We start from the raw sequence: 72,089 nt of genomic DNA, 5'->3' as shown, positions 1-72,089 counted from the left end.
AGTGTGTGAGTGCCCATTAGATATAATTATGTCTAGTTGAATAATTGAAATTGTGTGGTTTGTATTGCATCTTGAGGATTATAAATAGCTCGATTGATTGTATTTGTAAGAGTGATTATTATTCTTGAATTAAACCTTAATTGTTTTCTTAGATATTCTCTTTGAGAATTATTCTTGTTCTTTTTTCTTTTCTTTATTATTTTCTCTTATGATCTTACTTTCTTTATTTCTTCTCTTGAATTCTTATACCATTTATTGTTACTTTATTATCCACTGCCTAAATGGCCGGTTAATTTTTGCCTTTAAATTTCAGCAATTTTAATTCCTATCATTTAAATTATCCACCGCCTAAATGGCCGATTAATTTCTGCTATTTTAATTCTTGTCATTTAAATTATGTTATTTAAATTATGTCATTTAAATTCCTGTCAATTAACTTTCAAATAGAGATGAGTAGTTAAATCCAATTTTAGGTTAAGACAAGGACAGTGTCCAACGCCAATGATTTTCAAAAAAAGTTGCGCTTTAAATGAGTGACATTAATTTAAATTTCAGTATGAGTGTGTATTAATTATTGAAAAATCACTAGGTTTGGATTGGAGCGTAAGCCTAACTTAGATATTTCATGCCATGCATGAGAGTTACTAGAACTGGAAACGCTATCATACCCAAACTCGGATGATTAATTTAGTTATTTTGTGTATTAATTACAATTGAATTTATGATAGTTGCTTAAATTAGAATCCCGCATATCATGTATGGGGATTGCTTAAACTAGAACTATTATCATCTCTAATTGCATTTAATAACAAACCCTCATATCTGAAATTAAATTAATGTTACTAACATTGTCTGCTAAAATTTGGGAATCAACAGGTTGGTGCTAAAATTGTTTTAACTCAAGTGCTATCCAATTTCATATTCTCACATTAAGCGTTTATTTCAATTTCTGATTTGCTTTATTTCCTAATATTTGTTATCTAAAAAAACATAAAAAAAATCTTGTTATCAATTCATCTAAATCCACGTGCGTGTGTGACATTATTTTTCTTTTATCATAAATAAATCTCTCAGTGGATGACCTGGACTCATCCAGAAAATATAAATTTAAATTTGGACTACAACTGCACTCGTACACTGATGAGTATAAGCCTCTCACCAAAATAAAGAAAAATATATAAAATTTTATTGTGTTTTGTTTTGTATTTTAATTGCAGGGTGAGAGTGCAGCCAAATTTTGGCGCAGTTGCCAGGGAGATTGAAGCAAAAACAAAAAGAAAAAAAGATAAGAATAAACATCTCCTGATAAATTCGGTAATCTTGTTTCTTTTTACTTTATTTTTGTTTGTGTATGGTGTATGATACTTAGGTCAGGTAAAACTGTAGAATATCAATCACTCATGTCTCAACATAACGAGAACATGCCACTTGTACACAACATGTCTGCATATGGTAGTGACCACGATGACCCTGATCCCATTGATCAGGAAATGATCAGACCCCTTAGGGAGTATTTTCATCCTCCTAGGCAGACAACTCCCTCATGCATTATTCTTCCCATCAACCATCATAGGTATAATTTCAAGCCTGACACCATCCAACTGTTGCCAACTTTCCATGGCATGGATTCTGAAAACCCATATGCCCATATGAAAGAGTTTGAGAAGTATGTAGAACCTGTATGGATCATACAATGAATGAAAATGTCATAAGATTGAAACTCTTCCCATTTTCACTCAATAATAAGGCTAAGATGTGGTTGAGCACTCTTCCACCTAGGTCCATAGGAACTTGGAGGGAAATGCAAACGACATTTTTGAAAAAATATTTCCCAGCCTAATAGGACTACCACCCTTTAGAGGCAAATTATGAATTTTGTGTGCAAACCCAATGAGAACTTTGCTCAAACTTGGGAGAGGTTTAAGGACATTCTCCATGCTTACCCACACAATGCTTTTGAACAATGAAGAGTGGTCAGTTTCTTTCATGACGCTATTAGTCCTCAATTGAAAATGCTAGTGTCCACCATGTGTAATGGTGAGTTTTATGATAAGACTCCAGATGAAATATCCAGTTCTTTAATACCTTAGCAGAAAACACTAGAAACTGGGAGGTTGGATCAATATCTTCTAATGACTCAAGAGAAAATCCACAGTCTAGAGGTAGGTACCAAATGAATGAGAGTGATGATCTGAATGCTAGGATAGCTGCCTTGACAAGAAATATTGAAAGTCTGGAAACTAAGAGAACACAGTTTATTAACCAAGTGGAAGTAAAATGTGCAGTTTGTGACACAACAGAGCACAATGTGACGCCACGTTCCCATTTACGGGTGCCACTCGTGAACAATTACCCGAATTGTCTACTTGCTCGGCCTTTGGTGAAGGGCGGACCATGTTTCAAGATAAAACGCCCTAGGTGGGAACTAGGATCGTCCTTCCCTTCCCTCAACCTCAGGATTCACTAGCAGAATTGGGCTTTAACCACGCTGCATTGGCTAAAAAAAAAATCTCATTAAGATGCCCAATCGTCATTTTCTTATTTATTTTAATTCTTCTTCTTTCCAAGAATTTCATCAGGCTCCACAAAATTTACAAGTTCAATCAACCCTATCAATTTATAACAATTTTGGAGGGAAAATTCAAAATTTTCAAAAAATTCGGCATTATTCTCCAAAAAGCCCGAAAAATCCCTTCATTTTGAAAATCCTTCCGGGGCCCAAAATCAATTAAGAATTGCCCCCAAAATTCCCAAATTTTAGGAATTTTTTAAAAAAATTGGCTTGCGGGGCCTATGGCTCGCCCCGGGGCCCGCGTGGGGCCCAACTGCGCGCTAGCCACGCGGGCTGGCCGAGCGTTGCCCACACTGGCAACGCATGCCGTGCGCTCGTCGGCGCGCGGCCACTACCAGCCCGCTCACGCGCTCTTGCCCGCTCCCCACGGCCATGCTTGCGCGAGCGGCTACTACCTGTTTGCTGCTGCTTCCGAAATTTTCTTTTTTTTTTTCTTTTGGGGTTTAAACCCACATTTTTCTAGAAAATTTCACACCTCTAAATTGCATCAAAACCTCCACATTTCCAACAAAAATCATATGATTTAACTTCTTGGTGCTTCCCATAACACACACCAAAAATGAGACTTTCACCCAACCTAGGCTTCAACATGCCATAAGCCAATATCTCATTTCAATTTAAAATCAAACACCTCAAAAAGAAAATACACCCATAGTCTTAGGTTTTAACAAGCCATTACCAATTAAATAAATTTACATCTCATAAATCAACACAACAACATAGGCTTCATAAGCCATAAATTTACAACAAAAATAACAAACCCCCTATGAGCTTCCAACCACAAGCTTGCAACTTTCCTTTTCTCTTTTGGCATAAGAACAACCTACAAGGGGAGGATAAAACCTTATGAGCCACAAAGCTCAATAAGGGTGCAATGAACATAAGTATGAACAAAAACATAATATGTGATACCAAATGCATGTATGCAACATGGTTTGGGCTTCCACATCCTCACAACCACCTTAGTTTGAGGCTTTAAACTACCCTACCCCACACAACATCATGGTCATAGGTCCTTGAACATAAAACAACATGCCAATGCACACACTTTAAAGTTTAAATACATACTTACAACTTGCAAAGCCACCATCCCATGGGACTATCTCTTACCTCATTATTTTCTTTGAAACTTCAAGAATCTCCTATCTTCATTTCCCACTCTTCTCTTTAAGAGCTCCTTGAACAAGATTTAAAGAAGCTAAGCTACCATTTAAGAGAAATAAAAGATTATTAAACTAAGGAAGAACCCTTACCTTAGCACTTTTCATTTTCTTTCTTCCTTCTCTTCCCTTTCTCTCTTTTCCTCTCATTAGAAAACTTCTCCCTTTCTCTTACTTTCTTTCTTTCTTTCAAATGGCAAAATTTGAGACAAGAGCTCTCTTTCCCTTTATATACTACTCTTGTCTTGAAATCTCAATTTAAGACTTCATCTTAGCCCTTGATTTCCATTTGCTTTTTGAGAGAAAATCCCAACCACACAAGAAAGCACAATCCATGTGCTTTTGCCTTGATTAATCTCATCCATTAGATTTTATTCACTTTTCAAGAGAAGATCTCAACCTTCAATTAAAAGCACAATCCAAGTGCTTTGCTAGGATTTAATCCTAGCCTTTGATTTCCTTAAACCAAACAATCTCTACCATTCATTCATTTTCTTTTGGATTCTTGAATCCCATTTGGCAATCTTTGCCCACTTCCAAGACTCATTATTAGCCATTGGATCCATTTTCAATTTCACAACCAAATATCCACCCTTGGATCAAGTCTTGGAATTTTTCAAAATTAGTCATTTTTCTCATTTATTTAAATGAGACTATTTTCAACCATCACATGAGAGACTACTTTGAGAGACATAAAACATTTCTTTCCCATTTAATAAATCCCACAATTTTCATCATTAATGGGTGACTAATTTCCCATTTTCCTTTAGATTTATTTAATTCACCATAATCATGCTCATCATTAAATACTTGAAAGACTAAATATAATTTCTTTTGCATTTAATTAAACCTCTTCATTTATACTTGAACAAGACTTTGTCAAGTGTCATCTTTTAAATCCATACTTGGCTCCCAAGTTCCATCTCCACTGTCCATGTGGCTTCACCACATTAATCTACCAAATTTAGGGAAATTCAATTATTTCTCATATAATTGAATATTCTCCATTTTCCCTATTTCCACAATTTAATTCCTTTATGGAATTTCATTCCAAATTATAAAAATACCCTTTTGTGAATTATTAATCTCATATATCTCCACATAAATATAAAATTGGGATTTAATTCACTTACACACTTAATTCCACCTAGGAATTATTTCCAATTTACCAAATTATCCTTTATTGGACTTCACTATCCAATTTACCAAAATATCCCTCTCATAGGGCACCAATATTCTCAAGGATCTAACACATTCTCAATGGCATTTTTGGAAGTTTTTCACTTTTTTTCTCATTCTCTTAACACCGGTAATATCGGGTGTTACACACAAGACTGAGGAATGTCCTACATTACCTGTTTTCAAAGAGGTATTGTATGGATAAATAAATAATACACATCCACGCAAGTTTGAGGGTAGGCAAAACCAAAATCAAGAGGAAAACTATTACGGGCAAAACCAAAATTACAACTCATATCATCCCAATAATAGAAACCACCCAAATTTTTCTTGGAGAAATGATTCTGCAAATCATTCTCAGCCACCCTTCCCTGCTCAACAATCTTTCCAACCAAATCAAAGTTCCTTATCCAACACTTACCAGTCACCTCATAGGAGACCTTTAGAGGACACTCTGCATCAATTCATCCAAACCCAAACAGGAATCAATAATCAAGTTGCCAAAACTTAGAAGCAAACAAACAGAGCCATAGAAGACATTAGGGGCCAGTTGACCAAGTTAGCATAAACATTGAGTGTGAGAGAACCCGAAAGGTTTCCATCCCAAACTAATCCTAATCCAATTAGGCAAACCAACCAGGTAGAAGTTTCAATTAGTGAAATCAACACTCAGGAACAAGCGCAAGTAGTGACTACCCTAAGAAGTGGAAGAATAATTGAAAAACAAACTGATCCTAGGATAAACCAACATGTTGCTGAAGAGGAAGAACCAAAAGATCATGAATCCACCGTGGAGAAAAATGAAAAAAATGAGAAAAATGAAAAAAATAAAAAACAAAAAGATGATAAGAAAAAAATTCAATACAGGCCCAAACCACATTTTCCACAGAGGTTGAATCATTTGAAAAAATAACAACAAAATGCAGATATATATGAAGTGTTCAAACAACTGAGAATCAACATCCCGTTGTTGGATGCAATCAAACAAACACCTTCATATGCAAAATTTTTGAAAGATCTATGCACTGTCAAAAGAAAAATAAATGTGCATGAAAAGGCATTCCTGACCGAACAAGTCAATGCCATTCTCCAATTGAAAACTCCTCCCAAATACAAAGACCCAGGCTGTCCAACCATTTCATGCATTATAGGAAGTCAAAAGGTTGATCGGGCACTCTTGGATTTAGGAGCTAGTGTAAATTTGTTGCCATACAGTGTATATCAATAGTTAGGATTAGGTGAGCTCAAACCCACTAGAGTGACCCTTCAGCTAGCTGATCGATCAGTCAAAGTTCCATGAAGAATTGTGGAGGATGTTCTAATACAAATCAATAAGTTCTACTTTCCGATGGACTTCATCATTTTGGACACCCAGCCGCATCAAGGGCCTCAGCCTCTTGTGCCAGTCATCTCAGGTCGACCATTCCTTGCCACATCAAATGCCATCATCAATTGTAGGAATGGAATCTTGAAATTGTCATTTGGAAACAAACATTTTTAGGGTTTCCAAACTATTGTTGTACTTTTTGTAGAATAGTTTTAATGATGAAAAACATATATTGGTTTAATCCCTAAGTCATGAGTCAAGTATGTGGTTTTCAACATACATCAATTTCAATATCATGTATTTCTTTGTGAAAATAAAAATCAAAAGCATTTCAAGTATCAAGATTTCAAAACCCTGTTTTTGATTAAGTCTGGAAGGTTAGCACCTTATAAGGAGACATATAAGAAAGAGTTTTCTTTTTAGAAAACTAACTCCCGGTATTTTGATATCTAACATTCATTAGTGCTAAAACGATTTTTAATGAGTTTTTCATTAAATAGAAAGTATATATTTTGGAGGTGGTATTATTGCTAAAACTTGAGGTTATACTAAAACCCAAAATCTACTTTCTTATTGATTTTGATTTTGATTTTCTAAGTATTTTTATTGAATCCAAATAGGAGTACTTTGTTATTTACATTTATGTATTAAAGTAAATAGAGGTAAAATATAAATAAAAGAAAATGTGGACATTTACTTTTTCTGTGTATGCTATTTTGAAACATCTATGCAATGTATGTGTTTTCAATTCAGGTTTTGAATCATGTTTCAAAACCTATATGTTTATGTTTCGAAACCTCATTTCCAGAGAGGTAAGTTTCGAAACCTATCATGTCATGTTTCGAAACCTTTGACATTCTGTCAGGAGATCATTTGAAAATCGAGATGCATGTGTGCTACATTTTTGTATGCTTCTCACCTCATTTTATTAATGCATTCTCCATGCTATGAGATTCAAATTTGAATTTGAATGTGAGTGCTTATAAAATACTCAAAGTGGGCATAAGGCTTTGTCTCCCACTATTTGTTGTCTTTAAGTGCTTTGTCCAGCTGGAAGCTTGTATGTTTCGAAACCTGTTGTCTATATTTCGAAACTTTGGTCTATTTATGTGATGTTTCAAAACACACTTTGTATGTTTCGAAACCTACTTTTCTGTCTTGTCTCTAATGGCTATAAAACGACCATATTTCTATCTTTTGGTATAAGTAATAGGTATTTGAAGACAAAAAGAGATTGATTGAGAGACAACAAGCAAGAACAAGTGAGCACACACTAGAGACACACACTCAAGCACAAGAGGTGATTAAAATATTTGATTGAGCTTTCAAGAAGATCTACACATATCCTATTCTCGTGCATTGCAAGTGTGAAAATGAGAAGCAAGCTGAAATCCGAAGTCTCATCCTTCTAGCTCTCCTCACCTCAAGTTAAGAGGTTTGTACAACCATGTGGTAAGGCATTTATTGCTCATTGGGTTGTAAAAGATAAAACGTTTATTATCTTGTAAATGTTGTAAGGTTTTAGTTTAGCCTAAAACTCATTATGGTGTAAAGGTTTGAGTTGAGCCTAAAACTCATTGTGTCAAAGGTTTGAGTTTAGCCTTAAAACTCACTTGGTGCTAGGTTTGACTTGAGCCCGTAAAAACTCACTTGTAAGGTTTTGGGGTGAACCGTGGTAAAACCCTTGTTGTGGTGATCACTAGTAAAAGTGATTGGGATTGCAAATCCTTCAAATGGGTAAGCTTGAAGCTAGTGGAGTAGGCGGGTGCCGAACCACTATATATCTCTTGTGCAAGTGTTCTTTAGCTTTCGGTTATCATTATTGCCTATTGCACATGTTTTCATAAGTTTTGTTATCAAAGGCTAAAATAGTTTTCTTGAGCATAAACTTATACATTCATAGAAAACATATATTTGATATACAAACATCTTTGGTATACTCTTAAATATATAAATCATCTTTTCCAAAGATCGTTATTTTGAAATACTAGGTAAAGGATTTCGAATCAAACAAAACAGTGAAGTAGATTTTGAAACATATATAGTAGGTTTCGAAACCTACTTAACAAAAAGGTTTATTTCGAAACATATATCCTATATTTCGAAACATAGTGTTTTGCCATCCATCAAAGTTTTAAATTATCTATAATTTACCTAATCCCAATTTACCCCCCATCTTGGGATATATTTGCTATCATTAGGAACCAACAACAACTTGATATAGAGAATGAGACTGAAGAAGCTGATCTGATACAGATATTGAGTAAGGAGTACATTAACTGTGAATTTGCTCAGGAAAATTTTGAGTTGGAGGAATTTTTGGAGCAGCAAGATTGCTCTTGAGAGAAAACTGAATCTATTTTAAGCTGCTCACCCGCACCTAAAAGGAAACCATTGCCAAACAACCTTAAGTATGCATTCCTAGGTGAAGGAGAATCTTTGCCGGTGGTGATCTCATCAAGTTTGAATCCTCAATAGGAGGAACAATTGCTGAATCTGTTAAAGGTGCACAAGAAAGTTTTAGGTTAGACTATAGAAGACTTTCATGGCATTAGTCCCTTAATTTTCACCCATAGAATTTTCTTGGAAGAAGATGCAAAGCCAGTGAGACAGATGCAGAGAATGTTAAACCTAAACATGAAGTAAGTGGTTAGGAGGGAGGTGTTGAAGCTCTTAGATGCTGGCATCATCTACCCTATATCTGTTTCCAAATGGGTTAGTCCAACTCAAGTCGTACCTAAGAAGTCATGAGTCACTATGATAGCAAACGAGAACAATGAGCTCATTCCTACACGCATCCAGACTGGATGGCGAATGTGCATAGATTATTGGAAGCTCAACTCTATGGCTAGGAAGGATCATTTTTTACTCCCATTTTTGGATCAGGTGTTAGAGAGAATAGTGGGACATGCCTTCTACTGCTTCTTAGATGGGTATTCTGGGTACTATCATATTGAAATTGCCTTAGAGGATCAGGAGAAAACCACATTCATATGTCCATTCGGGACATTTGCTTACAGACGAATGCCATTTGGTCTGTGCAATGCCCCTACAACCTTTCAAAGATGCATGATGAGTATTTTTAGTGAATTGGTTGAGAATGTGATAGAAGTCTTTATAGATAATTTCTCAGTGTACGGAGACAATTTTGAGAGTTGTCTAGAAAATATGGAGAAATTTCTGGTCCGGTGCAAAGAAACAAATTTAGTGCTAAATTGGGAGAAGTGTCATTTCATGGTTACTCAAGTAAGTGTCTTGGGACATATTGTTTCTTCCAAGGGTATTGAGGTTGATCAGTCCATGGTTGAGTCAATTCAAAAATTACCTGCCCCAAGGAACGTGAGAGAGGTTAGGTGTTTTCTTGGCCATGCTAGTTTTTATAGGCGTTTTATCGCTTTATTCAGTGCCATAGCCAGACCTTTATGCCGCCTCCTAGCCCTTGACATACCTTTTGAGTGGAACGGTGAGTGTCAAGTTGCTTTTGAGAAGTTGAAGAAATCACTTATTTCTGCACCTATCATTCAGTCCCCTGATTGGTCCCTCCCGTTTGAACTTATGTGCGATGTTAGTGATTACGCGGTAGGAGCGGTGTTAGGGCAAAGGAATGATAAGAAACCTCATGTGATATACTATGCTAGCAAAACTCTTAATGAGGCGCAAAAGAATTACACCACTGTAGATAAAGAGTTACTAGCAGTTGCTTTTGCCCTGGACAAGTTCCGATCTTATCTCGTAGAGTAACTAGTGATCATTTTTACCGATCACGCTGCTCTGAAGTATTTGTTCACAAAGCAAGATGCAAAACCCCATCTCTTCCGATGGATCTTACTCCTCCAAGAGTTCAACATTGAAATCAGAGACAAGAAGGGAGTAGAGAATGTGGTCGCTGATCATTTGTCAAGGATTCCAAGTCAAGATCTCACACAATTTGATGAACCAATCCATGACAATTTCCCTGATGAGCAACTGTTTGAAGTGAATGTTATTCCTGCATCATCTGTTGTCCCTTGGTATGCCAACATTGCGAACTACCTGGAAACTAGTTTGATCCCAGACCATTGGAGTAAGCTATATAGGCATAAATTCTTCAAAAAAGTCAGAACCTTCTTTTGGGATGAGCCCTACCTCTTCAAGTATTGTCCTGACTAAATCATCCATAGATGCACATCCAATCATGAGCAACAGAGTGTCATTAATTTCTGTCATACTCTTGCATGTGGAGGCCATTTTTCTGTCAAGAAAACAGTTGCAAAAATTTTTCAGAGTGGATTTTATTGGTCGACACTGTTCAAGGATGTATACAAGTTTTGTTCAAGTTGCGATCAATGTCAAAGGTTAGGAAGTCTGTCGAGGAGAAACATGATGCCATTACATCCGATCCAAGTGTTAGAAGTTTTTTATTGTTGGGGTATGGATTTTATAGGCCCATTTATCAACTCATTTGGTTATGAATACATCTTACTTGCTGTGGACTATGTGTCCAAATGGGTCGAAGTGATCCCGGCCTGAACAAATGACCATAGGAATGTAGTGAAATTTTTGAAAGAAAACATATTCAGTCGATTTGGAATGCCACGAGCAATCATCAGCGATAGTGGTTCCCATTTTTGTAATAAAGTTATGGCAGGATTAATGAAAAAATATGGTGTGTTGCACAAGGTTGCAACACCATACCATCCCCAAACCAATGGTCAAGCCGAATTAGCTAATAGGGAGATTAAGCGCATAATGAAAAAGACTGTTGCTGCTAATCGTAAGGATTGGTCCTTAAGACTAGTAGACACTCTTTGGGCGTACAGGACAACTTACAAAATAATTTTAGGAATGTCTCCCTATAGGCTAATATACAGTAAATCTTGTCATTTGTCGGTGGAAATTGAGCATAGAGCATATTGGGCAATTCAAAAGATAAACAAGAGTTTAACTGAAGTAGACCTATCGAGGAAGCTCTAATTGAATGAGTTCTAGGAAATTTGGAACGAGGCATTTGAAAATGCACGATTGGCCAAGGTTCCCATGAAAGAGTTGCATGATCGGCACATCATTTGAAAAAGCTTTCAGGTAGGGTAACAGGTACTCTTGTACGATTCTCGATTGCATCTATTCCTAGGAAAATTGAAGTCTCGATGGGTCGGCCCTTTTGTAATCAAGTCCATCTCAAAATATGGGGCCTTTGAGATAAAAAATTTGGAGTCAGGACAACGTCTTACAGTTAATGGTCATAGGTTGAAACCATACCAGGGTAGTGTTGAGGAAAATGAAGGAGTTGTGGATTTGGATGATCCACCATCATCTGATGAGTAAGGGAAGTTTCATGTCGTCTGGGAATCTGACGTTAAAAGACCACATTTCCATTTAGGTTAAATGGATGTCTCTAGATCTGGGATATTAAAAAAAAATAAAAAAATAAAAAAAAGGAAGTATATAAAATATATATATATAAATTGTTCATTTTCTGCATTACTTAATTAACTTTGACTCAAATAGTGTTTCTCTGTGTGTAGTCTAAATAAAATTTTTACATACGAGTTCATGCATTGAAGACCGCCAGGTATGCCTATCTTCTATCATTTTATTGCCGATTGAGGACAATGAGCAATTTAAGTTGGGGGGTAAGTTGTACTTAAGAATTGATTTATTGATACTTGAAATTGATCCATTGTGCAAATAATTTTGGTTGACTCAATAATATTGTCTTGTGTGGTATATATGATTTTATTGGGCCCCTAAAAAAAAATTTAAAAAAATAAATAATAAGAATAAAAAAAATAAAAAAAGAGGGAGACAGAATTGAGGCTAGTGGTAGCCATTTTTCTCGGGCAGTGCAATCACACTGCCCTATAAAGAAAGAGGCACACTGCCAAATGTTGAAAAAGGAGGCACCAAGTGTTGAAAAAAGAAACGCCGGACGTCACCCTGCAATTATGGCATACCTCGAGCCGAGTGTCGAATAGTGATGCCCATTACTCTATAAGAGACTACATATCTGTATGAGGCACACCACCCTTCTTGAGCTCAATCTTCTCTCATTTGTGTTATTCTCCGATTAGGTACTCTCATCCCTTTTATAAAGTTTATAGTTCTTTACTTTCTTCTTATTATAGTTGTTTTTTTTTTTTTAAAAAAAATGGATCTTCAGCTCTCAAAAATTTGCAAGTATTATCCATCTCTCCCGCAGAATGATTTGGAAAAAATTTATGCTGTTAGGTGTGAAAGATTTAGGCTGTTGATGCGTAATAACATCCCTGAAGATATTCGTTGGTTGATTGAAGCAAAAGTTCGATTAGGTGGCGAAACTTTACCTAGTTTTAAGCACTTTTCAGGTTTAGGGAAGAGTAGTTTTGTGAAGAAACGAAGAGCAAAAAGAGTGAATAGTTGTCACAAGTGTGCTCGTTGGACCTATAACACACGATGCAAATCTGTAGGGTTTACGTCCATAAATCGAGAAGATAAAATTAGTTTCATAAATGATGGATTGAGTAAAGAGTCTTTGGATGATATCCGATTGACTCTTGAGACGCATTAATGTGGAATAGTGCAAAGAGAACTTCTTGCTTTATGGACCCAGTTCATAAGTGACCACCAACGCTATATCTTGGGAATCTGACTAAAAACGACCATATTTGCCAATCTATAAGAAAATTGGATGGGAAGCCTATCCCTACTTCATAGAAAATGTTTAAACCGTTTCTGGACGTAAAATCAGAGGAAGATATGAGCCACAATCACAACTACTTGTTCGTACGCATGCTTTTTGTTTGTATTTATTTCTTATTGAATTTTTATATAGCTACTTTTGATCGCCAAACTTCTTTTTAGGACATATAAAAGGAACAAACATGGAAGGCTAGTTAGTTCGTCGAATCAATACCATATGTGTATTTTGTGGCTCTCAACTTGGGAGCGATATTTGTTACACACTTGCAGCGAGTGAACTTGGCCAAAAATTGGGAGAAAAAAAAATTAATTTGGTATATGGAGAGGGAAGTCGTGGATTGAATGGTTATGACTCACAAGTTGCACATCTTGGAAAATCATTTGTGGTAGGTATAATGCCAATCCTTTTGGCTGAACCACATATTTTCGGGATTACATGCGGTCAACTTATAGCAGTTCATAGTAAATCTATGGACTTATGGAGTTACAGGTATTCCTAACAACCCTATTTTATTACTGCAATTCAGGTTAGGGGGTGTAAGGTCTAGTTATGAATTATCTAGTTCATGTTTAACTGCGAGTTTGCTATTGCTAGCTTGTAGTCTTGTGTGAATTGATTATCTTTATCTGCTCTTATTAAAAAAAAAATTATGTGTTTTAAATAACGCTATTCCTAAAGTTTTGGAGTTATGCATTGATAGCTGATTAAGTTTGCAATACGAAATATGAATACATTAATTTCTTATTTGAAAACGTATATGCATTAGAACAAGTAATTTGCATTCATCGGGTATTCAAAATTTAAAAATTGGTTATCGGTCATAAAGTCAAAGGTAATAGTAATTAGCTGATTAGTACATTGTATGATCCCTCAACAGAAGTGGAGACTATTACCCAAGTAAGTGTTTGAGCCTAATAACCGTTAATTCTGAGTGAAATAACACTTAATCTAAATATGCTTTATTGTTTATCTCATATTTTCAATAGCTTCAAAACATTAATTCGCTTTGAATGTCTAGTATGATAGCGGATGAATTTGACTAGTTTCAAATTCTGAATTAGATGACTTAATAACAATGTTTTGTAGAAGTATGATAGGAGGATCAATTTATTTCATTTTTGAGCTTATTAACTTTTTTCTTTCTTTACATTAACCTCCCTTGCTAGTTCATTTGAGCCAATTGTAGTACAACTTTTTTTGTTACCCTCGTTTAACCCATAACCATATAAATTTTGTCCAACCTGGTGTGTTTTCAGGAATTAATTTGTCTAGCCATTTTCATATTTAAAAAAAAAGAAAAAAGTGAAAAAAAAAAGATTTTTCTTAGCTATTCAGCACAATTATTGCAAAATAAATGCTGGAAAAAAAAAATTCCCGACACACCCTTTGCACACTCTACATTTTCTTTGACAACCTGTATTAACCTCATAGCCCCATTACAACCTGGTCTGGTCCCTCTTGATGCTATAAATCATGTGATCTCAAAATTCGAGTTTGGAGTAAGGAATTATGTTTAAATTCAGAAGCTATTCATTTAAGGTATTATTTCAGTCATGAAGTTATGTCAATTTTTTTATTCTTTCCTGAAAATACGTTCATTGTATTTGGGATGAGACCGAGTTTTGAATTTGTTCTGCATTTACTCTTATAACGGTGCAAACCCTTGTGTGTACACCTAAAGATTTTTTTTTTTATTGGAGGGAAAATCCATAATAAGGTTTAAAGTCAAAACTTCGAGAGAGTAAGTTTATGTGTTGGTTATCCTAATTACCATTCCTGAGATTGTATGACATTTAACTAAAAATCTTATTTAGAATGCTAAATTACTTATTCGATTTTATGCATTTAGGTTTCAAATTTGAAATTTTTGCATTCATACAGTTATTGTGAATAAATCTTGATAGGTGTATAATCTAATTGCTAAGAGACTAGCAATGTTTAAGTTGGAGGGTATGATTAATGGTTAATTTTGTAAAATTTTATTATAATTATAACCCCTATCTTGATTTTAAATTGGTTTAATTGAATAGTTATGTGTAATATATATATATATAATATAATATATTATAATAAATATGTAAATATAATATATATATTATAACATAATACATACACTCAATGGAATGCATGCGTGGAGTATCTATATAATATATAAGTATATAATATACCATATAATATATCATATAAATACATACATAATATATAATTTAATAACACTCAATTGCTTGCTTGTAGGCATGAAGAATGTGGGTTTGGAAACTCAAATTGGATTGAAGAATGAATAATTCAAACCCAATCCATGAAAAATTCAAACCCAACCCATTAAATTGAAGGCCCAAGGCCCAACACATGTTTAAGGCCTAACTTGAGAAAGCTCATGGAAGACATCATTTGGAGAAGGCCCAATCATTTTTTTTTTAATCCTAATGAAGACCAAAAACCCAATTGTAGAAATTTATTTTTTTATTTTTAAATATTTATTTTATAAGTGCTTTATTAGGTGTGTGTTTTAGCTAAAATTCATTTAACTTTAGGTGTGTATTATAACTAAAATCCATTTAACTTTATAAGTGCTTTATTAGGTGTGTATTTTAGCTAAAATCCATTTAACTTTAGGTGTGTATTATAACTAAAATCTATTTAATTTTAAGTGTGAGTGCCCATTAGATATAATTATGTCTAATTGAATAATTGAAATTGTGTGATTTGTATTGCATCTTGAGGGTTATAAATAGCTCACTTGATTGCATTTGTAAGGGTGATTATTATTTTTGAATCAAAACTTAATTGTTTTCTTAGATATTCTTTTTGAGAATTGTTTTTGTTCTTTCTTTTTTTCTTTATTGTTTTCTCTTGTGATCTTACTTTCTTTATTTCTTTTCTTAAATTCTTATGTCATTTATTGTTACTTTATTATCCACCGCCTAAATGGTCGGTTAATTTCTGCCTTTAAATTTTAACAATTTTAATTCCTGTCATTTAAATTATTTACCGCCTAAATGGCTGGTGAGTTTCTGCTATTTTAATTACTGTTATTTAAATTATGTTATTTAAATTACGTCATTTAAATTTCTGTCAATTAACTTTTAAATGGAGATAAGTAGCTAAATTCAATCTTGGGTTAAAGCAAGGATAGTGTCCAATGCCAATGATTCCCAAAGAAAGCTGCGCTTTAAATGAGTGATATTAATTTAAATTTCAGTATGAGTATATATTAATTATTAAGAAATTACTAAGTTTGGATTGGAGCGTAAGTCTAATTTCGAGCTTTCATGCCATGCATGGGAGTTACTAGAACTGGAAACGCTATCATACCTAAACCTGGATGATTAATTTAGTTGTTTTGTGTATTAATTGCAATTGAATTTATGGTAGTTGCTTAAATTAGAATCCCGCATATCATGTATGGAGATTGCTTAAATTATAACTATCATTATCTTTAATTGAATTTAATAACAAACATTTGTATCTGAAATTAAATTAATGTTACTAACCTTGTCTGCTAAAATTTGGGAATCAACGAGTTGGTGCTGAAATTGTCTTAAGTCAAGTGCTATCCAATTTCATATCCTCACATTAAGCGTTTATTTCAACTTCTGCCTTTCTTTATTTCCTAATATTTGTTATCCAAAAAAACATAAAAAAAAATCTTGTTACCAATTCATCTAAATGCGTGTGCGTGTGTGTGATATTCTTTTTCTTTTACCATAAATAAATATCTCAGTGGACGACCTGAATTCATTCAGAAAATATAAATTTAAATTTAGACTACAACTGCACTCGTACACTGATGAATATAAACCTCTCACCAAAATAAAGAAAAAAATATAAAATTTTTATTGTGTTTTGTTTGTGTTTTAATTGCAGGGTAAGAGTGCAACCAGGTAGTTTCTGTCTTATGTTTCATTCTTTCTCATTCCGTAGGCGCTCCCGTTCGGGTAGTCTAGTTGGTTGGGTTATCCAAGCGGGGGTGCTTACAATTATATATAGTGCTTGATATTTTTTAACTTAATTTCAATAGTAATGGATCGTTCAGGCCCAATTTTGGCCCTCTTCAGGCCCAATCTGGGCCCCTCCTTAGGCTCGACCTCGGCCCAATCTGATCTCCCTTCTAGACCCAGATTTGGCCCAGCGCCAGCCTATCATGGCATCATTGCAAACTCATTGGATATCCACGGAGCCGTCTCAGATCTTATCCTCATTAATGGCGGATCCCATCCACATTAATAAGGGTCCCGTCGCCACCATGCTACCACCTGGGAACCTTCATCGACGTTGGATAGCTAGTCTTATCACCTGCAAGCGCACGTCTCATGCATGCAAGAGGACATCTGCTTCTCTTATATCAGTCAGCTCTCTTCAGAGCCAAGGTATGTTCTCACCTCTGTCCTACTGATACATTGCATCATTTTACTCTTTTACTCACTCGAACGTCAGAGTGCTTGCAAGTGTCAGCCACCCCTCGGATGAATCCGTCGTCGGAGCCCGTGCCTAGCCTTCGATCGTCCCTTTTTTTGGTCAAGAAGGAACATCTGGCGCCCACCGTGGGGCTCGGTAAAACTTACCTATCCCATAAGCTCACAAAAAGCCTTTCAAACCACTCCCCCAGCGGCCACGCCTTGGCAAGAGCTGGAGATACCTATACCCCGAGGTCAAATGACGACCACCACCGCCTAAACACCTGTACCCTTTCTTGCATTGGCCCATCCCCGGTCAGTCGGACAATTAGGGACGTCAACACCATCGCTGGAGGTTTTATTAATGGAGTGTTGAGCTTGGCACGAGGTCAATACCCTCACGCAGTCATGATGATAGATGACACCAAGAAGAAAGCAAGAAGAATGGCCCAACACCCCGTGATCTGCTTTACGAATGAAGATCTCAAAGGAATGAATCCACACCCTGACGACCTTGTGGTTGTTTCGGTCGTCGTCGCCAATTTTTTGGTAAAGAAGGTTTTGGTGGATCAGGGTAGTTCAGCCGACCTGTTATACCTATCCACCTTGAGAAGAATGCGCATTCTCGAACGAAAGTTGAGACCCTTTAATGAAAGCTTGATCGACTTCTCAGGAGGATAAGTAGAGGTTAGGGGTTATATAGATCTACCAACCTCATTTCAGGCAACCCCGTTGGTCAAGACCATCACTATATGGTACTTAGTGGTGGATTGCCAGGCGCCGTACAACGTGCTCTTAGGACGACCATTTCTCAATGCTTTGGGAGCAGTAGTATCCACCTCCCAGCTATCCTTGAAGTTCCCGGTATCTAACACCAGGGTCGGGGTCATCCGCTCTGACCAAAAGGAAGCCCGGCAATGTTACCACGATAGCCTCGAAACTCGGAGTCCCAAGCCTGCCAAGGACGGAGGGAAGACTGATGCCCCAGGCAGCAGCCAGACAACTGACGTCGACAGCCAGCATCCGCGGCACCATGTGCATATGGTCGAGCTAGACTCGCGGATCGAGTTTTCAGACAGACGACCCCAACCCAAAGAGGAGCTCCACCCGGTGAGCCTAGTTCCTCGCCCGAAACAAGTCGTTCGTATAGGTTCTACGTTGCTAAATGAACTAAATGAGAGGCTCATTAGCCTACTCCTACAGAACGCCAATCTCTTTGCCTGGACTCTCGCTAACATGCCAGGGATAGATCCACTTGTGATATGCCACAAACTGGCACTGGATCCAGAAGCCAGACTGGTCGCTCAGAGAAAAAAAAGATTGGGAGAAGAAAGACAACGCGCGGTTGCTGAAGAAACGGCCAAACTCTTGAAAGTCGGATGCATTAGGGAGGTCCCATACACAACATGGCTCGCCAACGTGGTCATGGTGAAAAAGTCCCCGGGAAAATGGAGAATGTGCGTCGACTTCACCAACCTAAATAAAGAGTACCCGAAGGAGTCATACCCATTGCCTAACATCGATCGCCTTGTAGATGCGACCTCCAGGTATAGGTACTTAAGTTTCATGGACGCCTATTCTGGTTACAATTAGATCCGGATGCACCCTGAAGACAAGGAAAAAACAGCTTTCATCATGGAGAGTGTCAACTTCTGTTATCAGGTCATGCCTTTTGAGCAAAAAAATGTTGGTGTAATGTACTAGCGACTGATGAACAAGGTATTCACCAAGCAGATTGGCAGCAACATTGAAGTCTATGTAGACGACATGGTGGCAAAAACTTCAAAAGAACAAGACCACTGCTTAGACCTAGCTGAAATCTTCGCGCAACTTCGATAGCACAGCATGAAGCTCAACCCTAACAAATGCACCTTTGGGGTAGAAGCCGGTAAGTTTCTGGGATTTATGGTAACTAATGGAGGAATTGAAGCCAACCCAGACAAGTGCAAAGCCATTCTCGCAATGTGTAGCCTTGCCAGCTTGAAGGAGGTCCAGCAGTTGACAGGCCGAATAACGGCTTTGTCCCGTTTCCAATGTTTAAAAAAGTCAGCTTAATTCCAGTTGATGGAGAGTGCGAAGCTGCTTTTTAGGAACTGGAAGCTTTCCTGGAAATCCCCCCATTCTTTCAAGACCAGAGCCTGGGGAGGAACTCTCACTCTACCTCTTCGTCACTGCTAATGCTCTCAGCGTGGTGCCAGTCAGGGAAGAGGACAAAACACAACGGCCAGTATACTTTATCAACAAAACTTTTCAAGGAGTTGAACTACGATACCAAAAGATCAAAAAGCTAGGGCTAGTGCTGGTGATGGCAGCTCGAAAACTCAAGCCATATTTCCAGAGCCACCACATCACGGTCTAGACTAATCAACTGATCCGAAAAATACTCTAAAAGCCGAAGCTTTCGGGGAGAATGATCTCATGGTCAGTCGAGCTTTCTAAATTTGGCATACAGTACCAGCCGCGAAAGCACATTAAATCCCAGGTACTCTTCGATTTCTGTGCCAAACTCTCCCCTCCTGGTTGTAAACTAGAACCCAATCCTTGGGTACTGTTTGTCGATGGAGCCTCTAACATAAAAGGAAACGGGGCCGGGATCATCCTAGAAGGACCCAATGGTCTCATTCTCGAACAGTCACTTCGTTTCAACTTCAAGGAAACTAACAACCAAGCGGAATATAAAGCTCTTATAGCCGGTTTAAGCCTAGCAAAAGAAATCGAAGCATCTCGCTTAATCACTAAAAGCGATTCCCAGCTGGTAGCCAACCAAGTCAAGGGTGAATTTTAGACAAAAGAGCCACAGCTTGGCCGATACCTCTATAAGGTTAGAACCCTATCTGAATCTTTCAACTATTTCAAAATTGAATATATCCCTAGTGAACAAAACACATGAGCAGATTTACTCTCAAAGCTTGCCAGCACCAAAAAACCTAGAAACAACTAATCAGTCATACAAGAGGCCCTGGATGTACCCACCGTCGACTTTCCCGACGTACAAACGGTAGGAACAACGCCCGAATTTTGGGGAACCCCTATCATCCAATACTTGCGGCATGGGACACTTCCCCCAGATATCGAGAAAGCCAAGAAAGTCAAAAGAACAACTTGCTACTTCACCCTGCTCGAGAACCAGCTATACCGAATAGGTTACTCCTTGCCAATCCTCAAATGTGTCAACTTCGACCAGTCCATCAGCATCATGACTGAGATACATGAGGGAGTATGTGGAATCCATATCGGCGGACGATCCCAAGCAGCAAAAATACTCAAAGCCGGGTACTATTGGCCAACAATGCGGAATGATTGTCTGGCCTATGTGAAACATTGTGACAAGTGTCAAAAATTCGCGAACGCGCATCACTCCCCCTGGAAGAGCTCCACAATCTCAACAGTCTTTGGTTGTTTTACAAATAGGGGATAGACATCTTCGGACCCTTTCCAACAACAGTAGGACAACTTAAATTTATGGTAGTAGCAATTGACTACTTCACAAAATGGATCGAGTCCGAACCTCTGGCCACAATCACCGCTGAAAGGATTCGTAGATTCATCTGGAAGAATATTGTTTGTCGATATGGCCTCCCTAGAGTGCTAAGCTCATACAACGGCACTCAACTCACCAACGGTAGACTCCAAGACTTCTGCCAAGAACTCTGTACCTGCCAGGTCTTTACCTCGGTCGAGCACCCTCAGACCAATAGCCAGGCCGAGGCTGCTAACAAGGTTATACTGGCAGGACTGAAGAAATGACTCGACAGCGCAAAAGGAGCCTGGCTGAACGAACTACCCATAGTCTTGTGGTCCCTACCCATACTTTTCCTTCGCTCGATAACGTACCTCGCAAGCTTGTTTGATACAACCGAACAAACAAGAAGCCTAATTAGATAACGTAGATCGCAAGCTTCGCCGGTCTCACTGAAAGCCCATCATGGAATAAGCAGACACGCCAACTCTAAAATCGCTCGATACTCGCGATCGCTTAATCAACCAATCTTTCTAGCAAACAAAGCGAAGGAAAAGTATATGGTACCCACATTCGGGAAACTCTCATTTTATTACTCTATTTCATTACAAGATATGTCCACAATACAAAACTTTATTACACTTTCTGTAGCCTACGCAAATACAACCGAACTCGTTCAAAGTCTTACCTTAACTAAGCTTTAGCACAACAAGACCGACACAATTAACCAAGCTTTAGCACAACAAGATCGATACAGCTAACCAAGCTTTAGCACAACTAGACCGAGCTAGCCAACCAAGCTTTAGCACAGCAAGGTCGACTCTGCTGTCAAATATCGCCCTCCGTAGAGCCCTTAGCAGCTCCCCAACGAGGATCTCCAGAAAACCGACGATAACATCACAACCGCCCATGACCAAACATCAATTGGGCCCCTTCCCCCCTTCTCTCGCAAGTCACATCTTAGCGATGCAGATCCACGCAAGAGAAGGAAGGCGCAGCCTTAAGGGGAGGTCTGGTAAATGCTACAACACCAAGGACGGCAGGAAAGCAGAGGCAGCGGAAGACGAACTCCTCAAGGCTAAGGAATAAGCCCGCCCTCGCACTACGACCACCACGGGTTACCAACCCATATACCACAAACACCACGAGCCACAAATCATGGCTAGCTATAGCCATCGAGACATCACTTGAATCGACAACGTCGTCGCCAGAAATAACGCCGTATGCCAGCAGAGTCTTAACCCGACTTGACATCATCAACCATCTGAGCCCAAGATACCTAACTAAAGGGAGGAGGTAAACCATTGAGCAGAGGATATGTAGGAAACAAAGGAAATAACACCTTTTTATAAACATAGTAATGAGCACCTACGATAATGCCGCTCATTAATGCTCTGCATTCATTGGTAGGCGAACCGCCATCAAAATAGAGCCACGAACCCAGGAAGTTAATACCCCATCGTAGGAAACCGGAGCACCTCCTAAGGAAGCGCCCCCCTGGAAAGTGACGCGTTCTACATCACTACGTAGTTATCTCGCCTTTTTAGGTCAAGGGCCCCGATCTTGCGTCAAATATGTTCTCGCAACGCGACACCCGGATTGCCACAATCTGCCTATCTCGACACCAATCCCTCTCAACACCTCGATCCCAGACCCATAGCGGAAATAGGGAAAAGCAAGGTTGAAGAGGCAAAAGGCAAGTGGCGCCTCGTACGACCGTATCTCTTTTATTTAAATAATACTAGAATTGCTACGACAGTCAGTCCAATGCCTAAAAAAAAAAAGAAAAAGGGAGACTCGCCTTAAGGACTAGTGGCAAGTTAATCCAGTTGAGATGAATTGGGAGCCTCGCTTTGAGGATGATCTGGCCGAGGTGAATCGAGACTCTCGCTCTGCTGCTCAATACCTTCTTCTACCCGTCCAACCCCAGTCGTCTCCTGAGTCTGCTCCAAAATTTCATCTTCAATGGCTGGGTTCGACGAACCCAGATCCACAAGTTGGCCACCCTCTACCTCCTTAGGGGGGTCACACCCAGTAAAATCCACCCTTGGGAAAAGTAGTGCGGCTTGCGCCAGCGTCGCGTCAAAAACCACCTGGGTACTGCAGAAAAGCCTCCCTCCTTGCACAAGCCTCTAAGCGAGCAGCTTCTTGACAGGAAGCGTCTAACTCCGCCTCCAATTCCTTGACCCTTTCGTCCCGCTCGACCAACTCCCGTCGAGCCTCGTCTCTCTGACCGCATACTCATAGATATCAAGACGTTACCCTCCCCACCTCCTCACCAGTCGAAGCAACCCTCCAGTAAAGGCAGTCGGTGTCACCCTTAGCCTTGGCCTTTCTTATCTTCAACTCCATGAATAACAAATGAGTAGCATTGGCCACTCGCAGTTGCAACATCTCCACCCATCAGTACAACCTTTCCTCCCTAAGAGAGGCAAGCCTCATCCGATCGGCTTCCACAAGGAGTTGGTCCTGAACAAACTTCCCCAGTCGAAAGGCATGGCTCCAAAGACTCCAAGGATCCTGCTCGGCGTCATCGCATCCCCATAAGCTCGGCCGCGAAGCACGCACCAATTGAGGAGGCACCAAGTCACTATTCACCCGATTTGAGCCCGATGACGTTGCGGTATCAACTAATGGATTTGAACCCTAGGGCCCCGCGGCATTATTGGTCGGTCCCGGATCCGAAGTACCGTGCACCTCAGCAGCTTGGTCTAGTACGTTAAGAGCTTGACTAGAAGACCCCTAATTCGACGGCCACCCGGCACTTCTTCCGTTGGAAGGGATCCCCCTCGACCCCCGGCGAAGAGGGAGTGCCAGTGGCAGCTGCGACATTCGGTCGGGCACGGACGAGACTTCTTAGCTTCACAGCAGTAACAAGCACTCCAGACGATGTCCCAGTGCCCTTTTTCGCCATGCGCCTTTCCACTTCTTCCCGCGTTAAACCTAGCGTCTTTTCTCCTAAAACATAAGATTCTGATAAGGGTTGCCATAGAAACAAACCAAAACCCGAATACATAGTAACAACATACCCATACACTCGGCTAACGCCCGAGGATCCTCCCCCAGTTCCACGAGCTTCGCTAATTCTAGTTGGGGAGAAAGCATAAAGGCATCTGCTAAGGCTCGATCCTCTGGGCCAAGACTCCCATACTCCACCTCCAAAAGAGGATTTGGCTTTGATTTCCAGAATAGGGGGTATTTCTCCTTTCCTTCCTCATCCAGGAAAAAGCTGAGCTCTTCCTCGCTCGAGCCCACCTTAAATAAACCATCCTTAAAATGCTTGAAGGATGTGGTAAAGGCCTTTAACACCGATTTCCCCGTACGACTCGTCAGAGAAATCCAACCACCCCAAGAGGCCCTCTTCCAGTGATAGCAATGGAAAAATATCGCCTTATTAGGTGTGCGACCAAGGAACTCGGCCAGTACCTCAAACCCGTGGATGAAACCCTAGCTGTTCGAATGCAGTTGTGTTGGGGCAACGTTCATCGCCTCCAATACCAAACTCTAGAACTCCGTTAGAGAAAACCGTAACTACAACCTCGTGAAGTGCACCTCGTACATATATAAGAACCCAGACTCTGTGGTTGAATGACAGACACGTTCGTCCAGGCCATAGGAAAGGCAGACGAACTTCTTTCCCCTTCCCCCATCATTTTCCCCCTCTCCTCTCCGGGGGACGACCTTCCCTCTCACCGCAGCCAAAGATGAGTCTGTAGAGAACTTCGACGGGATCCAGCCAACCTCTTTGAGCACCCAGTCGTACTAATGAGCGGAGTTTGAAGTAGAAATAGCCATCCACGAAGTCGACTAACTAACTAGACAGAGCAATCGAACGTCGAAACAAAAATCCCAAGACAGAGGACGAGTTTGTGAATGAAGGTAAAGGACGTGCACACACTGGGCAGTGCATACAAGTAGTCGTCATAAGAGACACCAAATAGGCAATTAGCACCCCACAAAACCCCGCCACGTGCCCTACAATGAGCATTCTGATGAACCTACCCTACCTGGGATGGCGGACCCCTTTTCGTGTCTTCAGACGACGCCTTACACTCTCAAACGGGCGCCTCGATTCTCGAAGCCCATAGGGCTCGAGCAATCAAACAAGGCCGCCAAAATCGAAAGCCCTAAAGTTTGGGCGCCAAGCCCCCTGAGGGAGTGGCAACCCAGCCCCATCCCACGAACCAAGACCGCGATCATGATAAGTTAACCAGGACATCAAAGTCGCAAGGACAGAGCAAGGCACACACAAAAGAAAGACAAGAACAAATCATCCAAAGAAGAAGAGAAACACAATTTGTTATTAACCAAGAAATGTTCAACAAGTTACAAAGCTTGCACAAGACAAAAACCTACACTATCGTACAAAACTACGGCTCGACCCAACTCCCCTCGGGAGACATAACACCTGAGAGACCCAGCTCTGGGAAAGCAGCTCGTATGTCGGACATAGCTGCTTCGTACCCATCCTTTCTTAACCCCCTTGCTTCCGTCTTCGCCTTCACTACCTTAGATTGGGCAGCGGCCACCTCAACCCTCGCTTTTGCCCCCATTACTGTCACCTTAGATTTGGCCAATGCCACGTCCACCTCCCGTTTCTTCAACTTCGCCTCGGCAACTTCCAAGTCCAGCTGAAGAACACCAATCGCGCGGCCAGCCTCATGATCCCGCTCCTTCGCCTCGAGGGCGACTGCTTCCACAGCTTTCTTAACCTCCTCACATATCAACCCCCAAACCCAACGCAACTCTTCTTCATGACCTGCCTTTATCTCAGAGAGGTGAGTTGCCACATTTGCCTCGAGTAGGCGACAGTCCGCGGCAAGTTAGAGCACCTGGTGCTCGATTTGATGAAACGCAACGGGTGACCCAGTGTAACATCCCGTTCAAGTGATAGGAAGGACCAGAACAACTTACCCTGATGGGCCTACACGAACTTCCCAGAGGGGTCACCCATCCCTGGATTACCCCAGGTTAAGCACGCTTAACTTAGGAGTTCTTTGCCAACATTCAGCCCAAAAGGTATCCAGCTGATGTTGTTTCCTTTCTTACACTATCCTCGATATATACTAACTTCTCTGGGCTTTCGGGGTATTACATTCTCCCCCCCTTAAGCACATGACGTCCCCGTCATGTGACCTTACAACCGGTCCCAGATCTCTCCCCCCTTGCATGGCCGATGTGGGATTCGCTTAAGGTGCCTACACGCACCCCCCCATAGGGGCCTCACGCCCCCCTCAGGACTCAGCCTCCTCGCTGAGGTTTGCCCCACCACCGGGCTCAGAGGCTCGGGGGTCGGCTCTGATAACATTTGTAACGACTCGCTCCCACTTACGGGCGCCACCGGTAAATAATCGACCAGATTACTCACCCGACAACCACAACTGAAGGGTTGGACTATGTTTCAACAGGAAACGCCCTAGGTGGGAACTATGCTTCATCCTTCCTTTCGCTCCAATCAGGAATCGGTCCCAACTTAAATAAGGAAAATCCAGCGGGCCAAGACCGGAAACCCGAGTGAGCTTCACCTCTCTTCAGCTCGCCCCATAGCAAGCCAGAGATGACCCAGGCACAAAGCTAGCATACAAACACTTCGCTGAGTATTGGGGATTTATGAGATTGTACCTCGCTGATCTTTACTCGTTCTGAAACTCGACTTCTCCAACTAAGCCATAAACAACGAATAATCTCACAATCATTTATCACACAATAATGATTACAACAAATAAACACATCTAGTGCTCAATAGCGCTTACATTCAATCACATAAATACATGAATGAAAATACAGGAGAGTACACCACAACACATCTCAGGCAACAAGCTAATCGCCACAACAGTCTCCCGGCACCATCCTTACTTGCATCTGGACTTGCATCATCTACACATGAGGTAAAACCTCATGAGTCATAAAGACTCAGTAAGGGTGCAATGCATGTAAATATGAATATAATCATGTTTATGTATGCCAAATGCATGTAAATGAGGCTAGGCTCACACATCCTCACAACCCACTAAGGTTTGAGGCATCAACCTATCAGCCCCCACCACTAGTCCTCCTTATGGCCACAGGTCCACTAGAGCTTGCATCACACAAGATATAACTACTACATGCCAATGCAACATAAAAACATTATCAAACACATTTACCAACTTGCAAGGCCACCTCCACATGGGGCCATCCCTTACCTGGCTTGAAACCTCATCTCTGCCTCGGCACAAACTCCAGCCTGAACCTCAAGTTCCTCTAGGATCTCGGCCTTCCTGATCGAACCTAGAGGCAAACACACAAAACCCCAACTCTATTAACATCCGGCATTAAACCAATGCCATCAACTTCGCCACACACACACCATCAGAACCATCCATCAATTTTTCAAACAACCCCGATATAGGGTTCAATCCAACAACACTTTACAATTTAATATCTCACATAAAGAAAAATATTCCGAAAAGAATTAATCAACTTACCTTAGTCAATCTGGAAAAGAAACTCGGCACATTGCCCACACTGGCGTTGCCTCCATAACTGCCATCTCATGCCCAAATCCCCGATTTCAAGCCTTTGGCACGCTCCTTGAGTCTCGAAATAATTTCCAGACTATTCCCCAATTTTTCTGGAATTTTTCCCTATTTTTCCTCAAATTTTCTCATTTTCTTTTCATTTCTTTTTTCTTTTCTTTTTTTTTCTTTTTCTCCTCCACTATTCATCGTCTCCTACCTCCCGCGTGCGCCACTGTTCATTCTTCTTCCTCACTTGCTTCTTCTTCTTCAACTGCACACGGCTGCGCACTAGCAGCCACGGTCCTCGGCCCTGTTGCCATCGCCGGCCCACACTGCCAGCTTCGCCGTGGACGGCGGCCTCCCTCGAGCAGCTTGCGCACACCACCGATGCTATCACCGCTGGCCTCGGCCGGCCATGGACGTACCCAAGCAGCTATCGCGCCATCGGGAGCCAGCATCGCATCCGGCCTCCATGAGCTCCATCATGCGCCACCACCGTTGCTGTTCAACTGCCGTTGGTCGCGGCTGTTTCAGTCACGACAACCATGGCCGCCCTCAAACCGGCCAGCCATCAGCCACCGCAAGCCACCAGCCAGCCTAAAACAGCCCCGCCGCGACTTCTCAGGCTGCCTCTGCCACTGTTGCTCCGCGCGCCACCCTTGGATCGCTGCTGCTGCAGCTCTTCTTCATCGGCTATGGCAGCGGCTGCCATGGCCGATCGGCCATCCGGCTCTCTCATACATATATATATTCATATATATAAACACATAAATTACTATTTAATCCCTCTAAATTTCCATAATTACCATTAAGGAAATTTAATTACACTTGGGATTTTAATAATAGCACTTAGACCCTCTAAGGCTTAAATTACTTATCATCAAGCCACTCCCAACTCGATTTTTTCGAAAATTAATAACCAGCATTTACTCAAAAATATCGATTTCATCTCTGCGCCTGCACGGGACCTTTATTTGACCCGATAACACTTAAGGGTTGCCTTAATTAGAAAACCGAACCGCCCCTAGGGTCTCCTCAGCTTCCAAGAGGTCCCTTACAACCATTCGGTATTTACACCTACTTGGGTTTATACAGAATTTATTCCGAAAATTATTCCCGGTCGGATCGACACCAGTGTCATTATTCTCATCTCAAGACGCTCACCAATCTCTTGTCCTCTTCCCTAGACATCCAAAACCCGAGGCACTCCCTGCCACCAACTCGGCAAATTTCATTAATTAATTTCTTAAAACCGACTTTCGAGCTTCCCGGACCACCCGAGGTCCCTTCAAATAATCAAAATTTATTTATTTTTCAACACCATGTAATACCGGGTATTACACCCAGCGCATGGTAAACCTCTTCGATTCGACAACGGATTGAGATAGGCTGCCACTCTCGACAACGGGTCACTCCGAAACTCAGGATCCTGAAATAAAGCCAGGCTGCCACTCTCGACAAGATGCGAACCATCGGGCAACCGAGCCTCCCCATCAGGACCCTTCTAACGCTTCCTATGCCGAGCCTGTAACACCCCAAATTTTTCGAGCGTGTTATAACTTAGGATTTCAGGAACATAAAAATTTTTCATACCACAATCGTTGCCATACATCACACAAATTCCCAAAAACCCTAATTTTCACCTTCTCAGCTTAACAAACCCAATATTAAATAGCTTAGACACGTGTTAAAATTTCAAATGCGGAAGCTAGATCAAACCTGATATGGTTCACAACCATAACGCTTTATTTATCATACATAAAATTGTTCAAGACGTCTACAAAATATATTACATGGACATTATCTCTAGTAAGTGATAACCGAACATCTTAAACATATCCAAAATTACATAGGTTCGCACAAAAATATGTTAATCATGCTCCAGGCAGTAATTTAAGCTAATTCTTCAGCTACCTCATTTCCCTTAAAGCCGCTCGTCGAACCTAGAACGTTTGAATATTCCAGGGACATAGTCCAATTAGAAGATGAATCTTCTAGTGAGAAACTCTAAAAACAGTTTATATTGATGCATGATCAGGTATAAAATGTATGAGAAGACAACGAAAATTACTCCGAAGTGCCTCGTGAACATGTCAGTCTCCTCCAATAAGAGCTTTCTCAATGGCACACGCATAACGCCTCTCGGGAGGTCCCTAACCATGTCACTTTGGCCCGACCTCATAGAACTCATGCAAACACCACATCCATTGTTCCTTAGACTCACGATCTTCCCCACGAGAGCTTTCTCGATGGCGCACGCATAGCGCCTCTCGAGGGATATCCGACTTTTGCTCTCGGCCAATAACAAATAGGTACAACAATATGGCCATACGAATTTTATAAATGTAACAGTTAAAAAGCCAATAGCATATATTTTCCCAAAAAAATACATTTCATATATGCAACATGATTTCAAGTAAGAGAATAACAAGAGTCTACGTACAAGAACTTTACAAAACACATCTCATACAATAGAAGTCTCCCATAAGGGAATAAAAAATAGGATTTGGAGTATAGGACTCTCACCTTTTTGGTTTATCTCTTGAACAGTATAATTTCACAGCAAACGGCCTAGGTTTCTGCAGAAAACACACGTTTTGGTAAACCTAACCTCAAATATTTTTACGTAGGCTGGAAGGATATTAAAGTAGGGGTATAACTGGAAAATTTGAAGGAAAATGGACCCCTCACGCGCCCTAGGAAGGTGGCTCACGCACCTTCACGCGCAGCCACTCCCAGCATGTGTATCTCATGCATTGCTACCAGATTTCGGACAGCATTACGTCATTTTCGTATTTCGGCCATATCTCCCCCGTTTTAACTCCGATTCAACCCCTGTTTGAACCTACGCGACCCTCTCTTCCCCCTCTACAGGATTATAAAAAAAAGGACTTACCTCACTTTTTTCTGACTGATTTTGGCGAACTCCGGCGAAGGCTCGCAACTCCGACGAGGCTCATTCTCCCCGGCTTCTCCTTCGATTTCTTCCCACCTTCTTACTGAACTTCCTCCTCTCTCTCTAGAGCAAGCTCCTCCTCTTAGAGTGCCTCAACTCTCAAACTTGCTTGAAATGATTTGAGAACAACCCATGGTGCCTTTTTATAGATTTCTTCAACCAATCACATTATGCCACTTGTCACAATCTAAGCCATAGACTCCAAAGACTCAAAGATATATTTGAATGGTTTTTGAAATCCAAAACTAGAATGGATTTAACTTTTGAAATCCAAGCTAATTCCCTAATTTCTTCCAAATGACATTTTGGCCTTTATTTCAAGTCCAACTTTAATATTTTACCACATAAGCTCTTAATTTTATCCTTATTTCGTTTGGATAATTCTGTAATTACAATTACACCCTCAAACATCAAATTTATCGAGATACTTAAAATCTCAAAATTAATAACTCAAAATTACTCGATATATACGATTTTCGGGAAGCCCTTACTATCATTCGGTCTTTTTAGGCTACAACTTAGCTTAACCGAAAACCGTCTCTTATTTTATTTCTTTCAGCACGATAAGTCTCGCCTCAAGACACTCATCAAAAATATACCTTTGTTCTTAGGTATCTAAGCTCCAGGGCACTCCCTGCAGTCGATTCAGCGACTTACTGCCCTCTCAAACCCATTTTTTTGGTATTTTAAACTCACTTAAAATACATGGCAACCTTACGAAAATATGGGGTATTACAGAGCTAGCTCCTCAGAAATTGTGAGTTCCCCAAAGCATGCGCTCGAAGTCATGGTCTCAGCAACCATGGCGGCAGATTGCGCGGGAGGAGCAGCAAGTGCCGGTGCAGCATAAGCCTTCCCGGCTACTTTCTTTACAGAAACAAAACCTGACGCAGCCCTACCTCCCTCCTTATGGAGCATATCCATCTCTTCCCTAATATCTTTCTTATCGTATGAGGAAGCCATTCACCCTGCAAAACTCACAAGCGCAAATGGCGATTGGATAAGCTGCCTCCAATAAAGTTCGCTAAAACCCCCACGACCGTCCTTCTTTCTCTCTACATCTGGGAAAGTAAGGAGACTTTGGCCTAAAAGGGGGATCCTTATGAGGATTGCCGAAAAATACCTACAACGCATCCCACAGATCGTCCACCACCAAGCTGCCACTTATCGCATATCCAAGGGATTACCAGTTACCGCCCAAATAGCACCCTCACCCTCCAGGAAAACACCCTTGAATCTCAAGGTCACGCACATCAAACTGGCTCGTAAACAATATTGCCCCGCTTACTAGTCTATGGACGACCTCAAAATGACCTAGGATCGTCACCCCAACAAAAACAAAATCGGCTTAACCAACCAGCACGGTCCTACCTAATTCGACTCTCCAAAACTGCCGAGCACAGCAAAAATTGCTTAGGCTCTCATTTTCTAACTCAAATGTTCGTTACTCGAGCATCCAACCTGGGAAGTTGTGGACCATCCAGGCTAATCTTGGCCACTTCTTAGGCCTGACCTCGGCCCAATCTGTTCTCCCTTCTGGACCCAACTTTGGTCCAGCACCAACCTGCCACGGCATGATTGCAAACCCACTGGATATTCGTGTAATCGTCCCAAATCTCATCCTCATTAATGGTGGATCCCATCCACATTAATGAGGGTCCCGTCGCTACCATGCTACCACCTAAGAACCTCCACTGGCGCTGGATAGCCAATCTCATCACTTGTAAACGCATGTTTCATGTATGCAAGAGGACATCTCCTCCTCCTATATCAACTAGCTCTCTTCAGAGCCAAGGTATGTTCTCACCTTTGACCTATTGATACATTGCTTCAACTTACTCTCTTACTCACTCGACCATCAGAGTGCTTGCAGGCGCCACCTGCCCCCCAAACGGATCCATCGCCAAAGCCCGTGCCCCGCCTCCGATTATCCCCCATTTTTGGTCTGGAAGGAACAAGTAATATTTTATATTTAATCTTTTTACAAAAGAAATTTCTAAAACCTACTAGTATCAGTTGATAAATATATATATATTTCAATTTTTTTAATTACTTTTGTGCTATTGGTCACTATTCTATTGAAAAATTGGCGTCATGAGTCTCCATTCCATTAAAAGCTTTCAAAAAATAATAGGAGTTACAACCTTCTTTTTAAATCACAAGAAAATAATAACAACAATCTCTCTTAAAAATATAAGAAACACTCCGAATATTTCTAACTCTCTATTTTTCACTTTCAGAATGAAATACTTGAGATGAACAACAAATGAGCTAGAAAGACTTATAAGCCTTTTTTACGAATTAAAAACGTGTTTGGTGCAACAATCCTCTATTTTAGAATTTTATTCTACCCAATTGTCAATTCTATAGCCACTATTTGAATTGTGATTGCTACAAATTAATTGCGACTGTGGTTGCCAGCTTTCTTTTTCATTGTTTTAATTTTTGCTTTAATGCTTTCAATTACTTTCAATTATTCTTCGTCCTTTTATCCTTTTGTTTTCTTCTTTCACAAATGTTAAAAAGGGCTACCCTTTTTTTGACTTCAACACATAAAGTAATAGAATAAAAATTTTGCTATCAAAAAAATAGAATAGAGACTATATTGAAACTTGAACAATATATAGAATGAGAATCAATAGCACTAAAAAAAAAAAGGCTCCCCCCCTCTTTTTTTTCAAGGGTAATTGGTGATTGCTTCCCCCTAATAGAGACACCACTTGTACTACTTAAAAATACAATTAAAACAATTTCTAAAAAGATGTTTCTATCACCAACAAAAAATGACATAAAAAATATGTTTTTTTTTTTTCTTGAAATTGAATTTTGATGCAGCTTAAATTTTTTTTAAAGGCTAATTGTTCTTTCTTTTCTCTTTGTTTCATTATGCCATGAGAAGTGTAATTAGGGTTTAATTTGGTTTGTTGTTATTAGAATTCTATAATCATATTTGTTGAAAATAATTTATTTTTCTTATCAATATTGTGCTTGTTTGTTGGACCGTACTGATCCATTGGACCAGGGGCCCAAAGCCTAGCACCGAGCCGGGCCCTGGGTTAGATCTCAGCCTAAGATGCCCCATTAACCTTTCTATCCAAGTCAAGATCCTCACACTAGTAATAGATCTTATTGACTCCAATCAACTCGAACGCTGATCCTCGGTCAGCTCCTAATCTCCCTCAAATCCGGGATCCTCGAAGATGGCTCTTATCACCACCGTGTATCTCGGCTTCCTATCTTCCCATGACGGTCGGAGACACGCAAGGCACCCTCACCTTTATATAAAACACCTTGATCACAAGCCAAGATATGTTCTTTTTAAGCCTTACTTTGAACCCTCACTGACTTGAGTATCGAAGTGCTTGTAGATGCCAACCACCCTTGCCAGATCATGACACTCCATCATCGTAGCAACCAATCTTACCAACCCCATTGGGCTAGAAGGAACATTTAGCGCCAAATGTAGGACCAGACAAAACTTACCTGCCCTACAAGACGGATCCTTAGTCTTCTCTACAAATTATCCATGGTCAAAACCAGAAGTCACAATAACATGGCCCCAAACCAGGAGATTTTGAATATCACCATCAACCATCAACCAGAAAATTTAGCAACCATGGAGGCTCTCTTCCAAACCATTCAACAGCTTCAAGATCAAGTTACCGAGTTAACTTGCAACCAGCAACGTGACCAACGCAACAAACGAGTTGATGACGACGCAAAAGTTAGCCATCACCAATAGCTTCAGGTCCACTCTCCTACTCCCCACCATCGGCATCCTTATACACTCCAAGTCACCCCTTCTCGGAGTTCATCATGTCTGTCGCCCTGCTAGAAGGATTTCGCCTTCCTATCACATTGGAGTTGTATGACGGTACCACTGATCAAATGAGCACTTAACAATGTTCAACTCTTTGATGTTGTTAAATGGGGGAACTGATCCGATCATGTGTCGAGCTTTCCCTAGCACATTAAAGAAGTCCTCCTTGCTCTGGTTCTCCACTCTGAAACCAGGCTCCATCCATGACTTCTCCGAGCTTGCTACATGCTTCCTTGCCTACTTCTCCACTAACCAAGCTCACCATAAAACCTCAACGAACCTCATCAACTTGAAGCAAGGAGAAAATGAGCCATTTCGAACATTCATGCACCAGTTCAACCAGGAGGCCATCCAAATTTGGGATCTTAATCGGGCTGTCTCACTGCACGCCATCATGGCGGGGCTCAAGCCCAGGCCCTTCGCTGATTCTTTGGCTCAAAAGCCTCCCGCTAACCTTGACGAGCTCTGAGTACAAGCAGTCAGATATATAAATGTGGAAGAAGTGTTGGTTGCTAGATGCAGTAGCTCCCAACCACAGCTGAACCAGCGATGAAGCCTATCCACTGAGCATCACCACCACTCAGAGAGAGAGCCTAGTAGCAGAAGAAAGAATATGGATCGGTTCAGAGGGCGAAGAGAGCCAATCAGGGGACCCGAGCCACCCTAATTGCGCTATGATGCTTATACCATGCTGACGACTAGGAGAGATCAGATCTTCCAATAAGTGTACAATTCGAGGATAATTCCACTTCTCGAGATTAGAGCTTGGCCTAACTCTGGCCCCAATGTGGACACCATCGAGCGATGTGATTATCATCGTATGTTCGATCACATGGCAAAAGAACGTAGTACTCTCAAGGATCAGATTGAGAAGTTGGTCAAAGAAGGCCACCTTTGCTGGTATGTTTATAAGAGGCGAAGGCGGAGCAGAGAGTCGCGTGATGATCGACACTTGAGAAGAAGCCGTAGCCCACAAAGAAGGCCTAGAGCCGAAGGAGGTCAGGAAGTGATGTGAAAATTTATTCACATATTTATTGATCACAATTGAGTAGTGTTTTTAGTATTTTATGTGTTTTACCTAGAATTATCTAGTGTCTTGAGTTTACTTTACATATATTTAATTTCTAATATTTCTTGTTATTTTACAGAAATATTACTTAGTGTTTAGGTTAAAAAATAAAAATAAAAATAAAAAATAAGATATTATAAAATTAATACTATAAATTAATATTATAATATAAATATAAATAAATATTATAATATAATTAATAGTATATTAAATATTAAATATTAAAATATTATGTTTATTATATTATATTATATGTGTGTGTGTGTGTGTGTGTGTGAAGTGGCATGAAGTTGTGAACTAGGGCTGTGCGTGGAGGCCTGGTATACATGAATAGAATATTAATATATGGGATTGGCAGGAAATTAGAGAGGCAGAATTTGGAGAAGCTTTGGGCGGCGGAACTTGAAGGCGGAAGCACGGGAGAAGGGAAAAGTAAAGGAATTGGTGGAGCAGCGGACAAAAGGACTTGGAGATTGAAGGCTGCGCACGGAAAGAATTGGACAAAAATTGAGAGTAGCGCACGCAACAGTAGCCAGGACGCACGGGCCGACAGCAGATTCAACACTTGGATGGGGAATAAATTTGGACTAGGAAATTTTTTTTTCTTTATTTTTATTTAATTAATTTTTTTATACATCCAGTGTTATTTTAGATTTTAATTAATTTTATCATAAACTAATTTATTAAACTAAGACCAAGTATTGGCCAAAACTATGATATTGTATTTTTTATAATTTTATGTGATTGAATAATTTAAATTATGTTGAATTGTATGATATTGAATTTAATGGTTATGAATAATTAATCACTATTTACATGATTTGATGCCTAATCCTTAGACTGAGAAGAGATAGATTAGGGATTTCATCGTAGGTACTATACACCATAAAATATAACCAATTAGAAATAAAATTCGGTTTCTTTGTGCGGCTTTTAGCAATAAATTAAGAATTTCATAAATTGTAATGCATTTTTATTTAATTAAACTTTCATAAAAATATAGGAAGTTATTAAATGAGAATAAACTTGTTATAACCTAGAAATAAAGTAACAAATGCATTAAGAGATTTCGCTGTCACATACTCAATTTACCAATTCATTCGCATAAAAATCTATGATTTCTACTGCATAGCTAGGTTTATATATATGCCTTAATTATTAAAATTCACTGATTTTTTTATTCAGTTTGCTTTTTAAATCAATTTCATTGTATTAATTTAATTTTTTAGTTTAATTTATTTTTTTTATCATTCTTGTTCTTTATTAAACCTAAAATATCTGATTGTCTAAATAATATAGAAAGTTTAAAAATTTGATATTTGAAATTTTTTCTTGTGGGAATGATATTCTTATTCACTACTGTATTACTTATACGACCCATATACTTGTGGTATATTTTAGGGCGATCAAGTTTTTGGCGTCGATGCTGGAGAAAGTATTCTTCAATATCAAATTAAAAATTTTTCTTTATTAATTTAGACTATATACATATTTTTTGTGAGTGCCTTGTCTTCTGTGATTTTTTTATATTTATATTTATATTTATTTATTTTTTATCACTTTTTTAGCTATCTTACATAGTCTTGTTTTACATTGCAGGCTGAGTAGTACATGCCAATAAATAGTGGAGAAATTCAGCCATTTGATTCAGAGATAGATAGAACCTAGCGAGCAATAAAGAAAGAGACGAGATTAGCACAAGTAACAATCATGGTAGAAAATCACAACCAGAACCAGAACCAGAACCAGAATCAGAATCAGAATCAGAGATTGCTACGTGATTATGCTATGCCAGACCCAGTTGGAGTTCAACCTAGCATACTAAGACCAGCAGTCAATGCCAATAACTTTGAGATCAAACCAGGACTCATAAAGATGGTTCAGCAGGGATAGTTTGGTGGAAATCCAATTAAAGATCCTAATGCGCACTTAGCAAACTTTTTAGAGATATGCGACACCATCAAAATAAATGGCGTTAGTGAAGATGCAATCAGACCGAGACTGTTTCCTTTTTCATTGAGAGATAAAGCCAAGGTGTGGTTGAATTCCAAAGCTCCAAATTCATTTACCACATGGGCAGCCTTATCACAAGCATTCTTGAGTAAGTACTTTCCACCAGGTAAGATTGCTAAACTCAGGAATGATATTACTAGTTTTGTTCAAATTGATGTTGAATCTTTACATGAAGCGTGGGAAAGGTTTAAAGAATTGCAAAGATGGTGTCCACACCATGGTTTGCTTGATTGGTTAATTGTGCAGACATTCTATAATGGTCTATCTCATTCAGTTAGAATCACTATAGATGTTGCCGTAGGGGGTGCACTAATGGGCAAGTCTACAGAAAATGCATACGAGTTGCTTAAAGAAATGACTTCCAACAATTATCAATGGTCTACTGAGAGAGGTATGCCTAAGAAAGCCTCAAGTATGTATGAAGTTGATGGCATTAATATGTTAAATGCCAAGGTAGATAATCTAGTAAAAATGTTTGGTAAGTTGGGGAATGTTAATGCTGTTTATTCTAATTTCAATTTTGCCAGTAATTGTGATTGGTATGAGAATGCTCACTTGGGTTTTGATTGTATGCAGGTTGAGTAAGCTCAGTATATTTAGAATTCTGACAGGTAGAACCAGTAAAATAACCCGTATTCTAATAGTTACAATGCAGGTTGGAGAAATCACCCCAATTTTTCCTGGAGGGATCAGGGCAACAGTAGTAATTCTAGGCCTAGCAATCCTCCTGGTTTTCAACCGAGACCTCAATGAGTGATGGAACAACAACTAGAAAGAAAGTTGTCTTGGGAGTTGGCAATTGAAAAGTTAGCGAATGCCACTGCACACAGTCTAGAAAAATTGTGATCAGCTGAGATGTTCATTTTGCAGAAGAGGAAAAGTGGCATTGGGAGGATAAAAAGGCACATCAGTAGCTCCACCATTAGTTGAGGATGAAACTATTGATGATATATCTATTAGAGGTACAAGATTGTTATCTGATGTATATAAGAAATGCAATCCTACTATGGTGGAACCTGGATATTTCAATGAAGCAGCAACAGATCCCAAACGGATAGAAACAATCCAGGAGGAGTTGAAGATGATTGAGAAGAATTAGACTTGGGACTTGGTTAATAAACCACAGTATAAGAAAGTCATAGGAGTGAAATGGGTTATGTTGGTGATGGCTAAGGGCTATGCACAAGTGTACGGAGTAGATTTCTCAGACACTTTTGCACTTGTTGCATGCACTTCTTGAAATAGCAGCTCAGAAAGGGTGTACTGTATTTCAACTTGATGTTAAGTCAGCCTTTCTCAATGGCTACTTGGTGTTGTTGTACTTTTGTACAATAGTTTTAATGATGAAAAACATATATTGGTTTAATCCCTAAGTCATGAGTCAAGTATGTGGTTTTCAATATATATCAATTTCAATATCATGTATTACTTTGTGAAAATGAAAACCCTGTTTTGACTAAGTCTGGAAGGTTAGCACCTTATAAGGAGACATACAAGAAAGAGTTTTCTTTTTAGAAAACTATCTCCCGGTAATTTAATATCTTACATTCATTAAAGCTAAAATAATTTTTAATGAATTTTTCATTAAATAGAAAGTATATATTTTGGAGGTGGTATTATTGCTAAAACTTGAGTTTGTACTAAAACCCAAAATCTACTTTCTTATATATTTGGATTTTGATTTTCTATATATTTTTATTGAATCCAAATAGGGGGTACTTCGTTATTTACATTTATGTATTAAAGTAAATGGAGGTAAAATATAAATAAAAGAAAATGTGGACATTTACTTAAACTAAAGAAATGTAAATAACCTGTGATGTATGCATGCTGTGGATTGTGCTTTCATGCAAATGTTTCTGAAACTCTGTCATGTTTCTATGCATGTTTCGAAACCCATTTGAAATGGTTTTCAATATTTTCAATGTATGCTATTTCGAAACATTTTTGCTATGCATATGTTTTCAATTCAGGTTTTGAACCATGTTTCGAAACCTATATGTCTATGTTTCGAAACCTCATTTCCAGAGAGGTATGTTTCGAAACCTATCATGTCATGTTTCGAAACCTCTGACATTCAGTCAGCAGATTCGTTTGAAAATCGAGATGCATTTGTTCTGCATTTTTGTATTTATCTAAATGCTTCTCAAAGTATTTTTTAATGCATTCTCCATGCTAAGAGATTCAAATTTGAATTTGAATGCTAGTGCCTTTAAAATATTCAAAGTGGGTGTAAGATTCTGTCTCCCACTATTTGCTGTCTCGAAGTGCTTATCTTGCTGTAAAGTGTTGTATGTTTCGAAACCTGGTGTCTATGTTTCGAAACGTTAGCCTATTTTATGTGATGTTTCGAAACCTACTAAGTATGTTTCGAAACCTACTTTCTTGTCTTGTCTCTAACGGCTATAAACGGTCAGATTTCTATATCTTGGTATAAATAGCAGGTATTTGAAGACAAGAAGAGATTGATAGAGATTGATTGAGAGACAACAAGCAAGAACAAGTGAGCACACACTAGAGACACACACACAAGCACAAATGATCTAAATCCGTTTGACAAGCATTCAACGAAGATTCATTCATCCATAGATGTGCATTGTGATGTGAACAAGAAGAAGCAAGTGCAAATAACGAGTATCATCCTCCAGCTCTCCTCACCTCAAGTTAAAAGGTTTGTACAACCATGTGGTAAGGCATTTATTGCTCTTTGGGTTGTAAAGATAAATTTGATTATCTTGTTAATATTGTAAGGTTTGAGTTTAGCCTAACACTCATTTGGTGTAAAGGTTTGAGTTGAGCCTAAAACTCATTGTGGTTTGAGTTTAGCCGTAAAACTCACTTGGTGTAAGGTTAGAGTTAAGCCTAAAACTCACTTGGTGCTAGGTTTGAGTTGAGCCCGTAAAAACTCATATTGTAAGGTTTTAGGGTAAACCGTGGTAAAACCCTTGTTGTTGTAATCACTAGTAAAAGTGATTGAGATTGCAAATCCTTCAAGTGGGTAAGCTTGAAGGTAGTGGAGTAGGCTGGTGCCGAACCATTATATATCTTGTGTGCAAAGTGTTCTTTAGCTTTCATGTATCATTATTGCCTATTGCACATGCTTGCATAAGTTTTGTTATCAAGGTCAAAAATAGTTTTCTTGAGAACAAGTTTATACATATACATACAAAACATATTTTTGATATACAAACATCTTTATTATACTCTTATTTATGTATATCATCTTTACCAAAGATCATTAGTTTGAAATACAAGTCAAAAGATTTCAAACCAAGCAAAACAGTGAAGTAGATTTCGAAACTAGCTATAACAGTAAAGTATATTTCGAAACACATATAGTAGGTTTCGAAACCTACTTAACAGAAAGGTTTATTTCGAAACATATAGCTTATATTTCGAAACCTAGTATTCTACCAACAATCAAAGTTTTAAATTATCGAAAATCTACCTAATCCCAATTCACCCCCCCTCTTGGGATATATTTGCCATTATTAGGATCCAACACTTGGAAGAGGAGATTTTTGTGTAACAACCAGAAGGGTTTGTTGTTCAAAGGTAAGAAGACAAAGTTTATTTGTTGAAAAAGGCTTTGTATGGGTTAAAACAAGCTCCTAAGCCCTAGTACAACAGGATAGATGAGCATTTGCAGAATCTTGGCTTCACGAGGAGCTTAAGTGAATCAACCATGTACATCAAGCACTCCCATGTTGATATATTGGTTGTGTCTTTGTATGTAGACGACCTCTTAGTGACAGTGAGTAATATTAAGCAGGTTAATCAATTTAAGTAAGAAATGCTGAAAGTTTTTGAAAGGACAAACCTTGGAGCTATGGCTTACTTTCTGGGAATGGGGATAAAGCAAAATCAACAAGGAATCTTCAAATGTCAGAAGACGTATGCAAAAGAAATACTAAAAAGGTTTTATATGGAAGAACGCAAAGCAATAGCCACTCTGATGAATCAAAAGGAGAAACTAAGGATGATGGTGCTGAGAAGACTGAAGAAGGAATCTACAGAAGTCTTATTGGTTATCTCATGTATTTGACTGCAACAAGACCTGACATCCTTCATGCTGTAAGTGTTCTTTCAAGGGTCTTACACTGTGCTAGTGTGAAGCATTACAAGGCTACAAAAAGAGTCCTCGGATACATTAAGGGAACTCTTGATTTTGGTGTTCAGTTTAAACCTAATCAAATGTTCAAGTTGGAAGGTTATTTTGATTCAGATTCAGATTGGGGAGGATCTTTAGATGATATGAAAAGCACCTCAAGGTATTGTTTTACTTTGGGTTCTGAAGTGTTCTCTTGGAGAGAAGCAAGAAGTTGTAGTCCAATCAACTGCAGAAGCAGAATTTATAGTAGCAACTGCAGTTGTGAATCAAGCTCTTTGGTTGGGAAAAATTCTATTTGATCTATATTTGGTGCAAGAAAAAATTACACCAATTTATGTGGACAACCAAGCAACTATAACTGTCTCTAACAATCCAATTTTCGATGGCAAAACTAAGTATTTCAACATCAAGTTGTATTTTCTTAGAGAAGTGCAACAGAATGGTGATGTTAAGCTTCTGTATTGTAAAATAGAAGACCAGTTGGCTGACATATTTACAAAAGCTTTACCTAAAACCAAGTTTGAACAACTGAGATCGAATTTAGGAATGTGCTCAGCTGCTAATACAAGGATGAGTGTTGAAAATGTCTCAACAACTGTTACGACGTTGAAGTAAAATTAAAGATAATTTGGAAATCTCTCTCACAACTGGCTTTGGGAGAGGGAAAATAGGAGCAAAAGTAGCTAACTTAATTGATAAAATAGTTAGCTATAGTCCTAAGTTTAAGGGTTCTGTTATGTTTTTTTTTTGTGGCTATAGTTAAAGTTTTCAGTCAATTAGTTCCTATACTTTAGGAGATTATGGATGAATTATCTAGCAATTCAGTTAAGGTTTGATGTATTTAAACAATCCTAGAGACTCAATCAGAATGGATATGTGAATTTCCTCTACTGTGTTTATTTATGTTTTCTTAGTTATCACCAACAAAAAGTGATCAAGATAGCTTCATTGTGGTTTCCTTATATGTGGATGATCTTCTGGTCATGGAAAGCAATGGTGCTCTTATTCAACAATTCAAATGTGATATGAATCAAGTCTTTGAAATGACAGACTTGGGAGAAATGACCTACTTCCTTGGACTAAAGATCAAGCAAAAGGAAAATGAAGAATTTTTTTGTCAAGAGAAGTATGCAAGGGAGATTCTGAAAAAGTTCAAAATGGAGAATTGTAAGAGTATGAGCACTCCTATGCGTCAAAAGGAGAAGCTCTGCAAGGATGATGGATCAAATCCTGTAAATGAAACTTCCTACAGGAGTCTGGTTGGTTGCTTGATGTATCTCACAGCATCAAGATCTGATATCCTGTATGCTGTGAGTTTGCTCTCGAGATTCATGAATTGTGCAAAAGAATCTCATCTTAAAGCAGCTAAAAGAGTACTAAGATATGTGAAGGGAACTCTAAAATATGGAGTTAAGTTCAGCTCTTCAAAGGAATTTAGACTATATGGTTTTTCTAGTACTGAATGGGCTGGATCTTGGTATGATATATGAAGCACTTCAGGCTACTGTTTGTCTTGGATTAGGTATTTTCAGCTGGAGTTCCAGGAAACAAGATGTCGTGGCACAATCAGCTGCTGAAGCTGAACTAATTGCAGCAAATGCAGCTGCAAACCAAGTTTATGGCTGAGAAAAGTGCTTGATGATCTGAACTTGGAGCAGAAGGAGAGAACTGTTGTATTTGTTGACAATCAGGCTGCCATAGCCATTTCTAACAATCCGGTGTTCCATGGAAAAACCAAGCACTACAGCATAAAGTTGTTCTTTATCAGAGAAGTCCAGAAAAAAGGATCAGTGTACTTGAAGTATTGCAAAACTGAGCATCAGCTTGCTGACATATTCACTAAGGCACTTTCAAAAGGAAGGTTTGAGGCTCTTAGAGAGAAACTTGGAGTTTGCTCCTACTGATGCAAGGAGGAGTGTCAGAAATATGCCTTCGCAGCAGCAAAGTTTTGTTTCAACAAAGTGCTTCAGATAACAGTTCAGACAAGCATGTAGATTTCCAGCACAATGTAGGAAGATTCACTGGTCAAAATTGGTTGCGAAAACTTTGGAAGAACAATTCTGCAGCTTATCTAAATGATCCGCATCAGATTTGGAAGAAAAAGTCATCCTAAACCAGTGAACAAATTCAAGAGAGGGGGACGAGAGAATCCCTGAAACTGTACTGATTTTTAGGAATTTGTTAGCAGATTTTTTCTGATTTCTTGTTTAGAATTTAGTGTATAAATACTGCTTCCTGGCAGTAGATCGTAGTATCCTTTTTAATTAATAAAAAAAACTTAGTTCAGTTCTTCAAATTCTTTTCTTTCAACACTTCAAAAGCTTATTACTTCAGAAAACAATCTCAGCTTCAGACTTTCTTTAGCTTTGATAAGTTTGCATTGCAATCTTGATTCAAGGTTCGTGATTGCATTGCAACTTTAGTTCAGAAACAACTTTGCAACTTCAGAAGCAAGTTTTTATTCTGAATTTAGTCAGCACTACATCTTCAAATTCAAAAACAACTTCTGCAACCTTGCGTTAAGAAAATCTGAATTTCTGAAACAAGGGTTGTCGTCATCAACTTCACATTCAAAGACAGCTTTTGCAACATCTTCACCAGCGATAGAAACACAAGATGATTCGTTGTCTCCCAGATAAAAGGTTTCAAATTTTTTACTGAAGTGGGTATCCATAGAAGAGACTGTGAATAAGAAAATAGTAGTTATCAAAAAGATTAGATGTAACCGCCAACAAAAGAGTCTAATCAAACGAGTCAAGAAATTCCTAATAGAAGTTCCAAAGGAGATGAAATCCAGATATAATGTGAACCTAAGAAAACAGAACAGAAGGGAAAATGCCACTTACACTAGGGCTACACCTTGGGTTACGCCACCCACTAAAATGACAGAAATACCCCTCTCCTCTCTGTAAATTTGCTTCCCCTCTTTCCTTCCATGGCTGCGTCCTTTCTCCTCTCTCTTCTCCATCGCCGCTTCTCAACACCAGCCCATCGCCGCCTCAGCACCAGCTCGTCCCCGCCATCACCTGGCCGCCTCGCGGCGCTTCGCACGAGGCTAGCCGACCGTCGCTGCAATTAGAGGCGGCGATTGGGGAGAGAGGAGAAAGGAGGCAGCCATGAAAGGAAAGAGGGGAAGAAAATTTACACAGAGGAGAGGGGTACTTTCGTCATTTTGGTGGGTGGATGTAGCAGCAGTGGTGTTTGAATTTTGAACTGATCATAGTCGTCAGAAATCGAGAAGAAAAAGAAATCCTATCCCATTGGGAGTCTAATAAGACTAAGACAAATAAAGGCGCCGTAAAAGCGAAGGGTCATATTATTTGTAAAGAATCTCTTTTACATATGGATTTATAGGTAAGGTGAAAAAAACTATTTTATCTTTCTCTTTGTTATCTCAATCATCATTTTATCCCTTACTATCCTCTATCTCTCTTCTCCTCTCATTTCTTTCGCTTCTCCTCCCCCCTTCAGCATTGTCCTCCGACGCCCATCACTGTCTCGCCTGGCTGACGGCCTCCGTTCTCCTCTCGCTTGACCTGTCTCACCTCTCTCTCCCTCCTTCTCTCCTTTCTTAATTGATGACTAATCCACATATTAATAAATTTAATTTATTTAAATAAAGGAGAAAGAATAAAAATATATAACCTCATCAAAAAATTTCTCAGCCAAATGCTCAATTCTCAATACCCTGCCAGCAACGGTGCAACATTCTTATGCCACACAATCTCGTGCATTTTGTCAAAGTCGATACCATCATCAAAGAGGACGGCAACAATTCTTGCAGTCTTGAAACAAATTGAGCTAATATGTTGCAAACCATAGCATTTACGATATTCTTCAATTTCTTGCAAGGACGGCTTAGTTCCATAAAGTTCAGCAATATCCCTTACACTTCTCTGGAAAATGTACATCGCAATTAGAATGACAGAATCACCCATAAAATTTCATAAAGAGTCTAGCAGGCAATATATCATGGTATCTTCATAGTAAGTTTGGGACCAAATACATTTTTACCAGGCGAGGCAGCGGCCGGCTAGGCAGAGGCTGCAGTGTTGAAGGGGAAAGGGGAGAAAGAAAAAAGAGAGAGAGACAGATGAGAGGAGAGAAGAGAATTTGTGAATTTCTCGCGATAAATCATCAATTTGTCGTGAGAATATGATTTTGTAAATCACCTGTAAAATTATTTCTGTACAAATAGCAAGAGGATCCAAAGTAAACCTAAGTAATTAGGAAAATTTTGTAACAAGAGGATCTTATTTTTTATTGTTTAAAAGTTACTATTATAACAAATAGTTAAAAACATATGCTTTTAAACAATTAAGAAAGCCGTTTAGATAATAATTTAATAATTAAATGTGTTGTTCAAAAGACTTATGTTGCATGAAAACAGAAACGGAAATAGGAAATATTTTTGATAAAAAATAAAATATAAAAATAGGTATTTTTTTAAAAAAATAAATATAAATAAAATATATAACGAGAATAAGTATCGTTTCAAAAATTGAAAAACGGCTCGTGGAACATAGCAAGAGACTGTAGCTTATGTCATGGTACAAGACCAGGGTTTCTCATCCTTATTCCTAGTGCCACGTAACTTGCTAGAGCATCATAGGCATTGTACTTTGTCATTTGGGCGAAATGCCATTTCAGGGTTTGGCTTAAGTTTGATCAAATGACTTAAAAAACTCTTACCAGAATAACTCCGTTCTTTTGAATTTTACTCTGTGAAAGCCCTCTCTTCTTGCTGCTTGATGAACAATTGAGACTGATTTTCTTCTTCGTGAAGTGTTGGCTATGACTTCTATAACTTCAGTGAGTTGCTTCAGGCTCTTCTTGTTGTCAATTCTCTCTGTGCTTATCTTTTTCGCCATTGACAACCTTCTCTGAACTTTCTTATGCTGAATCGCATTCTTGGAGATTGGCTACTTCTTTCTTGAAGATTTGATGGCTTTTGAGTTCTCTTTGACATGCAATGTCGTAGGGGAATTTACTTGGTCTGCATACACTTCCCATTTGCCAAAAGCTGGGCTGCTGTTTTCTTCCCAGTAACTGCTGAGTATATATCTATGTGCTTGGTGAAATGCCCCAGAGAGTTGCCAAGAATCAAACTTCACATAGTTAACGATTCATTTATTGGTCTTCAACCATCAATCAATCAACTTTTCTAATAGCAAATGATTTCAAAGCAGAGTCGGTACAGTTTCTATTATTTATTTGGTTTTGTCTCTTATACTCAAGTTCTTGCACTCAGCAAGTCTGATCGATTTCAAGGTTCGAAACACGGCTATGCTTTCTCTGCGTTTGTCTCGGGCAAAGTTATTAGTTAGTGCTTACCAACATGTAGACCTTATATTTGCAAAAGTAAACAATACTCAGGTTCATGTATACAATTGTACTTCATACCTAACCACCAAATTTGGAAGGCACATTAAAGATTATTTTGAGAACATAAAAAGTGTGGCAAAGTGTTGCTGGCATTCCCTGTTTTTCAGTTCATAAGGAATAGCAGAATGTTAAGTGCATATTTGGCTTTAGCAATGGCTACTGGTGAAGATAATGCTGCTAAAATTTCACGGCCTGAGGTTTCATTGCAATGGATCGTAAATGTTTATGTAAATCATGGCATAAAAAGGTTTAGTTTTGTGAAAAGGGATCGGTTAAAAGATGCAGCATGCGATGGAGCTCTTTTACCTTTGAGCCAGTTTTAGAGGAGATTCAACAAAATTCCGAGGCATATATGAATTCAGTGTGCAAATTCTGATCCAATCTCTTTGTGCTAGAGTTCTTACTTGTTTTGGTTCCTTTTGCAAGAAGTCTTTGATAGAGAATTCTTTGCTTGCTGTCCATTCTAGAGAAATGATTATAGATGCAGCAGAAGTAGCAAACAGATGTTATTGATTCACATCTAAATCAGATAAATTTTTCCAAAGATGAAAGAGATTAGAGTCCCTTGATATTGACAACTTGCATGTTGGAACTGAACCAATCAATAGAGAATTCTTAACTTGGTTATACAGGAGGAGGAATAGCAGAAAATGCTTCAAATAAGGACGAAACCTCTGGGGTTCAGGATAATGACTTGGTGGGAATGGCTGGTGACCTGATGAAAATCAAAGAAATACTCACTGAACTTCAATGGCAGCTGGAAATTATTCCGGTTGTAGGGATTGGTGGAATAGGTAAGACAACTCTTTGAGAAAGGTTTATAAGGACCTTTTGATTGTGTACTTTTTCTATCTTTGAAATTTCTGCTGCTACAATCTTTGGATTTGGTGCAATGGAAGACCAACAAAGTGCATCCGTAACTCTAGTGCCTAATACTCGGGAACTACATTTTCCTACATTGCAGTTAATTGAGTTGGATAACTGTAGGTATTCTGCTTTTATGTCTGCAAGAAATGTTCAAGAGCAACACTGCTTGGAGAAGATGAACTTGATGTGTGTATTGTCCAAATCATCCAGCAGGTACAATCTCATTTTGAAACAACTTTCTGCCATAACTCTTCCCTTGCACTAGGTGATCTTATTATGATTGTTTTGTTGATTGTATCTCTTCGATTTTGTACGCAAGCAAGCCATCTTTCTTCCTTAGATAAACCTTTTGGCCTAAGACATTTCCTTCATCCCAGAAGCACTCTCGTCTTATTTCCTGGCGCACTGAAGAACTTGCAATAAGGACTAGTTTCTAAATTTTCATGTTCCACAGTTCCATAACTTATGCTTTCTATTTTTCCAGTTTAGATAGTCATATCAGGCTGATCAGATTTCCAAGGATGCTGATTAAGTTCCATTCTCTTGCTGCAGAAAATTGTCTTCTTAGCTTTGGCCTTCATAATTTACATGACTTTATGACTGAAGAAGCAATTAAGCTAGCGAGTCCACAATTAGGGTAGTAAACTCTGCTGCATCCTACTATTCCAATAGTATGTGGAAGAAAGTATTGTACAGACGAGTTCTGAGGGTTGCTGGAAAGAAAAAAGTGATTTTGATCATTTTCAAATGGAAAAAAGTGCCATTTTATGAAAAATATACATAGAAATAAGAAAAAAGTAAACACAGTACCATCAAGATAACTATTCAAACCAATGATTAGGTGACAAATGATTATCGACATCATCCTCATCAATCATCATCCTCCCTCTCTTTCTAGTTTAGATTCAAAAGTTTGGTGAACGAAGCTAAATTTTCAACATTCTTTGGCATATTACTTTTCCTTACCGTTTTACGAAAAGGAAACAGGCACTAATAACAAATTAATGTGATTGAATTGTTTATCTTCATTATGAGGCTGAGAGTATGGGGCTAAAGAATTTAGAAGCAAAAACTAATGCAGAGGATGTGGCGATGCTCTTACAGAAGACCTCTCTTGATAGTCCTCTCTTAAATCCCTACTAGTTGATCTCAGGTTACCTAGGTTGCTGAGAACCAATTAGATGATCTTGTCAATGGAAGTCTACTTGTGGTCAAGAAGCGGAAGTATAGTGGCAGAGTTAAAACGTGCAGAATCCATGATTTCATTAGGGATAGGGAGTAGTGTTTGAAAGTGGCCGAAGAAGAAAAATTCTTAATTTTGATCAGGAATCATGATCAACATCATCGAATCTATCCATTTTGTAGCCGTCTGGTAATCATTCACTCAGGTATTAGAAGATTATGCATTCAGGAGCTTGTGCTACAGATACCTACTTTTTTCTCTGCTTGACTCGCTAGACTGTATACAATTTCTAGACGGACATTATTTGAAAGAATGCTTTTTCACCCTTATGAGTCTGTAAGGATAGCTTGGAGTATGTGTGTGACTGAGCACAAGAAGATAAGGTTTCCTGTACTGTGGTTTGATGTTATGCATCTGCACTAAGGTTGAACTCAACAGGAGATGAGTGGAAGACAGTATAAAAATCAAAGAACAGACTCTACAAGTGGTTAGCCATGTCTTTAAAAAATGCAGACACCCTAGAATACCTTTCTTTTTTTTGGTCGCACGAGCAGTTCCTACCCATTTCCAATGCCAAATAAGAGAACAGAAAGTGATGTGCAAGAAAAACTTGTATTTCCATTTCTCATTTTGTTACTGAAGCCAATCGACAATCTCATTTAAATTCAGAATCACCATTACACAGGGAATGATAAAATTGGCAACCTAATTATTTTTACCATGTGTTAAAAAAGGATCTTTGAATCTTCTAAGGATCTTTGAATCTTGTTCAAGATAATACAGGCGTAAGGACGAACATCTTGCATGAATGAGACTCTAAATCAACTGATAAACCCCCAACGTACTGTGTCTCCAGTGTCTTGTGCTCCCACAGGTCTCTAGCGATTACAGGAGTATTGGGAGGAAGCCCTATGTCTTCCCACTTGGCTCCCATGGAGCTGGCCGAATTGAGGCCATTAATAATTAGTAGAGCAACTCTATAACCAGAAAGGGGCCCTGCCCAAACCTGAAGATCGCCTTCTTGCCGAACCCTTTTAGCTTGAACACCAAGCTTATCTTGGTTCACATCAATCACCTCCTTATTGAAAAGAATCTCCTTGGTATCATTCGACATATCTCTAACATCACAGCCTATGAGAAGCGGAGCCTTGGAAATTGCCCATAAGCTGAAGTGCACTATATATTCATTTTTTGTCATTCCTCCGTTTCCAACTTCAAGCATGTCAGGATCTGTAGAGAACCAGATTCAATAAGAAACTAGACTTCTGCTAAGCAAAAAAGTCTGTCTAGGGGCAAAACTAACCGTTCCAGCCACCAGGCCTAGCATAATCAGCATAAACTTCATTCTCAAATGCTTTAGACATCATACTGTTGAAGAGCCAAAAATCACAAGAAAAATAAATGTAGTGCAAGCTTCAGATTGCCAATAGAAACTAAAGAACCAAAAATGACAGCAACCATACCTATCCCACGTGTCTTGAATATCACTTGTAGTTCTCCAACTGTTGCCTACCTGGTAACCCCAAAGAGCTGGATGCATATCTCCCCATTCACATAGTGAGAAGAAGATAGGTCGGCCAGCATTCCTTAGAGCTCTGGTCATCACAGGGTAACTAGAAGAAAGAGATAGAAACATTTTAAAAAGACCACATGAGCTGAAAATACCAGACATTTTTCTGCGAGCTGAGCTCAGTCAAATATCAATTACCGATCAGTTGGGTTTATGCCCTGATTATAGCAGTTATCGTACTTCAAGTAATCTATTCCCTGTAAACAGGAAAATGTTACTGCTTCACAAATTTGACACATTCGTCCCAAAAGAGTTAAGGAAGGATTGTCTTACCCATTCCGCAAAGGTTTTGGCATCTTGTTCCTCATAACCAAGAGCACCTGGCATGGTACCGCTACAGGTATAAGTGCTGCAAAAGGAATTGAAGTAAATACATTGGTAAATCATAACATTGGAAATGGATGATGAATGTGTAGAGCCATCTTACCCTGCATCAGTGTAGATTCCCAACTTAAGACCCTTGCTGTGAACATAGTCAGCGAGAGCTTTTATCCCTGAAGGAAATGTGGATTTCTTGGGTACTAAATTACCCTGAAATGAACATATTGACATAAAGATGGGCAGGTAATACATGATCCAAGAAAATAAAAATAATCATAACAATAATAAAAGCAAAGAAAAATGTTACTGAAAATTAATTGAGTAAAGTAACCTTGGCATCTCGTTCTTTTTCAGCCCAGCAATCGTCTGAGAAAGAAAAAGATTCAAACTCTCTGTTACTTAATTGTTGCCCTTGCCAAAAGAATAAAGGAGCTACTAGACAAGAAGAAAATAAAATGACGTTTTACCTATGTTGATATATTTATACCCAAGGTTTGCAAGACCAGTTGAAACCATTGCATCAGCTGTCAAAACAAATGATTTAAGTCGTGAAGTGGAAGTAATACATGAAAATGAACGGAGAAGAGCCCTTTTTTCTCTTTTTTTTTTTCTTTTTTTGGGAGAAAGAATTTGCAAATTTGTTCCATGTTGGAATTAACCATGGATTAAAGTTGGATAATAAAATCATTTCCAGAAAAACAGAAACACAACATGTGGCAAATCGAAATGTAGAACAAGAGTATGAATCAGAAAGTCATTAGTACGTCAATAGCAGCTTAATGCTTATCAGATTAATAACAGAAACAAGACATTGCATGGAGAAATTAAGGAAAAAAAAAAACAAAAAGTAAATGATATAAGAATTGATATGGTAAGGGAGAAATAATTCTTTGATCCTATCTCAATACCTGTTGCTCTGACCATTTCCTCATCAATATCGCAGAAGAAATGATTCCAGCTATTCCACCTGAATTTGTAAAGCAAAAGCAAATGAATATTAAACTTAGGGACGACAGGTAACAGAAAAGATTTTTTGAGGAAAACCAAATAAAGAAGATTAGAAATGTACGTACCCCATGGGAGGAGTGGCCCCGAGGTCATTGGCAAGCATATTACGGCGATGTCTGGCGGCGGAGATTGGTAATGCATGGCTAAGAATGACTAATAAAATGCATACTATTGGCAGCAATGCCTTGCTCACCCTAAACTCCATGAATAAATGACAAGATGACCAGACACAGCACTACCTTGGCCTACACCTCAGATTGATTGATTGCGGGTGTTCTTGAAGAACTTATATACAGTAGCAAGTGGTGTAGATCGAGTGGGGGACTGAGGAGTAATCCGAGAGAAGATAATTCAGACAAACGTTATATCAATAATGATCATTAAGATGGATACGAATTCAGTGATTCATGCAGATCCTCTTATCATTCTGCTAACCGAATTACACATTTTTTGGATACTAGTTATCTTCCTAATCCATATACAAATTCAAAATTTTTAACAGGAATAGCTAAATTGGGTTTGGTATATTGATTAGTATATAATTTTGTTATAATTTTACCCCTATTTTTATCTTAAAAATTGAGTTTAATTGAATATTTTGTCAGTATATGCAGGTTTAGAGAAAAATGAAGTTCAAAGAAAAATTAGGGATTGATTGAATTTTTTTTTAAAAAAATAAAATAGAAAAAAGAATACTTCCCTTTAATTTTTCATAAAAAAAAATAATTTACAATATATATGTATAAATATATATAGTACATAATATATCATAATACATATACATATATTTAATACATATATGCATGCGTGAAACATATATATATAATATATAATAATATATAATATATAATATATAATATATTAATAACTTCATTGCTTGCAGTGTGAAGACATGCGTGAAGCTTAAATCAAAGAAGCAGCTTAAAGGCCCACATTTAATTGAATTGAATAAAGTAAGTGAAGAAGGCCAGCCGCAAGGCCCAAATTGAGCAGCCATCCATTAAAGTCCAGCCAATTGAAGTCCAAATTGAGGCCCACTGATGTGAGTTAAAGCCCAGCAACGTGAATCAGCAGGCACGGCAGCAACACGCGGTCCCTCTACTGTAATTCTCACTCAATTTCAAGGGCAATGTGGAGAGCATGATATACATACGGAAAATTCTATTGGCAGCTACTTACCGCTCTTTACAGTCATATTTTAATATAATTAAAATATTTTTTTTAAAAATTTTATTTTTATCTTCACACCCACTTTCTCCCTCAATCAATTATTCACCATCCACTTATTCATAATAACGAAGGGAATACAACAAAAAATATCAGATTTGATGTAGTAAAAAATAAAAAAATAAATAAAAATACACACATATATACACAAACACGCGCGCACACATATATATATATATATATATACATTAACAGTCATTGCACCGCATACACAAACATAAATATATATATATGCACACATACATATACATACATACATTAATAAGGATAATACTATTAGTACACCTTTGTGTACATCTTGCGCTACACAAAGGTGTACCAATGACAAAAAAGCCTCTCATGAGGCGCATGTGAGGCGCAGAGCATTTTAGTCTTTATACCCTTGATGTAGCCCAAAATATACAAATTTATTGTAGATCTAGCATGATCCCATTAACAATCATTGCATATTACACCGCATACACAAACATAAATATATATATATATATGTACACATACACATATATATTTACACAGAAAACAAGCAACGACCATAGGGGTGGCTATGGCCGCCGAGCTTCACGGCCCCCCGAATCTTGGGGTTTGGGGAGCTCGAAAGCTCCAGAATTGAAGGCCCCGAACACTGGGGTTCTGGAGGGTATTTTTGAAAAATATTAATTATAAAAAATTATTAACTTGATTATAAAAAATAAAAATAATTTTTTAATGACTGCAAATAAAATTTTCCTACACATGCATATACAAACGGACGCAATGAGAGACCTAAGCCCCCAATCGGCCATTTCCACCAGAATAAGGGGGAGGCGCTGGAATTCGGAGAGCAGCAACACAGCAACACGCAGTGGCTGGAACAGAGAAGAGGGCGCTGGGAATGGATTTCTTGGACAGCAACGTCGCACAGCAAGGCTCGGATTTCACGGACAGCAGTGCACTCGAGTGAGAACAGTGCGCTGGGGTTTGACGCACAGAACTTCTTTCAATCTCTGTTTGTTTAATTGATGTTCTTTCATTTTCTTTATTAATTTATGTATTGGATTATTTCTTTATTTTAATTTTAGCAATTTTAATTCTACATTTACATTGATGCATTTTAATTTACTGCAATCAATTTCAGCAATTTAAATACTGTTTTTTAATTTTTCCAAATTTAGTTTCAGTAATTTTAATTTCTTGTTTTTTAATTTGTGTTATTTAAATTTTGTAATTTAATTCCATCTTTAATTTTTTGTATTAAATAATAAAAATGTGTGGTTAAAATAAGACTTGGACAAGATAAGAGAGTGTCCAACTCGTGATTTCTCAAGCAAAGCCGAATTTCAATTATCGTAATATTGGTCTAAATTGAATTGAATTATGCTTCTATATATATTTTTTGGGTTTGAATTATAGTGTAAGTCTAACTTAGAGTCTCCATGTCATGTATGGAGATTACTTAACCTGATAACGCTATTATACCCAAACTCAAATGAGACGATATTTTATCTATTATTTACTGTTTAATTTATGGTAATTACTTAATTTAGAGTCTCCATGCCATATAGGAGATTGCTAGACCTAGAATTATCATCATCTTGAATTGGGCTTAATAGTAAAATCTCAATTTATAGAATGTTTTGTATTAATCACAGTTCAATTTATGATAATTGCTTAACTTAGAGTCTCTATGTCATGTATGGAGGGTGTTAGACCTATAATTATCATTATCTCATACCGGAGTTAATATCAAAATCTTAGCTTCATTTTAGATTGATGTTACTATTTTTTTGACTATTTGGAGAATTTCGGCTTGGCACTGAAATTGTCTTGATTCAAAGTTGTTTAAATTCAATATTAGTTTAGTTTTAATTCTCGTCTTTAGATCATCTTAATCACCTCCTAAAATCAAATATTCTGTGACTTTTATTTTCATTCATAAATAATCTCTCTGCGAATCGATTCGGACTCACCGAAATATAAATTTAAAATTGTACTACACGCACACTTGTACACTGACAAGTATAATCGCTCTACATCTATTTTAATAAAAGGATTAATGCTCGACGAATTTAGTTATAATTTTGATGAATAAATATATAAGATAGCGTAGCAGTGATATATATCTTGAGTTTAGGGCATGAATCTCTATTTTGCAGGTGAACTATACCAGAAAGGATGAAAGCCAACCGATTCGCCTTCCCACACTCCAATTCCTACTTCTCAGGGATCCCATCTTCCTGGATGAGATCTCTTATTACATCGGTGAACTACTTGTATTGCAGCAGGATAACTGAAGCTATTCTGCTATTCTGCCAGCAAGAAATGTTCAAGAGCAACAATACCTTGCCTTGAAAAGAATCATGAACCTGAAATTTTTCCTCGTACAAGTTAAATGTTATAGTAGTTTTTTTCATCCTTCTGTAAGCCATCTTTCCTAGCTCTTGGCCAAAACATTTCCTTGTTCCTAAAAGAAATTTTCATTTATTTGAATTTGTGCATCACTCCAGATCATGCTTATTTTCAGTTTCTGACTCTTAGTGACATCTGTCTTCATCAAAATTTCTGTTTACACAATTTTTTAGTTGAAGATGCAATGGAGCTAATGCGAATCCACCATTAGGTGATAGGATGTTGCTGTCTCCCTTTTCTGCTGCAGTAGTGGTATTTGGGAGAAAAGAATGGTTTCACAACATCAAATTTGTGAGGAATCCCTAGAAGGAAAATTAATAATGTGCAAAAGAGAAAAAAAAATACCAGTTTCTGAAATTTCCAGTATACCAATTTGTCGTTTTGTTTGTTATTTAACCAAGGCGAAAAGCGCTCAATTAGCAAAAGAAATAGGGAAACTGTTTTTACTCAAACTGTATATCTCTTGAAATTAAGTTGAAATTAAGATGAAACTTCACAGTTTTTCTGGAAACTGAGTGATGCTCTAATGGCTTTTCAAGAGACAGAACTTCTAGTTGCTTAGGAATAAAGAAACACATTTTTGGCAGACTGACTATTTTGTTTGCTCGATGGATTAACCTAATGCACAGTCCAAGGACGTGGCTTTAGAAAATTGGAGTATTTCACTGTAAACCTTGTCTGATTCTTACGTTATTATCATTGCCAAAACTTCTGGAACCAATTTAGAATCCACGCCTACACACGTAAAGTGAATCCACAGAATCAGTGTTCTTACAAAAATTCCACCCAACGTTTTATACTAATCTATGTAGAGAACAAATCTTTGTATACAATAATTGTTCAGTTCAATGAAGACGCCAAAACAAATTCTTGCAAATTAATTAGACCTCATTTTTACGGAATCTGGATGATGCTTATATATATTATCAAGAAAGAACTATCTCTACACAATCGTTAGAAACAGAACTGTAGCAGAACACAAGAAGAAAAGCAAAGATTTTCACTAGAAATCATGAAACCGAGCTTACTGTTTATCAGAATCACACGGAAAATGATTTACACACAGCATTACAGATGTAATCTCTAAGCTTTGTAGAACAACATCAACAAGAACCCCAAACAAATTTGCCAATCACAAAGCATTACAGAACAATATCAACAAAAACCACAAACAAGTTTGCCAATCTTAGATTATCGTAGAAAGCTTAAACTGAGCACTGCTGAAATCTGTCATCATTCAGTTCTGCCAAAACCAATCTCAAACTCACGAACGAGAACTTCCTTCTATCCTGAAAAGTCATGAAGAGCATCCATTGATTTCAAGAAAACTTGGTTGCAATATTTTTTGTTTCAATTACATTCTCAATGTACAGCATTCTAAACTTCTAAATTGTGACAAGTCTTGTCTGATGTCAAGGAAAATCGTGGAACTAACTAACGTGTTCAAGTGCAGCACGCAAGATTGCAGAATCCATTAATTTGGATTGATTACAGGATATTCACCAAATCACAGTAAAGATTAACCTGTTTAGAATTTCACATGACAGTCACCTATAACATTTGCAGCTGAATTTACATAGAAAATTAAAGAATTGGGTGAAAAAGCAATAAAGGAAACTGAGAAAGAGGATCAAAACGATTAATATAGAAAGCTCCAAAGCAATACTTATTTTCTTTTTCTTATCAGTGCCCTTTGTCCTATAGTTGAAAATAGTGGTTAGAATGTGAAAAAGAAACATAGAAAAAATACTGTTATTTTACGTACCAGAAACAATAAAATCCCATTTACCTCATAGGGTCTTTTCCCTTCTTACTTTTGCCGTCGTGATGTTTAGTCCACAGCGTCTTCAATCGCAGTCATGTAAATGAAGGCCACAGTTAAAGCAATAAGTTTTTGCTGCAAGAGAAAAGAAGTCAGATTCTTTGAAATTGATCCACCTGATGTCTTGCTGCAGTAGTACACAACAGAAGATAACTAAACCACGGAAAATTCTCCTTCCTTGCCTTTCGTTTATTGAGTGCATATGAAAATAAAAATGTGAACAAGTGCTTTCAGGATTATGAAAAATTGCTAAAAAAAAGACGTTCATATCTGTTGAGATTTGTGATATTTTTCTTTAAATTAAAGTTGGTTTAATTTTTTGTTTTTTCATTTATGTCTCCATTATTATATTTTCCATTTGTAACTGAAGTTTGACATTCATTTTTGAAATGCAAACTGAAGTTTGGCATTCATTTTTGGAATGCAAAACATCTTGCATTTAAAGTTTTATTTATAGCTTTTCAGTTTTATTTGGTTAATGCTATGTATTCAAGTCCTATATAAATAGGACTTCATTTCTATCATTTGGTGTAGTGTGAGTTTTAATGTAAGCTTTCATTTCATTAAGAAGAAGTTACCTTTTCTCCAAATTCTGGTTTTCTTCTTCTCACATTTTTCTTTTTTCTATCTCTTTGTCTAACATAACATTGAGATTTTACCATTGTTTCCGCAATACCTTCTTCTATTATTTTTATTTTTCAACAGTGGTATCAGAGCCTAAAGAGCTATGATTTTGTTTGAGAGAAGAGAATTCCAATTTTATATTTTATAGCATGTCTTCTAATTTTGGTGTTTCCACCCCTCCACAATTTAATGGTGACAACTACCAATTTTGGGTTGTTAAAATGCAATCCTATCTCAAAGCACTTGGTCTTTGGGAATCTGTTTTGAATGATGCTGATCCTCCACCATTGGGAGCAAATCCAACCTTGAATCAAATACGACAACATGAGGAGGAGAAGTCAAAGAAGCCTAAGGCTTTATCTTGTATACATGCTGCTTTATCAGATCCTATTTTTGCAAGGATTATTGATTGTGACACAGCCAAGAAAGCTTGGGATAAGTTGAAAGAGGAGTTTGAAGGAAGCACAAGGGTGAAGGCTGTTAAATTAATAACTCTCAAAAGAGAGTTTGAGATGCTGAAGATGAAGGATTCAGACACTGTGAAGGAGTACACTACCAAAGTGATGACTATTGTGAACCAAATCAGATTAACTGGTGAAGATTTTCCAGATCAAAGGGTTGTGGAAAAAATAATGGTAAGTGTCCTTGACAGATTTGAGTCGAAAATCTCAACCATAGAGGAGTCTTGTGACTTGACTACTCTCTCTATAGCTGAGTTAATCAGCAAATTACAAGCCCAAGAGCAAAGGGATGCAATCCGTAATGAGGAGCATGTTGAAGGTGCCTTACTGCCAAATTCAAAGGCAAGAAACCTGCTACAAGGGGTGATAGTAAGGCAATCGAAGATCAGGGGAGCAAGGGAAAAGAAGGAGTATCAAGGAGGGGAAAATTTCCTCCTTGTCGTTTCTGTAAAAAGACCAATCATACTGAGGACAATTGCTGGTACAAAAACAAGCAAGTCTACCATTGTGATTATTGTGATAAGAATGGTCATACTGAAAAGTTTTGCCGTGCCAAGCAAAACCAATCATCCCAACAGCCCCCACAGTAAGCTAATCGTGCAGATGATCAAAAGTAAGAAACAACTTTCTTGTTTATGGCTTCTCATATTGTTGAAACAGATATAAACTCATGGCTTATTGACAACGACTGCACAACCCACATGGCTAAAAATATCAATCTTTTTAGCCAAATTGACAATTCTATAAGGACAAAGGTGGTCCTTGGACATGGAGAGACGGTACTAGCTGAAGGTAAAGGTAATGTTATCATGCATACTAAGCAAAGTGAAAAGAAAATCTCTAATGTTTTATTTGTTCCGAAATTATCTCAAAACTTGCTTAGTATTGCTCAGTTGATGCATAGCAAATTTTCTGTGGTTTTCAAAGATGGTATTTGTACAATTTATGACCCACAAGGAGTGGAGATAGCAAGGGTCAATATGGTTGACAATGCATTCTTTTTGAATGGTGAGAAACTCTCCAATCCTACAAGTTTTAGAAGTTTGGTAGGAAGTTTGCAATATTTGACGGCATCCAGGCCGGATTTAATGTTTGCTGCAAGTATGCTCTCAAGATATATGAATTCTCCTAGTGAAGTTCATTTTGGTATTGCTAAAAGGGTGCTTAGATACTTAAAGGGTACTCTTGATTTTGGAATTTGGTTTGAGTCCATTGGTGACTTGAAATTGATTGGATATGCTGATAGTGATTGGGCTAGTTGTGTTGATGATTCTAAAAGCACTTCTAGTTATATTTTTTCTCTTGGCATTGGGGTTTTCTCTTGGAACTCAAAGAAGCAGGAAGTTGTGGTTCAATTCACCGTTGAAGCTGAATATATTTCAACAGCAAATGCTGCAAATCAAGCAATATGGCTTCACAAATTGCTTGGTGATTTAGGATATGAACAAAAGGAGCCTACAAAATTGTTTTCTAATAACAAATCTGCTATTGCTATAGCCTCCAATCCGGTACAACATGGTAAAACAAAACACATTAAAGTCAAGTTTTATTTGTTGAGAGAAGCAGAGAAAGAAGGCGAGATCAAGCTCACTCATTGCAATTCAGAATTTCAGCTTGCTGACATCCTCACAAAAGCTTTACCGTGTGGTCAATTTGAATTTTTACGCAACAAGTTGGGTTTGACAAAGAAAAATCTCAAGGAGGAGTGTTGAGATTTGTGATATTTTTCTTTAAATTAAAGTTGGTTTAATTTTCTGTTTTTTCATTTATGTCTCCATTATTATATTTTCCATTTGTAACTGAAGTTTGACATTCATTTTTGAAATGCAAACTGAAGTTTGACATTCATTTTTGGAATGCAAAACATCTTGCATTTAAAGTTTTATTTATAGCTTTTCAGTTTTATTTGATTAATGTTATGTATTCAAGTCCTATATAAATAGGACTTCATTTCTATCATTTGGTGTAGTGTGAGTTTTAATGTAAGCTTTCATTTCATTAAGAAGAAGTTATTTTTTCTCCAAATTCTGGTTTTCTTCTTCTCACATTTTTCTTTTTTCTATCTCTTTGTCTAACATAACATTGAGATTTTACCATTGTTTTCGCAATACCTTCTTCTATTATTTTTATTTTTCAACAATATCACAGGAAAAGGATGCTCAGAAATTCAATGAGAGGTAATGATAAGGCAAGCAAAACATTTTCAATCTGAAAACGCTTTCAGAAGGAGCTTGTACCTCGGCGAGCATACGGCCAAGACGAACAATAAGTTTTTCATTCCCCACGTTGAGTTGCTGTACCTGAATACTTCTTGCGGACTCAAATGCCATAAGGTTACAATATTCCATGTCAATCAACTGCAATGTGCATATCTCCCCAAAATCAAGAGGGATCTTGGTCAGGTTGACACAGTACCTGACAACTAGCCATTCCAGCTTAGGAAAATGATCATGCTTAGCTATCCAGTCCTCCAAATCTAAAGATTCGAGCAGCAGAAATTTCAATTTGGGGAATCCTTCATTATTCTGTACCCACTCTGGCCCTTCAAAGGAACTATTTTTTAGTTTGAGCACCTCAAGTTTTGGCAACAGGGCTAAAGCATTTATTTCATGCCAAGGTAAACGGCTTAAAAGTAGAGTCAACTGCGTGATGTTTGGTAGGAAACTTTCCCAGCAACAAGCGGATCTTGGATTTGCAAGTCTTAGATTGCAAGTTATCTTCAATTTTTGAAGTTTATGCAAGTAGACAAGACTGCTGAGGCAGAGTTCATCTCCCCTAGCATTTTCTCTAATTTGATGAATACCTAATTCTTCCAAATTGGGCATATTTTCGAATATTTCCTTGGTACAACTGGCAGAGCTTAGAGTGGAAAGTGTTTGAAGATCAGTAAGAACTGAGTCAAGGCTTGATGGATTGGGCAAGTAGGTGCAAGTTCCAACGTGTAGATGCCTCAGACGAGGCATTAACCATATCTCTTTTGGCAAATTTCCACCTGCCCTTTGATGATTATTGATTAAAGTTTCTAGATAACAAAGTTTGGACACTGAATCAGGAATATCGGCAGAAGTGGACAGGGCAAGATACCTCAGATTGACCCTGTCTGTTATCTCATGCGGGAAATCATCAAAAGGCTGATTTAGAATATCCAAGATCTTGAGGAGTTCGAATCCTGCAGAACTGAGAGGACAATCTGATTCAAAAGAGCGACCAGAATAGAGTAAAGTATGGGTGAGACCCAATGCGTACTTCATGTCATCATCAGTATTGAAGTAAGGATGGCTCAAAGGGGAGTGACCAAAAATGTAATCGCCTTCTTTCCGAGCTTCTCTCATGCTCAAGTCCCACAAGAGATCATGGATGCCACATGAATTAACTTTACCATCAAATTTCTTTTTCTTCGCTATAATTAAATTTCTTCTAATAAGATCCTCAAAGCACTTCTGTGCTACCTCTTCCGTGCTCTTCTGCGGTTCTGGATGCACAAATCCCATACCAGCCCACATCCTAATTAGTTTCCGAACAGGGATATCGGAATTCTTTGGGAAAATCACCAGTGAGAGGAAGCATGCTTTCAAGTCCTGAGTCAAGCCATTATAGCTCAAAGAAAGAATGTTGAAGTTCTCTTGGGATCCATCTATGAGAGAATCCATGGTTTTTGCAACATTCTCCCAGCTGTGTTTAGTCTTGCCAATATTGGAAAGGTGCCCTGCTACCACAATGACTGATAGCGGATGTCCTTGGCATTTATTTGCTATTTGCTTTCCGATATTCAATAACTCAGGAGGACAACCTTCTGTTCCAAAAGCCTGTTTACACAACAGTTTCCAACTATCTTCAGGGCTGAGCAAGTTCATCGGATAAGGATGGTTAACATAAGAAGCCACTTCATGAAGCCTACTTGTCAACAGAATTCGGCTGCCGTTGTTTTTATCTTCAAACCACCACTTCATGCAATCCCATGCTTCAGTAGTCCAAAGGTCATCGATGACAATGAGATACTTCCGACCTAGTAAGTGTTTACGTAACCGTTCTCCTAATTTTGTATTGTCCTCATCAATGAGAGAAATATTCGAATTCAATAAGCCAATCGACTCCAATAAGCCCGTTATGACATCTCTCTCTCGAAATTCTTGAGAAACTCTAATCCAGCCACGAACACGGAAGTGATTCTGAATCTGAGCATCCTCATAAAGACTTCTTGCCAGAGTTGTCTTACCAATTCCACCCATACCTACTATGGGTGTAATCCCTAGCTCTGAAGTTCCCGCGATCAGTCGTTCCATAATTTTCTCCAGGTCACCGCTTCGGCCCACCAGCTCATTTTCCCTCACTTTCGCCCGCAGCTTGTTCAGATATTCCTTAATTGTCTCCAGGCCACCGCTTTGGGGCACCAGCCCATCTTTCCTGTCTTTCGCCAGCCGCTTATCCATATCTGAACCATATTCTTGAAGTAGCCGCTTATCCATTTCTGGACGAAAAGCCGATGTTCCATATTCTTGAAGAAGATACTTCCCTGTTAGGCTTCTTTCCAACAAAGTCAAAATGTTGTCCTCATAGTTATTATCTGGTAATGGCCTTCGTTCGGTATATGAGCTGATGTAGCATCTTGCTAATTCTGCTGCCTCCATGATGTTGTCCCTGAAGTTTTCAAATTCCCAACACTTCTCTATAGCATCCTCCTCACCAAAATGATGGTAATAAGAAAGAAGTCTGTGAAGGAGCACCGGTTCGAGATCACGGAAAGCCAGTTCTTCGAAATTGAAATACTTCTGTAAGAACATTGGTTCGACCATCCACCCTGTAAGTAGCACGAAGGATTTAAGGCCAACATACCATACAGCATCTGCAACCCGATCATCAGTTTTGACATAAATAGATCTATCCTCTGGGCGTTTCTGAAGCATAGATGTCAGCCACACAACCACTTCTGCATACCAAAGATCATAAGCAGACTCAGGATCATCTGGAGATTTACCTAGGAAATCCATGTAATGATCCGTGATCAGGGACACTTTAGTAGCCATATCAACATTAGCAGTCATGATACTCTTAAATTTAGCCCCGAAATCATTAACACCAGGCCTAAGAACATAGCGCTCCTCATCATCTGAATCATCCATATTAAGCAGCCACTAGGAGGTCAAGCTGTTGAAGACACAACACAAAAAATGTGAGTACATTTGCCACTAATTGCCAAAGGATCAAAATTTGAAGAAATAGATACCATAACCTGTCACGCCCCAAAATAAGGAGGCCGTGACCGGCACTACCCCCCATGAAGCCATAGACTCCAATAGGGAGCAGCAAGCCTCTAATTTAACCTTAACCATAAAAGCAACAATATAAACCATAATGCTTACATAGCTTTTATTCAACATTCATATGCCAACTGGCCAATATTCATCATCTGATTACAGTATCAATTACAAAAATATGCCTAAAATAAATAAATAAACACAAAAGTCTATCCCACCAACAATTCCCATGAAATGAGAGACGTGATGTAACCTGGAGCGTGTCTATGGCCAATGCAAATTAGATCGCCGACCACGATCTTCACTGTCAGAACTGATACCAACCTACAAGTCTGAAATTTTTAAGGGGTAAGTCAACTACTGACTTACTGAGGGGCAAAAAGCATTATAATAAGGGGAAACAGAATTAGTGCAGCGAAGACAAATCATCATGCCATGTCATACTAAGCAATAAATAGTACAATGGAAGAGATGACAAATAAACATGCACAACTAGGAGTAATCAAGTTAGAAACAGAATCCATATATCCAAATAATTTAGGGTGGAACCACTCACGCCCACAAGCATATATCGGCGGAATCACTCACGCCTGATATTCATATATCCAAATAGTTTAGGGCGGAACCACTCACGCCCACAAGCTTAAATCGGCGGAACCACTCACGCTTGATGTGAACATATCGGCGGAACCACTCACGTCGATACGGGGGACTAACTTTCACCCCAAAACATACGTGGTGCATCAACGACTAACTCTTATTGCAGTTAGCAATACAGTGTTCTAACTAGTTAGTTACTCCTTTTAGGATACATTTTGTACTACCATTCTAAAATAAAAAGGGTCACATGCATTGTATTAAGCATAAATATCAACATGCATAGATCAAGGCAATATGAATTCTGATTTCCCCAAATGCAACTTTAAAGGAAATGCCAAACAACAATAAGAATATATATATATATATATATATCAAGATCACAAGGATAATAAACTAATGAATGCAACAATACTATCATAATACAATTTACCCACTCACCGTGCTTATATAAGTCTCAGAATTCCTCAGTTGCCACTTGGTTGGGTCAAGCCAAAATCACCTAAACCATTATTAACATGCATAAGAATTACTATCAACAAAAAATGAAAATTATAAAATACTTACGATGAACTATGACGTCTACTCTAATTGACTAACGGGCCACGATGGGATAAAGATAGGTTCGAGAGGTGAAGCGAGAACGTATAAAACCTAACGACGGTCTATTTGGGTTTAGAATTTAGGAATGGGCCGATTTGAATTGAGAGTATGCCTAACCCATAACGGGTTTACGACAGCTATCAATTGCAACTACGGATTTGAGAGGTTATGGGACTTGAGTTAACCTAGGCTAGGTGCCATACTATTATTTAGAGCAAAATAAATTATAGGTCAATATTTAATTCACTTGGAAATAAAATAGGTACACTACTATAATCTAATCACCACATTATTGGAAATTACCTAATATACCTTTATTTTAAAGACCGATACCCATCTTTATATATATATATATATTTATATGTATGTATATATATTTCTTTTAAGAATATCATATGCTAATTAACTGAAATTTAAGGATCACATAATCACTTTAAATATACATGACATCATAATTTGCTCAAGTAGACTTGAAATTAACAAACTATAATTTATCTATAATCTTTTAATAAATCAAGGTTGACAGATCTAGAAATTAAATAATTGATATAACATAATTAATACTATAAATTATTTTAATACTAATATAAAAATAACTCATATTGCTTTTAGTAATAGAATTAATAATAAAAATTTATAATATAGTATAAGTGATATTAATGCCCTCTGTAACCTGTTATTGACAACACAACTGACAATAAAACAAATGAATAAATAAATCAATAAAAGTAAATAAAATAAAAAATAAGAGAACGGGGATGTCGGCCGGCAGCGGTGGCATCCGACCACTGTCGTCGGAAGCCGCCATGCCTCGGCCATGTTACTGCCGGGGCTCGGAAGAAGGAGAAGGAAAGGACGACGGAACAGAACTGAAACTAGAGGCTAGATCGGAGACGGCAAATCGAATAGCAAGACGAACCAGGGGCCTAACCGAAACAGAAACCGGAACTAGAGGGGACCCGATCGGAGAGGAAGAATGGAACAGAACCCAAACAGGTGAGGTGCCTTCGGCCATAACATTCGGAAACCCCAACGGAATCGGACCGAATAGACTACCCAATAACCAGAACAGAAGAAAACCCACTAGGAAAGGACACAATTCAAGGGAAGATAGAGGGAAATGAACCACGAACCAAGATATTAACGATCTTTGCCATGGCAAAACCCCCACCACCAATCGAAAGCAAAACCCAACAATGCTAGAATCGTATTTCTGACCTGAATCTAGGCTGCCCAGAACACCAATACAGAGACAGTTCGCGTGAGAGAGAAGCGAGAGATCGGTTCTTCGTCCTTTGACTTTGTGTTCTTTTTTGCCTGTTGATTTTTGTCCTCATTGGTCTTCCTGTTTTTCCTTTGACTTTGTCCTTTACTTCTTTTTCCCGTTCCTTCATTTGTGACTATACTTAAGTTCTTCCACCGGCATTACATCCTTACGTGATTACTTTTGGCATTGCATCCTAACTAGATTACTTTTGATACCTGAAAAATTCTGACGGGCTTACCGACTGGATTATTGAAAGGGAATAAAAAAATAATTTTGCCTCCATACTTTGCTCTCTCCCCTCCCATGAATTGCATCGCCCCTGCTCTGTCGTCTCCCCTGCCATCGACTGTCGACGAGGCGAGTCGAGGTAGTGATGGCAAAGAGGCGACGAAGACAAGGCAGCGATGGCAAAGAGGCAACGGAGCGAGGCGCAGCGACGAGAGGAGACGAGGCGGCGGCCATTGCAGGGGAGACAACAGAGTAGGGACGGAGGCAGTGGCCTGTTTTACAAATTTGCAAAGTGGGCGGAGTAAAATCGTCTTTTTGCTCCCTTTCTGTGAGCGGCTCGATAGACCCACCGGACCCTGTAGAATGACTCTTGATGCCTTATGATCTCTTCAACTTAATTTTGTGAACTCTAATCACCTTCATTGTTGTCGTTTATGTGAATCAATTAAACCCGCACATCCATACATAAAGAGGTGCTGGATTTCAAGAATCAAAACTATATTCAAATAGTGGAATTTTTGTGCTTATAAAAAAAAAAAAAGATTTTTAGTTAAGCATGTGAAGAAGAAGAAGAAGAAGAAGAAGAAGAAGAAATAAAAAAAAATAACACACATAGCAAAATCAGTGGGTACATAGTATTTCAACACATGGCTAGAGTTTACTTTCCCCTTAATTTATACAAGGCTTTGGAGACTTTGACAAATCTGATTGTTTTTCCGATTTTCTAAGTTCATCCATTGTGATTAAATTCCGTGTTCAAAATTTACTCAATTTTGTGTTCCTTGTTTTAATCTAACATGGTTTATACTTTTTACAAATTAAGTTGTCCATAGATTTAACTTTCTTGATTATAGTTGTTGAGTTCTTTCAAGAGCTAATTAAGAAAGTTGAGTGGTAAAAGGTAAGAGTATAATCTTATTAAAAGAAAAAGGCAATAAAAAGTGATATACATGAGGGTTGAGTGAATTAAACAAATTGAGAGAAAACACATGAGGGAGTGCTTGTGAGGTTATATCTGAATTTTTATGTAGGTTACTAACATGGACCCAAAAGACAAAGGAGTTAGTGAAAAGGGGAGTAGGGACAATTCATTTGTGATCCAAGCAATGCAACAACACTTTGAACGTGAGAATTGACTGGCCAAATAGAAAGAATAGAAAAGCAACAAGTTAGCCCAACCAACGTGAGAAGAAAACCAGCTTGTGAAAGTGCTAACTTGGGAAGACAAAGTTATCTTGATGGATATGAGGATGATGGAGAACATGACCTAGACTTTGATGATCAATTTACTTTTTCTAGATTCGGCCACAGATTTGGAAGGAGAAATTTGAGGAGGTCGGGAACTCTAGACCGAGATGGAGATGAAAAGCTTGAATTTGAGGATCAAGCCACAAACAAATTGGGCAATAAATGGGCTAACAGATTTGGTGGGAGGTGTAACATCCCGCATCGAGCAATACGAAGGACCAGATCAACTTACCTTGATGGGCCTACGCAAACTTCCCAGGGGTCACCCATCATTGAGCTACCCTAGCTCAATCACACTCAATCCGAGAGTTATTTATCCACATTCAGCTTAAAAGGTATCTATCTAGTGTTATTTCCTTTCCTTACTATCCTCAATATATACTACCTTTTTTAGAGTCCCTCTCTAGAGTCTCTTCTTGGACCTGACCTTGGGCTCTCAGGGTATTACATTCTCCTCTCCTAGAGCACATGACGTTCTCGTCATATAACCATACAACTGGTCCCAGATCTTCTCCTATTTGAGGGCTACAATCCTAGAAGCCTGTTAGGAGTCGCTCCTTATTCAGGCCCTCGTGCCCCGGTACCACTCCCCGCCCTCATCGGACCATCTTTTCCAAGGGTCGATTCTGATACCACCTGTAACATCCCGCATCGAGCTATAGGAAAGACCAGATCAACTTACTCTGATGGGCCCATACAAACTTTGTTAGTTCTATATAATGGCAAATACATCCCAAGAGGGGGGGTGAATTGGGATTCGGGTCTTTTGTTGGTAACTTGAAAAACAAACTTTAGCTTGTAGGATACTAGGTTTCGAAACCTGAAGGAGTATGTTTCGAAACTAACCTCTCTGTTAAGTATGTTTCGAAACACAGGTGAGTATGTTTCGAAATCTAACTCATTGGAAGGTATGTTTTGAAATCTACTATAGTATGTTTCGAAACCTTGCTCTTTGGTTTACTTATTTCGAAACTTCTTTAGCTTTTGAAAAATGGTTCTTTTGAATGCATAGGCAACAATAGTAAGCAAGAGAAATAAACAAGACACTTGCACACAAGATTTATAGTGGTTTGGCACCCACCTACTCCACTACCTTCAAACTTACCCACTTGAAAGATTTTCAACCACAATTACTTTCACTTAGTGATCAACACACTAAGGGTTTTACCACGATTCACCCTAAAACCTTACACGGTGAGTTTTTATGGCTTAACTCAAACCTTCATCACAATGAGCTTTTTCGGGATAAACTCGAACCTTACAACTTGTGAGTTTTAGGCTCAACTCAAACCTTCCACAAAGAGTTTTAGACTAAACTCAAACCTTAAACTTTAAACAAGATAAATAAAGTTTATCTCGACAGCCCGATAGATTTAAAACAATGAAATCGTCTTACTGGTATGGCTGTACAAACCTTTTTGGTTTGAGAATAGGAGTGCTTAGATGAAAGAGACTTTAGCTAGCTTCTCCTTTCTCACACCTCATAGTATACTTGACGATGAATACAAAGGATTTTTGTTAGATGCTCATGAACTAATTTCTTTCACACGTGTTTTTGAGTGTAACTTGTGTCTCTTGAGAGTATGAATGAATAAGTGCTTACTCTCTCTTGTTCTTGTGTGTTGTGGATGTCTTTAAAGACCTATTATATATATTAAGAAACAAAGTTCTGACTGAAAATAGCCGTTAGAGACAATATCAGAAAAGAAGGTTTCGAAACATACATACTGTGTTTCGAAACATTACAGAAATAAACCAAGGTTTCGAAACATGAACATCAGGTTTCGAAACATCACAGCTTTCAGCTGGACAAAGCACTTAGAGACACAGACAAGTGGGAGACATTTTCTTAAAGAATCTTATGGCCATTAAAATATAAAATAGGTCTCCACTCAACCATTTAATAAAAGAGTTTACAGGGCATGGAGAAATCATTTCAAAAAGATTTTAAAGGCTTTTTGAATAAATAAACATTCAACTCCCATGCTACTTAGTTTTGAAAATATTCTGCTGACAAAGATATAGGTTTCGAAACATAGATAGGAGGTTTCGAAACATACTTCAAAAACTTCTTTCAAAACATATGCAACTCAAAAATGCTTGAATGCTCTGCAGACAGAGACATAGGTTTCGAAACTTGATAGGATAGGTTTTGAAACACACTTCTTAAAATTCAAGATAGGTTTCAAAATATGATATGGAGATTTAGCAAACATTTAACCTTAGGCTAAGACTATTTTGAAACTGTTATTATTGAAGCCCCAAACGATGTCGTTGGGGTAAGCAGGTGGAGGGTCACGTGCTGCAACCTTGAGCTGCCATCTGGTAGCCAATTGGAGGGCAGCACGTGGCAACCATCAACTGCCCTCTGATGGCGCCCGGTTGCATTATCTACCCCTTTTCTCTTATCACTTGTCTGTCTGCTTTTATTCTGTTGGAATATTGTATATCGTGCTTGCACGATCTGATCCGAGCCATCCATCCATGCTTTATGAGTCATGATCCCAGCCCTCCATCGTCACTATTTATCTTCTCCTTGGGATATGGTCTGTGTAGACGTTTAAGGCGAAACAGGCAAAAATCAATCAAAGAAGAGAGAGATACCCTTAGTCTCCGACCTAGGGTTATCTGGTTTGCTTCGGTTCCTTTCTTTCTTTCTCTGTAAATCTTTGTATAGCTTTATAGTTATATGGTTCGATAGGGTTTTTGCCTCTTAATCTTTTTGAGTGATTATTGGGCAAGTTTTGTGTTTCTCGAACCATTGTAAGTACAGAGAGATTGAGGGAGTTTTCCTGTGGGTGTATTTTTGATTCAATCATTAGTGTAGTGAGCTCTCCATATTGGAGCTCAACGTGGACGTAGCCCTATTTGGGTGAACCACAGTAAAAATCTTGTGTGTCTCTTTTCGCCTTTACGTTTCAGTTCTGTTTACCTCTGTTTCGCATGAATGACTGTTAAAGCTTTCCATTCCTTTTGTTTTATCGTGTGTTTGTGATTGGGATATTCTGATTTAAACCCTAAGGTTTGAGTATCAGTGCTCAACAGTGGTATCAGAGCCGTGTTAAAATCGGCGCTTAGGGTTTTGAAAAGTAAACCAGTCGGTCTATTTTTCATCTAAGGGGTTGTCATCTATTGTCGGATGGTTTAGGGTTTCTTTGAGAACCTAGTGTCAGTAGGAGTTTGCTGTGTTTATTCTCATCAGTGTCTAGAGCCACCTAGGTTATTTCGTGCAAGGCGAAGAGGATGTCTACCCGATTTGAAATCGGCATATTTGATGGAAAAGGAGACTTCGGTAGCTGGAAAAAGAAGATGAGAGTTTTACTCTCTCATCATAAGGTGCTAATAGCACTAGAAGCTGATGATCAAAAATGGTCACCTGATCAACTTGCAAGAACAGAGGAGGTAAGAGAAGAGGCATTCAACCTCATCTTTCTTCACCTTGGTGACACTGTCATTCCCAAGGTAGATGGTATGTTAACTCCCATTAATTTATGGAATAAGTTAGATTCTTTATACTCTGTTATGACTGCACCAAATTTAGTATACTTGAAAGGCATGTTGTTTAATTTCAAAATGAATGCATCTAAGTCAATGGATGAGAACATAGATGAATTCACTAGACTTGCATTATTACTTAGAGGTACTGATCAAGCATTAGGTGACACAAGTGAAGCTATGATTCTTTTAAATTCCTTACCTGATGACTATGATGTAGTAAAGCATGCATTAAGGTATACTGGCATTGTTCCTAGTTTAGATCTTGTTATCTCGGGCATTAAAGCTAAGGAACTGGAACTAGGAACATCTAAAAGGTTAGGAAATAACCTGTTTGTAAAGAGTAAGAATGAGAAAAAATCGTTTACCAGTAACAATGATCACACTAATGGGTCAGGGCAAAAGGGTAAGAAAAAGGATAAGAAGGGTAAACAAAAATGAAAGTGTTATCACTGTGGTAAAGAAGGTCACATTAAGAAGTATTGCTATGATTATATTAAGAAATTAAAACAAGGGGGAAATGCAAATGTAAATGCTGGGACCTCTAACTGTTTAGCTGAAGTACTCAATGTCTCATATTTATCTGCTGAACATGAATGAGTAATGGATTTTGGTTGCTCTTTTCATATGTGCCCAAACAGAGAATGGTTTCAAAATTTTAATCAGAGGGAAACTGGTACGGTATATATGGGTAATAATCAATCATGTAGTATCCAAGGTATAGGTAGCATATCCTTAAAGTTACATGATAATAAAATCAGAATGTTAACTGATGTAAGGTATGTACCAGGATTAAAAAGAAACCTAATATCTCTTGGGACACTTGATGAGTTGGGTTACTCATATAGAGCTGAAAATGGTTTCCTTCATGTCTTTAAAGATGATAACCTTATACTGTCAGGTAATAAGAAAAACGGTTTGTACATTTTAAATGGTTGTCATTCTTCCCTTGTTAACTCACATTCTGCCTACATAGTCAATACTGGTAAGACAAATATATGGCACCTGAGACTTGGCCATATGAGCCTGAAAGGTCTCCAGGCACTGTCAAACCAAGGGTACCTTGGATCAGTGCCTGTTGGGTCCCTTGACTTTTGTGAGCTATGTGTTCTAGGCAAACAACACAGGCTGAGTTTCCCTAAGGGAACTCACCTGGCGAAGGCATGCCTTGAATATCTTCATGCTGACCTATGGGGGCCTTCTCAGGTCCCCACTTTTGGTGGTAATAGGTATTTTCTATCTATTGTGGATGACTTTACTCGAAAGGTATGGGTGTTTTTATTAAAATCAAAAGACCAGACCCTAGAGAAGTTTAAAAATT

The 72,089-nt window shown here is 38.4% G+C and overlaps 3 protein-coding genes and 1 non-coding gene across 6 annotated transcripts; 1 reads left to right on the top strand and 3 right to left on the bottom strand.

The window, feature by feature from the left end:
- The first annotated feature begins 17,701 nt into the window (after positions 1-17,701).
- Positions 17,702-18,886, top strand: LOC127804575 (uncharacterized). The gene is made up of 2 exons (XM_052341449.1): positions 17,702-17,842; positions 18,071-18,886. The coding sequence occupies exons 1-2, from the start codon at positions 17,702-17,704 to the stop codon at positions 18,884-18,886; spliced, it is 957 nt and encodes a 318-aa protein (XP_052197409.1).
- Positions 18,887-37,228: 18,342 nt separating this feature from the next.
- On the bottom strand, positions 37,229-37,335 carry LOC127805355 (small nucleolar RNA R71). The gene has a single exon (XR_008024092.1). It is a non-coding gene; the product is annotated as a small nucleolar RNA R71 (small nucleolar RNA).
- A 12,085-nt stretch (positions 37,336-49,420) lies between these two features.
- Positions 49,421-51,761, bottom strand: LOC127804574 (alpha-galactosidase 1-like). The gene is made up of 10 exons (XM_052341447.1): positions 51,622-51,761; positions 51,457-51,515; positions 51,016-51,072; positions 50,880-50,914; positions 50,655-50,758; positions 50,501-50,576; positions 50,366-50,424; positions 50,121-50,270; positions 49,961-50,025; positions 49,421-49,887 (listed from the first exon to the last, which is right to left on the bottom strand). The coding sequence occupies exons 1-10, from the start codon at positions 51,759-51,761 to the stop codon at positions 49,427-49,429; spliced, it is 1,206 nt and encodes a 401-aa protein (XP_052197407.1). The 3' UTR covers positions 49,421-49,426.
- Positions 51,762-56,154: 4,393 nt separating this feature from the next.
- On the bottom strand, positions 56,155-65,915 carry LOC127804164 (putative late blight resistance protein homolog R1A-3). 3 transcript variants are annotated; one of them, XM_052340955.1, is made up of 6 exons: positions 65,749-65,915; positions 64,369-64,429; positions 63,549-63,662; positions 60,313-63,220; positions 56,958-57,065; positions 56,155-56,457 (listed from the first exon to the last, which is right to left on the bottom strand). In XM_052340955.1, exons 4-5 carry the CDS (start codon positions 63,193-63,195, stop codon positions 57,000-57,002), a joined length of 2,949 nt encoding a protein of 982 aa, XP_052196915.1. In that variant the 5' UTR covers positions 63,196-63,220; positions 63,549-63,662; positions 64,369-64,429; positions 65,749-65,915; the 3' UTR covers positions 56,155-56,457; positions 56,958-56,999. The 3 variants fall into 3 exon arrangements, with proteins under 3 accessions (XP_052196915.1, XP_052196914.1, XP_052196916.1); XM_052340954.1 differs by having other exon boundaries at positions 63,584-63,662; XM_052340956.1 differs by having other exon boundaries at positions 63,584-63,662; positions 65,664-65,898.
- Between the last annotated feature and the right edge of the window lie 6,174 nt (positions 65,916-72,089).

Source organism: Diospyros lotus, chromosome 6, assembly GCF_014633365.1.
Source record: "Diospyros lotus cultivar Yz01 chromosome 6, ASM1463336v1, whole genome shotgun sequence".
NCBI lineage: Eukaryota > Viridiplantae > Streptophyta > Magnoliopsida > Ericales > Ebenaceae > Diospyros > Diospyros lotus.
Note: the sequence above shows the minus strand (reverse complement) of the source record. Positions and strands in the feature narration are given on the sequence as shown.

Bases quoted from the DNA above. Each gene is read 5' to 3' on its own strand.
- LOC127804575 (XM_052341449.1), top strand. From the start codon at position 17,702: ATGATGATAGATGACACCAAGAAGAAAGCAAGAAGAATGGCCCAACAC. The intron at 17,843-18,070 runs GTAAAGAAGGTT...GTGGATTGCCAG, and splicing joins TCGTCGTCGCCAATTTTTTG to GCGCCGTACAACGTGCTCTT.
- LOC127804164 (XM_052340955.1), bottom strand. From the start codon at position 63,195: ATGGATGATTCAGATGATGAGGAGCGCTATGTTCTTAGGCCTGGTGTT. The intron at 57,066-60,312 runs GTACAAGCTCCT...TTTCTCTTGCAG, and splicing joins TTGGCCGTATGCTCGCCGAG to CAAAAACTTATTGCTTTAAC.
- LOC127804574 (XM_052341447.1), bottom strand. From the start codon at position 51,761: ATGGAGTTTAGGGTGAGCAAGGCATTGCTGCCAATAGTATGCATTTTA. The intron at 50,759-50,879 runs GTTACTTTACTC...TGTTCATTTCAG, and splicing joins AAAAAGAACGAGATGCCAAG to GGTAATTTAGTACCCAAGAA. The intron at 50,026-50,120 runs GTATGGTTGCTG...GCTCTTCAACAG, and splicing joins ATTCAAGACACGTGGGATAG to TATGATGTCTAAAGCATTTG.